This window comes from Nothobranchius furzeri, chromosome 4, assembly GCF_043380555.1.
Source record: "Nothobranchius furzeri strain GRZ-AD chromosome 4, NfurGRZ-RIMD1, whole genome shotgun sequence".
Lineage (NCBI taxonomy): Eukaryota > Metazoa > Chordata > Actinopteri > Cyprinodontiformes > Nothobranchiidae > Nothobranchius > Nothobranchius furzeri.
In genome coordinates this window covers 5,621,653-5,682,600 of record NC_091744.1, presented here as the reverse complement: position 1 = coordinate 5,682,600, position 60,948 = coordinate 5,621,653, and the positions used below count along the sequence as shown (strand labels likewise).

The following is a 60,948-nucleotide window of genomic DNA, read 5'->3' as shown; positions in this document are numbered from 1 at the left end:
TGCAGAAGGTCAGTTACTTTCCTGTGGTGAGTTTTTACAACAGTATAATATTCCGATTACGCCGGGCGAATACGCAAAGGTTTTTGGAGCCATTTCTCCAGGAGTGTGTATGTTATTCAATCAGAGACCTAGATTAATTTATAGTCAGTTCTCTCCTGTTTTTTCTCCAGTTCTGTCCCCAATCTGTGAAGTATGTTTTAATTGCTCTCCTAATAATAAAAATAAAGCAATTAGAACTCTCTTTCTTAAAGACATGACATCTCTTCCATGTGCCGTATCATACTGGAATAGATTTGTGGATGACTTGACATGGAGGAAGGTTTAACCCGATCAATTTTTGATCACTAACAAGGTTAAAGAAACTTCCTTTAAACTATTACATAGATTCTAGCCCTCTAAATGTTATTTTAAAAAATTTAAACCAGACCTGGATGTATCTTGTACATTTTGTGAAGATCTTCCAGAAACAACAACTCATCTTTTTTGGCTGTGCCCTCAGTCCAAACGGTTTGGGCAGTCTTTCTGTGACTTCATCTGCTGTAAATTCTCTGTCAATTTTAACATTTATTGGAAGCAGGTTTTGTTTGGCCTTCACCAGAATATTTTTAATAACTCTATTACATTTTTTTATTAATCTGTTATTTCTTTTGGCCAAATTTCATATCCATAAATATAAATTTCTTAAAAGCAAACCCAACTTTAACTGTTTCTTAGTGGAGGTCAAGCATTATATGGACTCTATCCGGTTCTCACAAAACCAGAAGGCTGTAAAGACTACTCAAATGTGTATCCGCTTTAAGATAATCTGATCCTGATTTATTACTATTTCTGTGTTGATGTTCTCTCTAGATATATGCTACTGTAATCGGTATTTTTCTGTACACCCACCTTTTTCATATCCCCCTGGCACTTTGTTTTTATTTTTTGTGCACATCTCACTTTTCTTATTCGTTGTCAACTGTGAGTTTGGAACCTCATTGTCACATTGTATATTCTATTTTTGTTAATAAAGGTTTATAAAAAAACAGTACTCGTCGCTGCGCTGTGACGTCATCGCACTCTTACAAGCACCCACCCTTCCCGTGGATTCGGACACACCCGTTGATTACGCAAAACATGTCCAGACGTTAAACATGGCGGACTTTTCGGAGAGGACGCTCCAAGTCGCTGTGGTTGTTTCTTTTGCGGTTGGCTTTTTGTCGGGCTGGCAGGCGAACCGGATGAGGAGGAAGTTTCTAGACTGGAGGAAGAAACGGCTCCAAGATAAACTATCAGAGACGCAGAAGAAGCTGGACCTAGCATAGCTAATGGTACAGTTTAATGACACACGACACGTGCTGTCATTAACAAGCACGTTTTCGGGACCACCCTCATTTCTTAATCTGTGGTTTGTTTTTCTACAGGTGGTCTGTCTGCTGTGTGGAGCTGAAGTGAAACTGAAATCTCGGATGTCCCACTGTCCCGTCCTGTCCTGTCTGGTGTCCGCCACCCATAAGGAGTTTTCTGTCTCTTCCCAAGATCCAGGAAGTCTTGCAGAATAGAAGCGTTTTTTCTGTTCACACATAAATATCATTGGGGAAAGTTTAACTTTATTTTCAGTGGTTTTTATTTTGGTGTTTTTCATACCTGAACAAATAAATAATTGTATTTTCTTCTTTTTTTCTGCACTTGTATGACATTTCACACAGAACACAGAGTTAAACACAATTATGTCTTTTCTTAATTCCTGTAAAATAGATTATCCAGCAGAGTGTTTAAAACAGTGCTGTTTATTGCTAGCCTGATTGAGTCTTGTTTTTTGTTTTTGATTGTAGCGCCGTCTGCTGGTTGAAGAAACTTTACAACCACATCTTTGCAAAAAAAAATGTTTATTTTTATTCCTTAAAACAATTATAAAGCAGTTCCTCAAGAAAGTTACACATTTTGTCCTGACTTCCAAACTGAAATAATTTAATTCAAGTGTCTAATGAACATTAAAATATTAATCAAACATCGAAACATTTTATTAAATTGGAAGTTTCCATTCCTGTAACCTGCTTTTAATATACAGAAGCCACACCATACCATACTGTTAAAATACATGATCAGAGTAAATAAATATCAAGACTGAAAAACCTGTAGACTGACTTCAAAGGTGTGGACAGATTTAAGAAAAGAAACTTGGTGCAGCTAATTTAGACATTTTGGGTAAAAAATTTAAAACCAGAGGTGGTTTTGGGAAATTCAATAACTAGTCTTGCAGATCCCTCGTTTGTTTACTAAAAACTCAGTTTCATGCATTAACGGACTTGCAAATACTCTGGCTGCAAAGCCCCTAAATATGAACAATGTGACAATTTTTTGTCAAATACATGAATAAATACTATGAATGAAAAACATTTAAAGCGAAATTAAGAAAGTTGTGATTGTTGCCGCAATGAAAAATGATCATCAACTAACCACTTCTTATTGACTGAAATATCCCAACCAGAGGATTCTGTAGATGCTGAGCACATCTATAGGTGGAGCTGCTGCTCTTTGAATCTTTCTGATACACATAAGCCTTTGCCTCCTGCATCCCGGTCACAGATTCAGAAATTAAGTCTTGTGTGCAGATCTTTCATCATTACTAGTCAAACAGCCTAATGTCTCAGCAAGATTTTGACAAGACCTCAAAAAATCCTGCAGCACTTCATCAGTAATTTGGAGGGAAGAGGGGAGATCAGTGGAGGTTAAGTCTTCCCTCATCCACGACTATATAGATGTGTCCATGTATTTCTGTTTCTATGTGGTGTTCAAGAAAAAAGGTGCAAAACCATAAAAATCTATCTAGGCTTGAATAAAAAGCTTCTTGGAGGACATTTTCAGGGATGATCCAGCATTTTCTATTAACGGGAAATATGCTAATTTCCAAGGATGGATCTTAATGAACTTAATTGCTTTAATTAAAAGTCTACACCCCAATTGCAGTTTGGGTCATATTCTGCTAATGTAATTTGAAGGTTTCACATTAAGTTGTGTGGAAATGTGTCAGTGCTGAGCATCTGTGTGGCAAAAATTGCTCCCACACTGTAAACCCTAAAGTTCTAAATGATCAAATATATTGAGTAGACTCATAATTTAAAAAACTGTTTTTAGAACTCAAATGTGTTGAGCTTGTTCAACATTTTTCTTGTTTTAAGTACATAGAACTCAAACGTTTTAATTAATCTGAACTATTTCTTTTTTTTTAAGTAAACTTAACTTAATTTTAATGAGTAATATTAACCAAAGAAAGATCGATTTATTATGTTATGTTTCTATATTATTCCATTCATCTTTACGTCAACCCTAAAGTGTGTCTGATAAACAGACTTGTATATTATTTTAAATATTTGTGGATTTACAAGAAAAACAACCACAAACTAGCAATTGTGTTGGATTTCAGGAACAATAAACAACTGGTGGGCGTGGTGCATTGTGGGTAGTCATATTTTCAGTTATTTTGCTCTATTTTGGGGTGTTTATGCATGTTTATTGTGGATGATTGTTGTTCTCAGTTATTATTTCGTTCAGTGTTGCAGATGTGATGTTACTTTTTGTATCATGTTGGCACCATAAGTGAGGAGGTTGGTCAAAGTAATGCTGTACGGCTGTGCTGTCCCATTGTTATTAATACTGTGGTTGTTCACACCAGATACTCTTGACTTGACTTTGAGTGTTCCACTTTTATTGGCTGTTAGCATCTAGGGGTGTGTGATTCATGATCTGGTGTTAATTACTGCCTTGACCAGCCTGCCACATTGTCACTTTTAATTAAATTCAGCTTATTTGGGTTAGGGTTTAATAGGTCAATTTAGAGTTCGTATAAGTTATATTATTAAGTTAGTAAAAACATGTAATAAAGTTCAATCAAAATGAAATATGCAAGTTTAGTGAAATAAAGCTTTGTAAGTTGCTTACGTGCTAAGTTATAGGTTGGATGTAGTTAAATGCTTTGATTTTATTCAGGTCATATTTTTTAAATTATGGTTAACTTATAGTTTTTAGATAAGTTAACTTAAAAATTATTAGGTAATCAGTTTCCTCATGAATTTTGAGTTCAGTGAACTTATTCGAGGTTACAGTGTACAGTTGAACTTTTGAGTTGATTGGATGAGCAATTTTAATTTAATAAACTTCAAATGTATGAGTAAAATTTATTAAGAAATTTTATTTATGAAAACTTAAAATTTTCAGTATCAAAACTCAAAAAAATTGAGGCAATTGATTGCCTCAAAATTTTTGAGTTCTGGGAACTTATTCAGGTTTACCTTTTTGACATTTTCATTAAGAAGTTTCTGTTTTATGAAGATCCAAAACCTTTTTTTTTTAATATAGAAAAGTTTTTTTTCCATAAACGAGTGCAGGAACAAAGAAATACGAAATGGGTCAAACTTACAAAAACATATTGTGTATTTTTGATTAAGTTATTGAAAAAGACTAAGTTTTGAGGCGTTAAAAAAGATGGGTGACAGCTTTGCAGAAATTCAAAAGTTTGAGACTGCGTGGAGTGAGAAGCTTTAGAGTCTTGACTGGCTGTCATTGTCCCTCAGTGTCTAATACGCTTCCTAAATTGTGATGAATAGCTCTCTGGGATGCAGCGAGCGTGCACGCATGTGTTTCTCTGTATGTGTGTGAGAGTGTGTTAACTGCTGGTGTGACTTAGTGAACTGCTGTGATAGATCTGATTTTCCTAATTGGCACAGAGACCTTAAAGCGTGTGTGTTATGGAAAAATGTATGTTTTATTAATTCTTGATCATGGACTCAATCAACTAAATGTAAATGTATTGCTCTCTGCCTCTTTGCACTTATTCAGACACACACACACACACACACACACACACACATTCTTGACCCCCCCCACACACACACACACACACACACACACACACACATTCTTGACCCCCCCCCCCCCCCCACACACACACACACACACACAATCTCTCTCTCTCTCTCTCTCTCTCTCTCTCTCTCTCTCTCTCTCTCTCTCTCTCTCTCTTATCTCTTGGTATAAATAAACTCTGACCAGATGTTCGGGGCATTTTGCCTCGTGCATTATGCCACAGTTATAACTGTTTGACTTGTCTGCTCATTGTCTCCTTCTCTCTTCACTATAGGAAATGGGTTATTGATAAACATATTGATAAAATCCATGACATTATTTGGTCCTTTGATAGCCGGGGTCCTATCACCTCGCGGCGCCAAGAACCGACGTCGGAGGACTGTCGACAACCTAAATCTCCAACAGCGCTGAGTTTTTCTGGGTGGTTGGTGTGAGGGTCTTGAAGGGAATGCGGATCCATGAACTACTCAAGACCTGAGTGGAGAGATTTGGTGAGACAAGTTTGTTGTTTGTTTTGTGGTACCGAGAGACAAACCTAGGTGACCAGAGGTCAAGTTTCCGTGTCGTCCGCCTTGAATAGGATGGTTTTGACAGGTTCTTTTGAATGCTGTCTGTATTGGCTTGGTTGTCTGCATTTTAGTCGAAATTAGAAATGCAACTCTTGTGTAAGAAATAGTTGGTGTTGTCCACCATGAATAGGATGGTTTTGACAGATTTTCTGTATGCTGTCTGTATTTGGCTTGGGTTTTTGAGCGATTTAGCCGGAGAATTAGAAATGTGCTCTAGTTATCTGTGTTGTTGTTTGTTCTTAGATGTTGTCTGCTTTAACTGTTGTTTGGATAAATGAGAGAGTGGATGGATTTGCTCTGTATGTGTGGTATCTATGTATGGGGGAATAAGAACTCACAAACACCTTTTGAATGAAGATGGTACATTGATGGAGATGTAAATCCAGCAAATGGGGAAATGATCTGAAAATCATCAGAGGATTGATGGAAAACAAGTTTCTCTTGTATTTTGGTAACCGCTGATGTGTTGTACTTGCAGAGTAACCTTAAAGTGAGACAGCACAAGAGAGAAAAATGAGAAAATTACAAATGAACTATCAGGAGTAGGGTTCGGAGGATACACAGAGCGGTGGAGAGAAAGAAAAAGGTTGAAAATGTGAAACAGAGAGGTGGCAAGGCCTGCCCAAAGAATCAAAACAACCGCAGCTGTGCTCTGAGTCTGAGCCACCAAGGTCAATTGCGGCCTGAAGGTTATAACCATCGTTATAGCTAGAAAATAAAAATGAAAAATATAATTTGAACAGATTCTAATAATTGTTATTTTTTGTTTTTGCTGTTAAGCACAGCTGCTGAAGACTTTATTGCATTTGAGCACCTCTATTTTACTTCAGTAAGTTAAGCCCATATTTCATGTTCAGAATACACGCTGTCCACTGAGGTGAACATGTAATACATTATTTGCAAATCATTAAATGTTACAAACAATATTTGTTGAAATTTGTTCTATTCACACCCAAAAATGAATGAGAATAATTGTTAAAAAATCATGGTTGAAGGTTTCATAATTCATGCATCAAAGGGTTAAGCAGTAACCAAATATTTAATTCCTGGTATTCAGGTGACTAATATAATTTGAACTATTGCATTTTATCTCCTTGTTTATTTTTTTATTTTTTTATCTTTGTCTCTGACATTTTAAATAAGACAAGGGAGTTCTCAGTGAATGACAATCGAGCCCGGGCGACAGCAGATTTGGTGTGCAGCACCTGTTGAATTCAAAAACTGCATTTTGAAATCTCTAAAAAATATCGGTTGTCATTAACTGTCATTACTGGTGCTGTCCAACGTAGGAACTTGTTCAGATCTCCGATTAGCGGGCTTTGTGATCAGAACAAGGGGAGAAACAGTCTGTAGGCCAAATTAAATGAGACAGCACATTAAAGCTGCTGTAGGGAATTTGCATTTACTAAATTTTAATTCTTTTAATTCTTCATGTGTTCTCAGATTGGGAACTTTGAAATGCTTTGACACAGAATTTCACGCTCCTCTGTGTCGGTTAAACAGCAAGGTCGTGTCAGAATATGAACACGCATTCTAACAGACCTTGGGCACAAGTGAGACAATATCCTATCAGCCATGTGATCCTTGAACAGAAATCAGAAAAGCTTCTAATATATTCCTGAAAGATAAACAATGCCAAAAGGGAAGAGTAACTCTGAGTTGTTAATTTAACTTAAAAGTTGGTTATGGATAAGTAAGAGACCCGTCCTCGAAATGTGGGCGGAGCGAGGACGCGTTTGAGGACGTGAGAATGAGTATTCTTGGTATTCGGACAGTACTCGTCGCTGCACTGTGACGTCATCGCACTCTTACAAGCATCCTTCCCGTGGATTTGGACACACCCCATGCCACCAAACTACCTGGAGCCCCATAAGCCCACTGACTGATTACAGGATTGTAGACACCTGTGATGCTAATTAGTGGACACACCTGGAATAAGCATGTCCTTTTGGTCACATTATTTTCGGTCTTTTCTAAGGGTAGCATCATTTTGTCCAGGCCTGTTCCATAAGTTTACATTGAAGCATGGTTGAAAAGCAACGTCTGACTTTCATTGGTTAAATTTCATAGAATTTTTATTTATTATTACTTTGGTCAGATTCACGTTAGATCTGTGACCATTGAGGGTTTTTCTTTCATTGACTGAAAGTTGCCAACAATTTTGTCCACATGTGTTTTAGCCTGGCCTGCCAGACTCCTCCTCTGTTTAATTCTGCACAGAGAAAGAGTCTGGGAACTCTCCTATTCAAATAACCCCACCCCCTGAGAATTCTAACCGAGCCAATCAGCGCTGAGTAGCGTACGTCACACACCACAACGCCAAGTTTGTCATAAACATGGCGACTGAAGCAGAGTTTGCTGCGGCTCTTTCCCCTTTTCTAAATGACTTGAATGTATTTAAAACAACAACAAGTAGAAGCGCCAAAAGCATTTCTTCTAATAAAAAAAAAAGATTTTTGCGCCATTGCCAGACGCTATTTTTGACTACAGCTAAAAAAAAACTACAGCGTTGCGCGGTGCAGTCGACATTTCCGTCTTTTTTCTGATTGGTTATTTTTGAGCTGGCTAGTCCCGCCCCTCAAGTGCCTCTCTGCTTGTGAGTTACCAGACTCTTTCTCTGTGCAGAATTAAACAGAGGACAGTCTGGCAGGCCAGGCTACGTGTATTTATGTTTTTTGCCCTCTGGTGGAGGATCATGGTACTGCGTGAAACAAGGTCTTTCATATTACAATTACATTTTAAAAAATCTGAATTTTACAAAGCTCTTACATTTGCAGTCAGTAAATAGCTGTTTTAAAATAAGAATTTTTTTAATTAAAACTACGTGTTAGGCTTTAAATGGTTAATAGGAAACACAGATCTACTTAATATAAATGTCATTAAATATTTTTATTCAAGTGGTGAAACAATCAATTTGATCCACAGCAGATGACTATAGCTTCTTTTTCTTGATAAATGATTAAATCTCTTCAATAAAAGCATTAAAAAATATTTAACTTCAATTTAAACATACTGATTTACCTTTAGTTTTGACAACAGCTTCATTATCAAATTAGATTCTTCTTTGCTTTGTGTCATGCTTAATGATTTTGACTGTGTGGAAGAGAACGCTTTCCTTTTTGCTGTAAATTAAGAAAAAATCATTGATTCCCTTTACAGCACTGAGCCTGATATTCACAATAAAACCACACATGTTTATTAAATGTCATTGCTCTCGTAGAATCTTTTTTGGCCATGATCATGGTGCTTCAAGCTGTAAAAACAAAATAGAACAAAATAAATCAGAGGGTGAAAGAAATCAGAGGATTGACCTGATGCACTTGACATCACCAGCTCACCTTTGATGATGACTTTTGCCAGAGCCTCACTAGAGCCGATGTGATTGGTTGCGACGCATTTGTACGCTCCGCCGTCGCTCTGCTTTACGCGGGCTATCAGCAACTTTCCCTCCATAGTGGCTTCTGCTCCCGCAGGTAGGCTGGCCCTGCCCACCCGAGTCCACGTGAAACTGATGGGGTGCGAGCCGTGGGCGAGGCACTGCACGACCAGGGCATCACCAGGGCGGAGCCTCACCTGGTCAGGTAGGCAGGTGGCATATGGAGGAGCTGCAAGAACAACAAAAACAATAATTTAGACATTTAGAAGAATCTGTGTACGTCTCGATGCATTGAAATGAAATTTTGATGATTGAAACTCTTTTAAAGTAGCCCCAGACAAGCGATTGCATTAGGAAAAGATTTTGCTCTGCAGGTCGGTCAAGCCACACTCCATAGCTGCAGGTCTACTATTGGCCCGAAAAGTCTTTTGACGGGCCAATCACAACGCTCTATGTTTGTTGAGAGACATTAGGCGGGCTTAGCACCAGATCTGTGACAGAGAGAGACTACAAAGATGGCGACAGCTCAGGAACAACGCTTGTTTCAAACAGCTTTGGCATCAACTTTGGACAATTTTAACTTTATGTTAAAAAAGATGTTTTTGCTGCTTCTGCTTCGTCTTCTTCTTCTTCGACAGTGTATGGCGGAGTGCCAACGACTGATTTTCACAGCAATTAATATGTCACATTGATTTTTGCACTGATTGGTCTTAGCGCTGTCCAATCGCATGTGGAGGCTTCCGCCCCACGACTAAGCTCTGTCTGTGGGTCGTGTATATGTATAGTGAATATTTGCATGCCAGATCACTTTAAAAGGAGTTCTAGAATTCAAAACCAATAGGAGGTGGTAGCGGGAGGAACTGTGCTGCTGATCAGTCCTGAGAAATAAATGTGTGTGAAAATGACAACGCCGATGTAGTGTGTAGTTCTGTGACCCGCAGTAACAGTCTTGTGTTGTGTAATCAGAGCGGGCGGCCCAACTCTCCATGGTAAACTGTTTCTGTTTAAGTTGCTAGTCAGAATAAACGGAGCATCCATTGATCTCCAAAGACAAACGGCATCACTGCGAACATTAACCCGCAAAACACTGAAGGGATCCGGTTACGCCTTCGTTGCTTTAGCTGTGTGAAGGTCAGGCGACTGGTTCTGATGGTCCCCACAGCTCATTAGCTACTTCAAATGGATCTGGTAGCTTTATGCTAAACAGTTAGCAATGTTAGAGATGCTTCTTTTTTTGTTCTTCTGCACAAATTATCTAAAGTAGTAATATCTAAATCCCTAGGTTTTATTTTGTTAGCTTAAAGGGGCATTATGGAAGTTTGACAGCCAAAACATGTACAGAAATAATAAATTTCTTCTTCATACATTCTCCTGCAATGCCCTGGCCCTGTAGAATGAGCCCTGGCATTTTTACTGTGATTGCCTGTTTTTCTGTAAAATCACAGAAAAAGAGAGCTGCTCGGGTCGAGCAGGCTGCTTCATGCTCGTTCACGCTCAGGCATCGCCCGTAGTATTTGCTATTAGTAGCTTTAGCAGCAGAGAGCGAGGCAGTGCCACTTTGTTGCTGTTCCAAACGCCTAGTGACAAAGCTAGCTACATTTCTGAGGATCCTTAGCTACTTTATGTAGAACTTTCTTCTAGATATTTCCTGCAAATTAGCAATAAAATAGCCATTTTCGCTCAGAAACGTTCTTTGAACGTTGTTTCAGCTGTCATCAAGGATATAAAAGCTACAGATGCAAATGATGTCACTGACACTTTAGCTCACCCAGTAAGACGTTGGACTCTTGTGCAGAAGACCTGGGTTCGATTTTGGATGTGAATACTTTATTTAGAGTTTCTTTTTTACATTAATAGTATTTTTTTGCCAGTAAGATGTCCTAATTTTTATTTGAGACTCGCCGAACGGAATTGAATTCACAGATAAAAAAGATGTGGGTTCATCTTTCATTTTTGAACAATTTTTCAAGCAAGGGAAGGGAATGATCTGAGCAGGAGGACTGACCCATCATAAACCTTTGTCGGCTGTGCTGAAGAGAAAGGTACAGAACCAAATTATTTAATTCATTAGCTGCGCGTTCTCCTGTCCTCTGTCCTCCAGGCCACACACACACACACACACACACACACACACTAGGGACTGTCTCGGCTGTTATTTTCGTTAAGGAGTGTGCACGTACAGCATGTGCGCCTCGTGCACGAGCCTACTATTGAAGCTGCCGTTACGCTTTTGGCCTGAGGGGGCAATCGCGAGCATAAAAATTCAAAAGTCCATAAAGTCCCTTTGAACCACGGTGACACATCTCTGGATAATGGTTGGAGATGGGGTTCTTGCCGGCTGTGCAGTGGCGCAGTGGTTAGAGCTGTTGCCCTGCAGCAAGGAGGTTCTGGGTTCGCTTCCTGGCCGGGGATCTTTCTGCATGGAGTTTGCATGTTCTCCTTGTGCATGCGTGGGTTCTCTCCGGGTTCTCCGGCTTCCTCCCATAGTCCAAAAACATGACTGTTAGGTTAATTGGTCTGTCCAAATTGTCCTTGTGTGTGTGTGTGTGTGTGTGTGTGTGTGTGTGTGTGTGTGTGTCCCTGCGATGGACTGGCTCTCTCTGTCCAGGGTGTACCCTGCCTGATTGCCCATTGACCGCTGGAGATAGGTCGCAGACCCCCACCGCGACCCCACGTGGACAAAGCGGGTTCGGACAATGGATGGATGGATGGATGGGGTTCTTGCCCTCCAGCTTGTGCGCAATTACCCGGATGTAAAACATAATTTTTAAGGGGCCTATAGGCTAAATGAACAGTTTCTCGTTATAAAATAAAGTGATTTTAGGACCCCTTTCAGATGGAAACCATATACTTTGGTCTTGGCTTAGTGGGATTAAAACTGTTTCGTTAAGCAGAGGCCATGTAGAGAGCTATTTATCTTCTTTTAAAGAGTTGAAAACCCCGTGAGAATGTGTTTGAGTTTAATCATAATAATAATAATGTATTGAACTTATATAGCACTTTTCAAGACCCCCAAAGATGCTTTCACACACTCTCACATTCACACACTGCTAGTGATGGTAAGCTACTTGTAGCCACAGCTGCCCTGGGGAGGTCTGACAGAGGCGAGGCTGCCATTTGGCGCCGTCGGCCCCTCTGACCACCACTAACACAGGCAAGTTGGGTGAAGTGTCTTGCCCAAGGACACAACAGCAGGATGCCCCTGGCGGGAGCTGGAATCAAACCCATGACCCTCCGATCATGAAGCAACTCGCTCAACCACCTGAGCTACTGCTGCCCCTAATCAGGGTCATCTACTCACTCTCCACCTCCATCTGTGTGTACGCCTCGCTGTAGCCATGGATATTGGTTGCGTTGCAGATGTACTGTCCTGAGTCTTGGCGTCCCACGTCGGTCAGCGTCAGGACACCGTCAGCTACTGAGTGCTTCCAGGGCAGCGGTGCTCGTAGCTTGGACCAGCTGATCTCAGGAGCAGGGAAGCCTGCAAAGAAAACTTAAGTTGAGAAGAACTAAAACTTATTCCTAATGCATGAAATCTATGTATGCCTCTCACCGCTGGCCTGACACTCCATTGTTACAGATTGTCCCTCAGTCACTGTCATTTCAGCAGTGTTCACCGAAGCCACTGGTGCTCCGAGCAGCCTTCCCACTATGATCTCAACTTTGGCTTCCGACACCCCCACGTTGTTTCCGGCCTGGCAGATGTAAACTCCTGAGTCCTCCGGACGAATCGCCGCCCACTGGGGAAACAAACACATCCAACTTGTTACCTGAAAGGCAACAAAATGTAAAAGGACCTGATCCACTGTTGACTTTTGCACGAGTTTCACCTTTAGAGTGTTGACATCATTGGTCTCCTCAGTAACCAGCTGGAGAGTGGAGCCTTGGCGTTGCCAGGCAACTGTGGGTCGCGGCCTACCGGTGGCGCGGCATTCCACCGACACAGGGTCGCCCACTCTGACCTGCAGGGGTCCTGCTGGCGTCAGCTGTATTTTCGGCGAATCTGAGAGAAAGATGGAGACCTTTAAGAAACTCTAATATTTTCTAGTTTTTTTTTCTTTTGTCATTTTATTTTTTATTTTTTAGATTTTCACACTCCTGAGCCTCCCTGGTAGGTTTTACTCTGGAGGAGGAGAGGCTGTTGGATAGTTGAGCCTTGGATTTAGGAGGAGCAATGTGGTTTTTCTCCTGGCTGTGGAATGCTGGACCAGCACTATACCCTTAGGGGGGTCCTGGAGGATCCATGGAAGTACGCCCAACAAAACAATGTGTGTTTTGAAGCTTTAGGGGCTTTTGTGTGCGGGGGACTCCTGGGTTCAAGGGTACCAAGCCTTTTGATGCACGCTGTTAGGCCCCTGTATGATAAGCACCAAAACTTGGTCTGCATTAACGGCAGTGAGTTGGGCTCATTTGATGAGACTTGGACTCTGCCAAGGTTGCCTTTTGTCACTGATTCTGTTCATGACTTTTATGGACAGGATTTGTAGCCAAGGTGCTTTTTACAGATGACGTTGTCCTGTTGGCTTCGTCAGACCATGATCTACGGCTTTTGCTGGAGCGGTTGTAGAGCTCTTTTCTGAGTCAGAGGACTACAAAGTGCTTTACACTACAGTGAATCATTAATCAATTCACACACTGATGGGGATGAGCTACAATGTAGCCACAGCTACCGTGGGGTGCACTGACGGAGGTGAGGCTGCCGATCACAGGCGCCACCAGTCCCTCTGACCACCACCGTCATGTAAAGAGTGTAATGTGTCTCGCCCAAAGACACAACTGCAACAGACTGAGCAGGAAGCAGGTCACAGTTGTAGATAAGAAGTGTGTTCTTGACTTTTTCTGCTTGACTAATTAAAAGTCAAGTAACAAAAATCCAGACAGACAAAACAAAGCTCACATTTGACATTCAGCATAACATTAGCTGAGTTGCTTCCAGCAGAACTGACAGCTGTACAGCGATACTGGCCCTGGTTTCCGGGTTGCGCGTTCGCAACCGTCAGCACGGACCCATCAGGACCAATCTTCACATTGTCTGGAAGAAAAACAAGAATGTTCCACGAATCCACACAGGTGACTCGTACTGCTCTCGTGTCATGACCCCTGACCCAGCAGTGGTTGATTATTGGCTCTCCTCCACTCCAGTTGGACTCGCTGTCCACCGTTGGTCACCTGGCACCTGAAGCTGACGGACTCTCCTTGGCGAACGGCAGCAACGCGAGGCTCTATGGAGACAGCCGGAACCTGGCCTGCAACTGCACAGAGACACAGGGCTGTCACGTGCAAGGACGTGCACAAGTTCAACTCTGTGAACTTTAACAGAGGTCTGGGTGAAAGGATGAGTAAACAAACACCACCTCAAAGTAAACAATCAGAGAAAATACGTGACTTTGAATTCTGAGTCTTTTTAGAAAAACACAATGTTAAAGAAGATTACATTTTGTTTCTAATGCACAGAAAATGTATTTTATTAAACAGAGTTCTCATTTTTATTTTTATTTGAGTACTTTTATGTTGCTGTCATTGCAGAGCAATGTCAATGATAGATGTTGCTCTTTAATTAGCTTAAATCTCACATTTTTGTACAAAAAAAAGACTTTTAATGCAAAAAATGTGTTTGAACAAACTAAAGAGCTAACCAAGATTATCTCAGCAGAATAGTTAGTAATTTTAAAGTTGGTGTTTCATTAAAATAACTGTTTTTGTGTTGTTTAAATCAGATCAGAGTCTTTACCTGAACAAATGAGGGAGCACAGGATCAGAACGCCGGGAGACAAATCCATGATGAATGGTCTCACTGTCCCAGCTCTGCTCTCTCGCTGTCTTTCTGTGTCTCTTATCAGTTTCTACCTTTAACCCTTCATCTGTCCTGAACCCAAACCAAATATTTTCTGAAAGTTTGAGTCACGTATGAGGTCCATTCACATTTTTAGGTTCTGTTGAGCTAATGATTTATTTGTGATCTTTGAGTTTGCTTTTAACTACGTTTTTGGTAAGTAGACATTTTCTTTTCCTTCTCTTTTTCTTTAGAGGTTTATTCAACTTTCCCAAAAATAAAATCACTTTCCACTCCAGTGTCACCGGGTGTTATAATGTTTTTGCCATACTGAGATTTTTATTTTATATAAAATGTTTATAATATTTAAAAACGTTGATCATTGAACTGTTTTAGGACAGTTTTTTATCTGTTTTTAATGGTGTCAACTTCAATATAATTTTATTTTGAAATTAACTAAACGTAAGGTCAGAGCAATTGAATATTTATGCCTAGTTATGATCAATCCTTTTTAAAATCAAGTACTAGTAAAAAAAAGTAGATTTATTGAGTTGAACAACATTTACCAATGTTTAAATAAATTTAAATCTATTTTTTATTACTTTATTGTTAACTAAATAAAACGCACAAGCTTAATATTTAATAGTCAAATAAATATGTAAAGCAAAAAGAAACACGTTCTTTATTTATTGTGTATCAAATCTTGAATTAAACCATAAAAGATGTTTGGTGAAATAATCAGATGTTTGACTTGGCAGAAAGCACTGGTGCAAATATATGACTCAACACTAGAGGAGGACATAAACAAATAAAAACCGAGCATTTGTATATTAAACAGTTTCAAAACAAATGTGCATCTTATGTGTCTGAATTATTGTTTTTAATTCCTTTTTAAAGCATATTCGGTTATTAATATAAGGTTAACGTAAGACAGTTATATTTTTTTATTGAATAGCCAGCACAAATATCTGAATTCTGATTCAAATACCTGCGATGGACTGGCTCTCTGTCCAGGGTGTACCCTGCCGGATTGCCCACTGACCGCTGGAGATAGGCACCAGCACCCCCCCACCCCACCCCACCCCACCACCGACCCTGCCTGGACAAAACCAGGTTCAGACAATGGATGGATGGATGGATGGATGGATGGATGGATGGATGACTCAAATACTCAAGGTAATTTTTTTGTTTTGAATTTTTTTTTCTTTTTCTTCAGTTTGATTTAAAAAAATAAAATGTCATTTATGGGAAGATATTTTTTATTTAAAAACGCGAAGAACGGTAGAGTTCTGGGAACGACGCTATTTGTAGTAGGCTATGTAAATATGTTCACTGCATGGGTCAGAATTAGTTTAGTTAAATGAAAATTCAAAGCGATGCGAGAATTTGCTGCATGTGATTTATATATATATATATATATATATATATATATATATATATATATATATATATATATATATTTATAATTATTATTATTAAGATTATTAACATTAATTTTTTATTTTATATATTTTTTTACTTTAAGTGTCCAAATCATAAAGACGTGTGACAGAATCAAGAACTAATAGTTCATTAATTATTTCTCTCTGATTCTTGATTTTCTATTGGGAAAAAAACTACTTTGCAGTGCTTTTCAAAAACGTAAGGAAATCAAAGTCTTCATTCATAATAAGTATTTTTTCTGAATAAGTAAGGTGTATGAAGAGCTCTGACTTTTCACTATAACATGAACCAACACAGGAAAAGGATTTCCACAGGAAGTTATGTGTTTCCCACTACAGCAGCAGAGAGCTCTGACTTGGGGGAATCAGCTTATGAGAAAACTCAGGTGGATTTAAAAAATCGGGGTGCAACAATAACTCTAAATGTAATGTGTAAATAATCAAATCCTACGTTTTTAATGTTTATTTTAAGACTGTTCTTATATTGGGCAAATAAACGGGTAAGTACAAAATGTAATCTAACTTAATTTACTTGTAAATAATGATAAATCTTTCAAATAGGTTTCATGAAAACTGGTGTGCATGTAGTATTCTGTCATCATTTTGTTGTCAAACATTTAGCATGAAACAACTGTATTCTCCCAATTCACCCAAGTGGTATGTATTTTTTAGGGTGTTTAATTCGTGTTTTTGTTCATTTGCAAATCAGAATGTTTTTATTTTAGTTGGTCATAGCATAACATAACACTTCATTAAAACACTCACCTAGGCTTGCCAAATTTGGCATTCTCACATCAAAGTATCTGCTGCCACCTAGCGTTTATATGAAGCAATGCATTTGGAATGATGACGTCGCACCGTTGGTTTCATGGGAATTGTAGTTAGGATGGATTCATCACTTCCTGCTTCGGTGAGAGCGTTCAGGACGTGTTGGCTGGATTTGTAGAAGTTTATTTCTCTCCATATGACCGCTTGAATAAAAAGAGAAGTAAATAAAGACACCGAGTAGGCGTGTGTTTAAATATTTATAAAGTTTACCGTATGAAATATTAATATTTAACGTATTTGGATCACGGAACAGCGAAGTTTTGTCAACGGAACAATCGGTGGAGTTCGGTAAGCTCGACTTGTGAGAACCTGAATTCAAAAGTTGTTCAAATCTGGCTTTATTTGTGATTTTTGTCATAATAATGTAAAGTTTGGTTGTTTTTAACGTGCTGTGGTGTTGGTGTGAGTGTTACCATCAGAGTTTCAGTCGAGACTGTCAGCTCAGCCCAGATAAGTTTAGCTAATTTTTCCATTATGCTTATAATAATTAAGTATTTGATTAGGATCCACAGATAAGTTAGCATCCTAAAGTATGATTTGAGTCACTTTTTATGAGGACATTTTTTCAATAATGTCATTTTAGTTCACATATTTAATTGATTTGTATTTATTCTGACAAGATTCGTTGTGATTTTTCTGCACGGCTTTTGCATAAAGCAATAAAACCATCGACATACATATAATAAAACAAGTAGGATGTTTAATTACAGGGGGAAATCCCATGTTTTTGTATGTTTTTAACAATAAATTTAGATGTTTATTAATATTTTCAGATGTAATTGTATCAAAAGATTTTTGTTCATGTCTAAAGTTGATTGTGTTTTTTATAAAAGATGTGGAGAAAAACACCAAACATAAAAACAGCAGAGCACTATAGAAAATGTTCTATTATTGGTGATGAATTCCTGCTCTAAATAGTCACATTCTGTCCTGGACTGAGTAACGTCAGCGTGGTTATTCATCCTGAATACGTTCTGATTGTTTTGAACAACGAACAAGAATTTCCCACATGACAGGTCTCCAAATCTCCACCAGAAATGTCTTTCACACTGATTTGTCTATACCGTCCTCCATCTGCAAAAAAAAAAATAAAATGTCTATGATCAACTACGAGCGCTAATCAAACATAACAGGGGAAAACAACAAATCGAACGAGTTAATTGTAATGGCTGAGTTCAACATAAACTGGGGCTGTAAAAAGGATAGAAAAATCTAAAGCTCATAATGGATTAATTGAATTATAACCAACTTATAGATGAACCCACAAGAATAACAAAACATTCAGAAACCACAATTGATCTGGTCTTCAGTAATAAACTGAATCACTAAAACCCACAACCTTATAACGAGCATCTCAGACCACAACTTTATCTTATTCACAAGAAAGCTTACAAAAGCACGGACAGAAAATAACTTATGCAGTTCTTCCAATAATAGATCGTTCTATGAATTTATACCAAGAAATCGGCAAGATAATGTAGCAGAAGCGATAAAGTCGACCGACTGGGAACCTCCACTGCACAGTAAAGACCCACAATTCTGTAATAGCCACCTAACTCACTCAAAAACGTTATAGCTACTTACTCCTCTAAAGGCCGACAGTGTGCAAATAAAACACCTGCTCTGCCGTGGGTAAACAATGAATGCAAAACCCTTATGAAAAAAGAGATCTACTCCTAAAACAATACCTGAAAATAGGACTAACTCTGGACAGACAGCTTTTCACTTCAATGCGAAACAAGGTAACACTAAGCCTAAAACAAGCCAAAGCTACTTCCTTCATTAATTGAATAACGAATGCCAACGGCAATGGTAAACTCATCTGGCTAAACCTAAATAGACTCTTAGGCCGCCATTCAAACAAAAACATCAAAGTAACCGAACTACATGTTAATGGCACCATTATTAGAGAACCCTCATCCATTGCCAGCACATTAAACAGCTTTTTTATAAACTCAGTCAAGGAGATCAGTCAGAAGTTCAACCCCATCATCCCCATCGCAAACACAAAACATAATCATGAAACCAAGATATTGTCACTACAAACGCAATTCCTGTATGCTAATAGCGTGTACTCCTTACACAAAATCTGTAATAATGCATGCTAAAAATGTGAACTATGCTATCCTCACCAATGTGCCTACGACTGTACTGTATATATGATGTATTTATGATTTACCCCTCAGTGTTTATTATCACTGCTCACTTAAATGATGCCATTGGACCACTTTTTATTATCACTGGACCACTTTCTGAATGTCAGAGAACCCCAAAGTGACGAATACCTCGGGTCCGCAGTGACCAGAATCTCATATTTGTGTCTTATTGATGTTTATTTATTTATTTATTTCCTTGTCAACGAACTCTTTGTTAACGTCACTGGACTTTTATGTGACAACCATCTGATCTCGGGACTACAGATGGAAATTAGCCCTAGGCTTCAATCAGGCGTGTTTACATTCATGCTATCCCTACATGTATGTTCATTAACATGCACTGTCCCAAATAAAATATTAATTCATTCAAATAGTCAGAGAACGCACTCATCTAGAGACACACCAGATGAGATAAAACCCCATCCTATGATGAAAACATTTTAAAACTAAAAATGTATTTAGAATTGGTGTTTTAAGATAAATTTCCTTTTTTCTTTCGCAGTCCTCTTTAGAAATCCTCGATGGAGCACTTGACAGTCCGGCCCGTGACAGGGTTGGCCTGGACCTCCAACAGCGGCACCTGTCCTAAAAATTTCACCCTGGTATGAACAGAATTATACGCATTATCTTTATTTAATCCTAATAAATAGGGACGCACAATATATCGGCATCGAAATCTGTGTTGGCTGATGTTAGTCATTTTTTAGCATATCAGATGTGTATTTGATTAGTCATGTGACAGTGATTGTAATCATCTCAGAAGTGTAAATGTGTGTGGTGTGTGTGCATAATAACGTAATTCCAGCTTTAATAATTTTCATTCTACACAAAGTCTGTAGATTTTAGAAGCATTAATGTTAGAATATCGGTATCTGCAAATATCAGTTACCAATCATAAAAGTGATAATAATATTAGGCATCGCTACTATTAAATCTGATTAACTGAATAAAAAATGGACATCATTATTAGCTTACATAGTATGTAGCAAATCCTAAATTGTTCCTGGATACAACAAATTTTATTAAAGTTACAAGATTTTCACATCACAGATTTTTTTTTGGAGGGTTTGAAACTGAAGCCTGACCTTTAAAAATGAAAATGCTGAGTTTATTGGAGATGCTCTGAATGCATGAAAGTGTTGGTGTGCATGTGTATTTCAGAATTTTAATTTATAAAAGGGTATTTTTGAAATCATTGACACGGACCTACTCCTGTAAACGGTTTTCAAAACACGTCGAAACGTCCCTCTTCAGCCACAGCGAATTCAGGATGTAGCTGAATGGAAAGAGCTGATGTAGTTGATGTCCCCAAAACCCAAGGTGTAATCATCAGTTATCAGCTACTGTTTTCACCCTGCTGATAACTTCTAAACTGTTTATATTTGGTCAAAAGAAAAATGTTTCACACAAAATGGGACAAAATTCAACTCAAACTTTTAAATTTGCTTTAATTTGAACTATTCCGAAAACATATTTTTGCTGAAACAGCTAAGCATTCTTTTCCCATCCCATTCTGTTCTCAGCGCTAGTACGTTCTTGTGTACTTGACAAGTATGTTCATAGCAAGTACACCAGAAAGTTCTTTCTACCAAGTGCAGGAGGACAAGGATGGCTTTAGGAACAGAACCACACTCTGTTGCATCATAGCAGTTAAAAAATTCACCTGAAATAAAACAATTAATGCATATTATTTGTATAACCGTTAGTTCACATTTAATCAAAACTGATAAAATACCAGCATTTATTGCTAGTAACCCTCAGGTATCATTGGGGACATTTTTGTCCATTTTGGGCAGTTTTTCCCTTTTCGTTTGGACCCCTTTTTATCATTGTTTGTGCATATGGTATAAAATTGAGCTGCAAAACTTCTCTCTTGAAAATTTTTTAAATTCAGTTTGGAATTTTGAAAAAAGACCAAGGGAACACTATAAAAAAACACTACCGTCTTTTTATCATTGAGGACAAACCCGTCCACTCATAGAAGTGGCTTTAAAAAATGTATACATTCATTTAACTTTTTTAATTTTTTTTTGTTTGTTTTGTTTTTTCATAGATCTGTTAAATAACTTCAGCCCTGCTCAAACTTATAAAAATTTGAATCATTTTGAGAATTTTAACCCTTCAAATCCCGGTTTGATTACTCACTGTCATCGCTGCAATTTATAAAAAACACAAAACATTTGTTATTTTCCCCAAAGCCACTTTTTCTGTCTTGAGCATTTATTACAAATCAGTTTTGGTTATGTTATGAAATATCAAAAATCTTAAAGTTTTGCAATAATAGTTTTTGTGTAGCTTTAAAATTTACCATTCTCTTGTGACTTTAGTGGACAAAAACGTCCCATCGACTTCCATTCAAACCAGTTTTTGATTCTGTAATGTGCAACAATAATCACACACTCTGTGATATTAGGGTTTCATTATAGAGAAAAGTAGTCACGTTTGTGATTTTTACTGTTCACCACCAAAATCAGTAATTTCTCCATTAGTGGCCCTGGTTTCTTTAGATCTTCTGCTGTTTGTCAAAAGTTCAACCTGACCTCTGATAAGTAAATAAAACACAGTTTCACTCTCGCACTGAACTTCAAAGTGTAGAAAACAAAAACAATTAGTATGTTTATGCACCTGGCTGGAGGCTAATTTATTTATTTATTCATTCATTAATTACAGAAATAACATTCAGTTATCAAACTGGATTTTGATGGGTTAAAATTCTCAAAATGACTGAAGTTTTTATAGATTTGAGCAGGACTGACGTTGTTTAACAGATCTATTTAAAAAAGCAAACTGTTGCCACTTTTACGAGCAGAGGTTTTTTTCCTTTAAGGTCGCTTGAAAGGCGCTAGATATGTTTAACGTGCTCTTTTCCCTCTACCTGCAGATCAGCTTCACTGAAGATGGAGCAACTGCAAACTTTGTTCGCGGCTTTGCAATAAAATCTGGATATTACCTCTGTTACAGCAAGGTAGCGCTCAGGGGTACACGTCCAAAATGAAATGCATTTATTTACTTCAGATTTGTGTTTCACACAGAGCTTTTGGTTTGTGTAAAAACTACATTCCTCTCCTCAGGACCTGACAGATGGGAAGGTGGTGTCCGACATTCAGATCATTTCAGAAAAAGACAGCATACCTCAGGGCTACTTCGCTATAGCAGAGTACCTGGAACCAAGTATGCATCCTCGCTGCTTTACTGCTTCGTTTTGCTGCCTGATTGATTTCTGAACTCATGTGTGTGTATGTGTGTGTGTGGGTACGTAGAAACTTCCGTTTCGAAGAAAAAGCGAGTGTGTGCCCGCTACTCCCCGGTGAGCAGTGTGGACACGGCTGTGTTGGACATCAAACTGACCTCCAAAAGTAAAATGATGCTGCAGCATTACACATACGTGGGGTTCGTAGCATCCATGTAGAAACAGGAGCTTTATTTCATGTATTTATATTTTAATAAAATTTCTGTAAATTTGCATTCCACACAGTGACGTGAACGGCTATGTGCTGTGGTGCAGAAAGGGGCAATTTACCAATACCTTCCCCCAGCCCAAACCCCGCAATGTGGGGCTGGACATGCGTAAGCTCTCCTTGGACCAGCCAGACACTCCCCCTGCTCTCCCCCTCAGACACAGGTGGAGTTTCTTTAATAAAATGTGTTGTTGCAAGAAGCCACTGTCACTCTCTTCATTTTAATATCTTCCTTTCTGTTCCCACAGCAACCCCCCTCCTCCTGCAACGCTGCCACAGAGAAAGCTGACTCAGAGACGGTGCAGCCTGCACAGCAAGGACAACCTGGATAAGTCAGGAGACGGCAGCGTCTCCGGGGTTACAGGTAAAGATTGAAAAACTACTTTTATTCATCACTGGTTCCTAAAACTCTTTCAGACTTCTTTTATTTATCACCAGTGGGTGACAGTGATGGGATTTTGTAGCTTTCACCAAATACTTTTTGCAACAGTTTCCTTCTAAATATTCACACAATCTTGTGTTTTGTTTAAATCTTTATTAAGGAGGGATCTGCAACCTGTGGCTCTGGGGCCACATGCAGGTTTCCAGACCCGCTGTGGCTTCTTGTGAGTAACGGTTAGATTTAGATTAATTATAGCAGACCTACCAACCTGTACGCATTTTGCTTAGCCGTCGTCTCGTCGTCGTCTTCCTCCGCTTATCCGGGTCCGGGTCGCGGGGGCAGCATCCCAACTAGGGAGCTCCAGGCCGTCCTCTCCTCGGCCACCTCCACCAGCTCCTCCGGCAGGACCCCAAGGCGTTCCCGGACCAGATTGGAGATATAACCTCTCCAACGTGTCCTGGGTCGACCCGGGGGCCTCCTGCCAGCAGGACATGCCCGAAACACCTCCCCAGGGAGGCGTCCAGGAGGCATCCTGACCAGATGCCCAAACCACCTCAACTGACTCCTTTCGATCCGGAGGAGCAGCGGTTCTACTCCGAGTCCCTCCCGAATGTCTGCGCTCCTCACCCTATCTCTAAGGCTGAGCCCGGCCACCCTACGGAGGAAACTCATTTCGGCCGCTTGTATCCGCGATCTCGTTCTTTCGGTCATTACCCAAAGCTCATGACCATAGGTGAGGATTGGGACGTAGATCGACCGGTAAATCGAGAGCCTGGCTTTCTGGCTCAGCTCCCTCTTCCCCACGACAGATTGGCTCAGCGTCCGCATCACTGCAGACGCCGAACCAATCCGCCTGTCAATCTCCCGATCCCTCCTACCCTCACTCGTGAACAAGACCCCGAGATACTTAAACTCCTCCACTTGAGGTAGGACCTCTCCCCCGACCCAGAGTTGGCAAGCCACCCTTTCCCGGTCGAGAACCATGGTCTCAGATTTGGAGGTGCTGATCCTCATCCCAGCCGCTTCACACTCGGCCGTGAACCTACCCAGCAAGAGCTGAAGGTCAGAGCTGGATGAAGCTAGGAGGACCGCATCATCTGCAAAAAGCAAAGACAAGATTCTCCTGCCACCAAACTTGACACACTCCGCACCACGGCTGCGCCTAGAGATTCTGTCCATAAAGGTAATGAACAGAACCGGTGACAAAGGGCAGCCCTGGCGGAGTCCAACCCTCACCGGGAACAGGTCTGACTTACTACCGGCTATGCGGACCAAACTCACGCTCCTCTGGTAAAGGGACTGAATGGCCCTTAACAGAAAGCCACCCACCCCATACTCCTGGAGTGTCCCCCACAGGGTGCCCCTGGGGATACAGCCATAAGCCTTCTCCAAATCCACAAAACACATGTGGATTGGTTGGGGAAACTCCCATGCCCCCTCCATCACCCTTGCAAGGGTATAGAGCTGGTCCACAGTTCCACGGCCAGGACGAAAACCACATTGCTCCTCCTCAATCTCAATCTGAGATTCAACTATCGATCGGACCCTCCTCTCCAGTACCTTGGAGTAGACCTTTCCAGGGAGGCTGAGGAGTGTGATCCCCCTATAGTTGGAACACACCCTCAGGTCACCCTTCTTAATGATGGGGGCCACCACCCCGGTCTGCCACTCCACAGGAACTGCCCCTGATGACCACGCAATGTTGCAGAGACGTGTCAACCACGACAGCCCTACAACATCCATAGCCTTGAGATACCCAGGACGAATCTCATCCGCCCCCAGGGCTCCGCCACTGTGTAGTTGTTTGACTACTTCAGCAACTTCTGCCCCAGAGATTGGACAGTCCATCCCCAGGTCTCCCGGCTCTGGTTCCTCCTCGGAATGCGCTTAGGTGGGATTGAGGAGCTCCTCAAAGTATTCCTTCCACCGTCCGACTATAGCCCCAGTTGACGTTATAGGAGCCAAGAGCTGTGTTTGGGTACGTGAGGTTTAGCATCCTGTTTTCAGTCCAGTTTGCACAATTTCCAGTTAGACTAACATTTATCATGAATGTTTATCGGACGTCAGCGCTAGATGGTTCCTGCCTTGTTGCATGGGAAAGTCTCCCCAAACAGTTTCCAATTCATGTGTATGTGAGGCCCATTTCCTAAGCTGTGCAGGAGTGATGACAGTAAAAAGTATAACTGGCGTTGCATTCTCTGTGTAGAGGCTTTTTCTGAAGATCCAGCCGGGGGCCTGTTGCGTCCTGACTGAACGCTGTCCCAAAGTTACTGGTGATGTATTGCTGAACTGTACAAATAAAAAGCCCCACACTGTAAGGACAAAGTTGTCTCATCCTCTTGTGTTTTGATAAGGAAAAGAACCACAACGTCAGCAGCTCCCCATCCCCACTGTAAACCGTGTGAGCGAGTTGCTGCCTTCCTCTCCTGTGGCGCCGGACAGTTTGCCAGAACCTCTGTGGAGCCAATCGATAGTCTTTCTCCATGGCCTCACCAAACTCCTCCCATGCCCGAGATTTTGCCTCGGCAACTACCACTGCTGCACCCCGCTTGGCTATCCGGTACCTATCTGCTGCCTCCGGAGACCCACAGACCAGCCACGCCCTGTAGGCCTCCTTCTGCAGCCTGATGGCTCCCCGAACCTCTGGTGTCCACCAGGGAGTACGGGGGTTGCCACCACGACTGGCACCGGCCACCTTGCGACCACAGCTAGCAACAGCCGCCTCAACAATCACAGAGTGGAACAAGGCCCACTCGGAGCCAATGTCCCCCACTGCTCTCGGGAAGCGGTCAAAGCTCTGCCGGAGGTGGGAGTTGAAGACCGTCTTGACAGGTTCTTCTGCCAGGCGTTCCCAGCAGACCCTCACTATGCGTTTGGGTCTGCCAGGTCTACACGGCATCTTCCCCTGCCATCTGATCCAACTACCACCAGGTGGTGATCAGTTGACAGCTCCGCTCCTCTCTTCACTGGGGTGTTCAAAACATACGGCCGCAGGTCAGATGATACGACTACAAAGTCTATCAATGACCTGCGACCTAGGCTGCCCTGGTACCAAGTGTACTGATGGGCATCCTTATGTTCGAACATGGTGTTCGTTATGGCCAAACTGCGGCTTGCACAGAAGTCCAATAACGAAACACCACTCGAGTTCAGATCAGGCGGGCCGTTCCTCCCAATCACACCCCTCCAGGTCAAGCTGTCATTGCCCACGTGAGCATTGAAGTCCCCCAGCAGGACAATGGAGTCCCCTGATGGAGCACTATCTAGCACTCGTCCCAGGGACTCCAAAAAGGGTGGGTAATCTGAACTGATATTTGGCCCATAAGCACAAACAACAGTCAGGACCCGTTTCCTGACCCGAAGGCACAGGGAAGCTACCCTCTCGTCCCTCGGGGTAAACCGCAACACACAGGCAGAGAGTCTTGGGGCTAACAAAAAGCCAACCCCAGCCCTCCGCCTCTCAACCCGGCTTTCCACGGGAGCCGTCGGCAGCCGTCAGCAGCGCGAGTCGGCCGCGTCTCAGGAGCTGCATGTCGCGGCCTTTACGCGCCGGTTCTATTTTCTACGCGCGAAACGGGTCAAGTTCGACATTTTTGGGGAAGGAAAGACAGGAAATCGAACGCGGAAATGGGGAGAAGCTCCCGAGATTTTCAGAATAAAGAACGTACTGCCTTCCGGTTGCTTTACTTTTAAAAACAGTTACTGTGTGGCCCCGTGAGAAGTTATCACACAGCTAGCGGTCTCCTTTGTTTTTCAGGTCCGTATTGGCGATTATAAAACGGACAGAATATAAAACACAAACCATGTTGTAGTTTTCTCCTGCTTGTTGTTGTGTTTATTGACGAAGTCACTCGTGTGACTTCGTGCTCTGTCGGTGACAGCTGCTCCCCTGCTGCTTCGCGTCTCGTGGGAAGGGCCAAGCAGCAGCTTACGCGAGCAAGACGTGCTGCTGCAGTAACGTGCTGCTGACGGCTCCCGTGGAAACCCGGGGTCACCCGGAGCAACTCCAGCAAAGGAGAGTGTCCAACCCCTCTCAAGGACTTGAGTTCCAGAGCCAATGCTATTTGTCAAGGTGAGTTTGACTATATCTAGCCGGTACCGCTCAACCTCTGCCACAAGCTCCTGCTCCTTCCCCACCAGCGAGGTGACGTTCCATGTCCCAATAACCAGTTTCCTTGTCCGGGTATCGGACCGCCAAGGCTCCCGCCTCGGTCTGCCACCCGATCCACACTGCACCGGACCCTTCATGTTCCTCCTGCGGGTGGTGGGTCCACAGTTGGATGAGCCCATGTATCCGGTTTGGGCTGGGCCCGGCCGGGCCCCATGGGCGAAAGTCCAGGCGCTCGCTCACTGGCCCCAACCCCAGGCCTGGCTCCAGGGAGGGACCCCGGTAACCCTCCAGGCCGGGTACTCCGACTCTTTGAATTTACATCCATGAAAGATCCTGTGAACCTTTCTTTGTCTCACCCTTCACCTAAGACCAATTTGTCATGGGAGACCCTACCAGGGGCACAAAGTGCCCCAGACAACATAGCTCCTAGGATCATTAGGGCACTCAAACTCCTCCACCACGATAAGGTGACGGTTCAAGGAGGAGATTTTGCTTAGCAATTACGCTATTTGGCATCTAGTCACGCTGATACGACTCACCCCTCTAAACTACGCAAAAAGCAGTGGACACGTGAGTTCTGTAGCACGTGTGGTACAACATGACTCGGAAGCATGGTGAGGAAGTTTAAGCCAATCATCGTCGAAAAGTGGAGAGCCTAACCTAAAGCATAACACCCCCGCCTCCTCCTCCCTTCTACATAATATGTCCTTCCTGCTGCCTCTCTGTCCTCCTGTTCCCACCTGCTGCTGTTCTGGTATGTAGGCAGTTTTTGCAGTAACTGCAGCTGCACTTGAGCACACTGACAGGCGAGGCTGCCGAGCACTGGCGCCACCGGTCCCTCCAACCACCACCAGCAGGCAAGGTGGGTTAAGTGTCTTGCCCAAGGATACAACGACAGCGACAGACTGAGCGGGACTCGAACCTGCAACCTTCTGATTACGGGGCGAGCACTTAACTCCTGTGCCACCGTCGCCCCAATGCCACATAAGCTGTAGTTAGGGCTGGGCGATCATATCTGACTAACCAATGTCATTTTCCCCATGTCAATAAATTTGTTAATAAAAAAAGTGAAAGGACGTGTGTAGGTTGGCGATGTTCATGTCCCTTTAAGAAGCTGTATCACCTTGAGTCACATGACTCAATGTAATACACTTGACAGCCCCATCTAGTGGACAACTTTTGTTTGTGCGCATACCTGTTGTTATCGTCCATTTATCGTTATCGAGGTGAACTCTTAAATACACTATGATATTTATTTTAGGCTGTATCACCCAGCCTTAGCTGTAGTATATGTATATAAGTGCATTAATGAACATTTGGAAAACATTTACAATTCATTTTAAAGATTAAAGGTGTTAAACACTAATTTAATCAATACATTTGCAGTGATCTCTAGTAGGAATGAATGCCTTGTAAGTCATACTCAGGGGGAAAAAACATTGGTGCACAGTTTCCAGGAACTAGCAGTTACCCACATCATAGCTGAGCTTCAGGTGGCAGGTTTTGGGGTCTTATTTCCTGATATTTGGACTTCTCGCCTTGGATTGGATAACAGCAACACGACTCTACCACTGACTTTCAAAGTGGATGTTTTATCTCCACCAATAACACAAGCCTGGAGGAGTTCTGCCATGTGGTGAAGTTGCTAATGCTAATGGTTAGCTTAAACTAGTCAGATTGTTCGCTGCTGAATGCTGATTCTTGAACATTAAACTGACAACAGCCTGCCCTGTCGAGAGTCAAGATGGGTGAGTCCATGAATGTTAAGTGACAGTGTGAGGTCACACTGTCAGGCTTTTCAAATCCTAGCGTTTCACTGTCTATTTCCTATCAGAAGCTAATGCAGGAGATAGGTGTAGGAGACTATTTTCATGTTCAGCTTGTATGAAAAACTCAGAGTGACCCATTATAATCAGAAATAATCATTAAAATATTGGTTCAGTGTTCCACGCCTTTAAACAGACTTAAAGATGCTATAGAAACTATATGTTGTCGTTAAGATGAGAGGTTTCAGATCTCTAACTTAAATAGACTTTCTCGCTGCCACTGTAGAAGAAATGCTGACTCGCCTTGCTGACTAATAAGAGGAAAGCTGAAACAGGAACTTTTGGGTGGAGCTCTTTTGTTCATTTATTCATGATCCACCTCTCACTTTGCTTCAGGTGTCTTCACACTTTTCTTTCACGTTTTCCCCATTTGAACTTGTTTGTGTCAAATGTTTAAAAAAGGAATGGATGTCTAAATAAAATCTTCTTTTGTTGTTGCCGTGTCATGACTGATGCACTTTTTTTTACAGCTCTGGACGGAGTTCCCTTCAGCCTCCACCCAGATTATGATTTCCAGGCAAATGGAATGGTACGCCTCATTTATAATTCAACTAAAATAGAATAATAGCCAATAAAATATGTCCCACTTTGTCCTATCTCTATAGTATTAACATACATTCTCTGTTTTATCTGTTTTTAGTCTCTGCAGTTGAATTCTCAGTTAAACAACATTCGCATAAAGTCCCTCGCAGACATTGAAAACGAGGTGAGCTCACGTCTGATTCCTGCTATTTTACCAAGTAGCTTTCTACTTAAAATCTTCTGCTCTTCGTTTTCAGTACAATTACACGTTTTCTGTGGAGGAATCTGCTGCCAAGAGGACCAGACCATCCATCTCAGCAGAAGCTGCTCCATCAGCTCCGTGATCTTTGCATGACGCACGTGGAATTACTGTTCTTTTATTCTGAAAGTGAAATTCCACTTTAAATAAGGATGCAGGTGAAGAATTGCCTCGCATACATTTAGATGCATACTCCGACGGCCTCCCACACTTGCTGTTAGATCGGTAAACCAGAATTATCAACTTAATGCTACCAAAAAATAATCAAAGAAAACTCTGCTTTGAATCAGATTAGTTCAACACCGGTCTCTTGTAAATGCTGAAATGTAGAAATTTGAAGGCAAAAAATATTTTCATAAATGCACTTTTCCACCAGAGAATTTTCTTTTCTTGCTGTTTCGAGTGTTTGTTTATATACTTTCTTGTTCTTTTTCTTGGTTTTTAAGCATAAATGTAAATTTTGGTGAATAAACATTGTTGTCTCCACAATTACACTATCATAAATGTATTACTGTATGTGCAATTACTTCTAATAAAAACAGGTCACTGACTAGAGTTAAACAATTACTGAAATCAGTGTCATATTTAAGGAAAATAAAGAAATGTTTTGTTTTCTTTATTCATGTAAACGTACTTAAAGATGTATTGATGTGGGAGGTTTTGTTATGTATATATATATCAATGTATGTATGTAAGGACCACATATTTATCGTTAATGAACGTTGTTTTGTTAACGTACTCCTCCAGCTGCATGAAAAAATAAAAACACAAAAGTAATGAAAAATGTCTGGTTTTGCATGTATATTTTATTTTCACACTCAGGAATAATGGAAACAGCTGGATTCCAGATGTTTTGTTGCACCTGTGATTTAAATTCACATTGAGCTTTCAAAACTTAGTTTAATTTCCATAAAATAAGTGGTTTATCCAAGTTACAGCCGTGGGTGAATCTGTTTACAACAACTTCCGGTTTTCAAGATGTTTAGTTTTGATGTAAACAATAGCAACTAGTGAAATGCTGCCCCCTACTGGACTAAAATAGCTTTTAGTTTGTTAAAGCACCTTTTTTTATTTTGTCACTTAACAATTTTACTGGCTAACGGTTTCATTTTTTTATCAATCTTTTGTTTAAATTGCTAAATGTCATACTGATCAATCAAAAATCAGCAAGTTTTCAATAATCCATGCTTTCGTTCTTTTTTAAACACAGAAACAGTTTTGTCGGCGAAACCGTAGCTACAAACAGGTAAACAAAACTGTTTCTGTGTTTAAAAAAGAACGAAAGCATGGATTTACAAAGACACAGCAAGAACACACCTAAGATGTTCAAGTTTTCAATAAGTTGTAAATCGTAAAATAAATCATTTTTTGTGCTTTCGATTTTCTGGTATTTAAAAGAATGTTACTAATTCAAACTGTTAAATAGGTAAAACATCTACAGCTTTATTTTTGCTTTTGAATTGATTCGTAATTTTGAATTTACACCTAAAATGACTCGTGCATGAACGTGAAATTAAGGAAAAAATTCGTTTTACGTGAATCAAAATTCTGCTAATTGTTTAAGTTTGACATTTTCTAAGAAAAATAGCTACAGCCAAAATTCTGACTTTTTATATATATTGCAGACACTTTTGTGGGAGGAGGTGTTATGAGCTAATTTATCCTAATGTAGAATAGATTGGCCTTTTTTAAAAGTAAATAACGATTATGATCATTAATTGTATTTAATAACTGATTAGAAATGGGTTGCTTAGCATAATCTCCTATCGGCTCTCCTTTGTTCTTCCTCCGCTCCCTGTGTCCTGCTGGAGGGTTTGATGTCAGTGTTGAGCGCTTGCAAATTTGCAGAACCGCAGACGGTCCACTGCAGAACTTCGAAAACAGAACACGTTTTGTTCTTCTTTCCGGAAAACGAGCTCTGATTCCAACCAGCTGTTTCCCGCCTCACACAGATCAGCTGCACACACACATACACACTCGTAGTAGGCGGAGGTAGGAAAACACACACACGCACGCGCACACACACACACACACACACACACACACATACACACTCGTAGTAGGCGGAGGTAGGAAAACACACGCACGCACGCACACACGCACGCACGCACACACGCACACACACACACACACACACACACACACACACACACACACACACACACACACTGGAGGGAACCCCATCAGCTGTGGAGAGCGACACAGCCTGAATTGACTTTTATTTTTCTTTCGCTCCTCCACAGATTGGGTTTGGGTTTATGTTTTATGACCTGCGCTACTGATCGGCGCATCGAGATCACACCAAGATCAACCAAAACGATTAGTTTAGGAGGGAAAAACAAGGGAAAGGGAAAGAAAATAGAAAGCACGGACTGCTGAAGGTGGCTTTGAAAGCATGGAATATTTCATGATGCCGACAGAGAAGATCCCGTCCTTACAGCAGTTCAAGAAGACGGAGAAGGACGTTATTGGAGGTCTTTGCAGGTGTGTAACAGCAGAAACGATACGTGTTTAAGGTGTTATGATCCCGCTCGCATGAATAATATTCCATGTGGCTCTCGCGCGGGCGTGTTTGTGTGTGTGTGTGTGTGGTACAGTCTGACTTCAGGTAACATGCTAGCTGCTAGCTTCGCTGCTGTGTTGCCAGCTGTAGCCTGGTTGTGGGAATTAGCTGCTTACGGCGGTTTTATCAGCTGCAACATGCGGAATTTGTTGCTTTTGGTGTTTACATTCAGAAGTTTAAATGTTTACTTCGGCTTACAGAGCACGTTTCAAACTATGCGGTTTATATTATGCAAATTAGCGAGGTGAAATCGATACCGTCTAGATAGAAATCAAGCACGTGGTAGTGAACATGGTCGTCGCTACGCGAATCACGTTTAGTCATGTGTTGGCAAATAAATTTCCAAATTTAGCCCCAATGAACACAGTGTAAGAGTTCATTCGCATGTGTATCATTTTTGTAGTGTTAAGCTGTTTTTCGGCTGTGTTATTTTTGTGTACTGCTGCTCCTCGCAACAGTCGTTGTGTCATGTGCTAAAATTAGCTTAGCTTGGGTTGACTGCGCACTTGTTTTGTGTCTCGTGTACCCCGTGATTGGGCTTTTCTAAACACAGGTGATGTTGCATCTAAAATGTTAGGACCTCGCCTGACTAGTGTTCGGCCGAACATGCGCCTGCTAATGGAGGTCACATGTCAACAACAAAGCGTTAGCTCGATGCTAACGGTGGAAAGCATTGTTCTCCTCGGTGCCTTCCGGGGGGGCTGGGCTGCTGCAGCTGTCCTGACTCCGAGCGTGCGATGCGCCCCCTAGCGGTCACGATTAGAGGAATCCAGCTGCCCCTGGCAGTGACAACACACAACAGCTGGTTCCTCTGCGTTAGGAAATCACGACACCTCTGTTTAGAAGTATCTCAGGCATTTAAGCGTTTCAATCTCCTGGATAAAAGGACCGCAGCGTGCGACGCTCCATTCATAATGTCTTAGATTACATCATTAGTCAAATTCGAAATAACAGCATAAACATTTATTTGATCACAGAAGTTTTTTTTTACTGCATGAATAAGGTCCACCTAAACAAGCATTCTCACAGTGAATGATTTTAGGGTGATGAATGAGTTTGTTTTAAGAGATTAACTTAAACCCTGAATGGTATGACCTCCTTTGACATGAAAATACAGTATTGAAATGATAAATTGACACGCAGGTTTATTTTAATCAGCTGTGCTTTACATCTAGCCTTCTGACTGTAAACTTCCCACAGCTGGCTCTTCAGCTTTGTTAATGGTTCACACATACACACCCAGCCCCCCTTCTGAGTAAATATGTTTGAATGTTTTACCCTTACAATCTCTGACACTTGGGATTAGCCGTGCAATGGGGAGCGTGGGGTTCATCCAAACTCACGGACCTCTTTGGGCTGGAATTAAGGAATGTAAAGAAGTCATGTTTGACTTTTTTGGTTGAACTTGGATCGGGAAGTTTGTTAACCAACAGGAGCCAGTTTACGATTAACGTTTCCTGGCAGCAGTGGGATTTAAAAACAGTTGGGAATGAAATGTGCAGCAGGGATGAGCTTTATGACTCTCAACGCAGAATACAAACAAATCTATTTCAAATGTCTTTCAGTTTGGCGAACATCCCCCTCAGCCCAGAGACTGCCCAGGATCAGGAGAGACGGATCCGCCGTGAAATCGCCAACAGCAACGAGAGGCGCCGTATGCAGAGCATCAACGCTGGGTTTCAGTCCCTCAAAACGCTCCTGCCACACTCGGATGGAGAAAAACTCAGCAAGGTGAGCTCCCACTTTTCTGCAACGACGTTGTGACCTGCGATGAGGTTTTTGAAAGTTGGCGGGTGATCCACTTCATCTGTAGGAATGTTGGTCCTTTAATTTGGTTTCGTGTTCCGAGGCGATCCCTAAGTCGGGCTTCTGGTTTCTCCTCCTGCCAGGCAGCAATCCTTCAACAGACTGCCGACTACATCTTCACCCTGGAGCAGGAAAAAACGCAGCTTCTCACGCAGAACAATCAGCTCAAACGTTTGATCCAGGTGACTAAATGTGGAGTCCTTTGAGTCTGCTCACATTTCACCCGATGATGGTTTTCGGTTGTTTGCTTTTATTTGTCACGAAACCTGTAAAACTGGTTCTTCTAACGGCTTCCACCTGTGCACAACACAAGAGTAAGATCAGCTGTCAGACGCAGTGGGAGTCGGATATGCCAGTGTGGGGTTGGGGGGTGGCTTTATCAGAAGCAGTGTTTACATGCATGTTTGAGTTTGTCGCATCCTTGTTGCAGGAGTTTAGCGGTTCCTCGCCTAAAAGGAGGCGAGCAGAGGAGAAGGATGAAGGCATCGGTTCTCCTGACACACTGGAGGAAGAAAAGGTGGAAGAGCTGAGGAGGGAGATGCTGGAGCTGCGACAGCAGTTGGACAAGGAACGTTCGGCTCGTATGCACCTGGAGGAGCAGGTGAGGTCCGGTTCCTGTCAGAGCGTTTATTTGCTTTCTTGCTTTTTCTGCAGTTGTGCAATTACTCTCATTTATTTATTTGCATGATGAGATCGATTTACGCCACCGCCCAGAATACCAAAAGTTTATTATCATGAGATCCGAGCAGCAAACGTTAGCAAGCTGTTGGACGGGTTTATCGGCTCATCAGCCAGTTTGCTGGATTGCTCACATCCTGGATTTACCTGAACAGCAGGTTAAGACAGGTGACTGCACAGGTGCTAAAGATGAGCTGAAACTTAAACAAGCGGGTAAAATGCAAGCTAAACATGGGGGGAGGGGGTTGCAGGTGGGTCTGTTTCAGTAGCCTGGCCTGCCAGACTCATCCTGTTTAATTCTGCACAGAGAAAGAGTCTGGTAACTCACAGGCAGAGGAACATGAGGGGCGGAACTAGGCAGCTCAAAAGTAACCAATCAGAAACTAGGGATGGGTACCGAATTTGGTACTTTTTAAGGTACCGACCAAATTCCATAGTATTGACCGAGCACCGATTCACTTCATTTGAAACGGTGCCTCGTTTCGGTACCCGTCCTTCATAACGAGAACTTGCCTACACAGCTGCGCATGCGCAAGAGCGTTATGTCGTCGGTCGCTGCGAGCCAGTTGTAAACAGAGCAGCATGGTAGAAAGAACACACGCTAACGCTTGGGTCCACTTCACTAAATGTGATGGGTGACTGGGTGATGATGAAACCAGCGACAACAATCTAAGTGAGACATCCTCATCCTAATCTGCTCCGGTAGGTAAATAAAATGTTTAAGATAACGTTAGCTTGATTTATTAGCTTCCTTTTCGCTTATGGTGCGTTCGCTGTCTCCTCGGAACTCCGAATTTCCGACTAGAAGAACATGAACCCGCTCTAAAGTTTGGCTCCACTTTACTAAATGCGACGGGTGATTGGGTGAAGACGAAACCAGTGACAACGATCTAAGTGAGACATCCTCATCCTAATCTGCTCCGGTAGGTAAATAAAATGTTTAAGATAACGTTAGCTTGATTTATTAGCTTCCTTTTCGCTTATGGTGCGTTCGCTATCTCCTCGGAACTCCGAATTTTCGACTAGAAGAACATGAACCCGCTCTAAAGTTTGGCTCCACTTTACTAAATGCGACGGGTGATTGGGTGAAGACGAAACCAGTGACAACGATCTAAGTGAGACATCCTCATCTTAATCTGCTCTGGTAGGTAAATAAAATGTTTAAGATAACGTTAGCTTGATATGTTAGCTTCCGTTTTGCTAATGGTGTGTTCGCTTTCTCCTCGGAACTCCGAATTTCCGACTAGAAGAACATGAACGCGCTCTAAAGTTTGGCTCCACTTTACTAAATGCGACGGGTGATTGGGTGAAGACGAAACCAGTGACAACGATCTAAGTGTGAGGCATCATCGTTTTAATCTGCTCCAGCAGTTAAATAAACTGTTAAAGATAACGTTAGCTTGGTATGTTAGCTTCCATTGCTACCATTGTTATCAGCTAATGGTGCGTTCGCTTTCTCCTCGGAAATTCTAACTTCCCAGTAGGAAAAAATCAAATGAAAAAGACGGCAAAATGAATGAAGATACACAGTAAATTTAGTTCACAGTAAAGATGTTTGCTTCAGTTTAATTATCAGCTCATAAAACTACAAGGACGATGTTAAAATACAAACAGTTGTGTGATATTTATCAAATATTGTTATATATTGAGAAAAATACATATTTAATTATTAAAGAGAATTAAAATATTAAACACCCAAAAGTATCAAATTGGTACCGTTAAGTACCGGTATCGATTCGTAAGTACCGAGAATTAGTACCGAATCGATTCAAATGTCAAATGTACCCATCCCTACACGCGACGCTGTCGTTTTTTAGCTGTAGTCAAAAACGGCATCTGGCAACGGAGCAAACATCTTATTTATTTTAGAAGAAAGGCTTTTAGCGCTTCTACTTGTTGTGGCTTTAAAGACATCCGAGTCATTTAGAACAGAGGAGAGTCGCAGCGAACTCCACTTCAGTCACCATGTTTATGAGCGTGTTCGAGTTGAGCAGCGCCTCGCCTGGAAAACAGACGAGAGCAGACGGACGCAGCAGGGGAGTGGCTGAAAGCCGGCGTTTAAGCCGAACAGATTTCCCTACATGTGTAGCTGGCGGGTGACGACGGATGAAGATATCGCGTTAGAGTTCATACTTGTGTAACTTTTTATTTTAATTCTGGTGCCCGTTAGCAACCGAAACACATCCTCACATGCTTGTGGATATAATATAATGCATATGGAGACATGACTGTAATAATAAGTAAAGGTTATCAGCTGTAGGTTCAGTGTGCTCATAGGAAACGTGACAAATAACACAAAACACATTTCTCTTTATGGCCTATATAGTTGTCATCATCAACGTTACATGATTTACAGAATACATGTGACCATTGATCATTTCATGTTCTACCACCGGATGTTTGGATCAAAATATGAACCAATCAGATCTTAGATCAGGTGAGAGCCAGGCGTTTCCCGTCATGCCCTAGGTTTTGCAGCTGATGGAGAGCAACTGCAGAGTCTTGATCTCACGAGGTTATCGTTGCCTATGTGTGCATGACGTCCGAGCAAGTCGGCGGACACTAATCTAACCGGCATGCACTGCGCGCCGATCACCGGTGATCGAATCTGCGCAGAACTGGCTCATCTCGAACAAGCCCTATGACAAACTCGGCATTGCGGTGTGTGACGTACGCTACTCAGCGCTGATTGGCTCGGTTAGAGTTCTCAGGGGGTGGGGTTATTTGAATAGGAGAGTTCCCAGACCCTGTCTCTGTGCAGAATTAAACATAGGAGGAGTCTGGCAGGCCAGGCGACTATTTCAGGAGAGTCCAAAGTGAGCGTCGGCAAAATGGGTTTGGTGATGAAGTGGGTGAAGTTTAAAGTTTGATAAAATCAGGATTTTTTTGTGTTTAAACATAAATTTACGCCTGATTTTAAAGGTTTCTGAGATTCTTGTGTGGATTAAAGTGATTGGTGTAATTAAAGTGTGTGGTTGCAGGTGCGCTGTTTGGACACCCAGCTGTACCCGGAGCGACTGAAGGTGCTAACCCAGAAGGTGGAGGAGGAGCATGCTCTTGTTAAGAACCAAATGTTGCTACGGATCCAGCAGATCCACGCTGGGGAGAAACAGATCCACAGTTCTCAGGTCAGTAAAAGGCCTTTTCCGACAGCTCTACTCGGTGTGACTCGGGAGGGATCGGTTCAGTCTGGCCACTTTTCCCAACAGCATGGTTTGGTGTTTTCCCCTACCTTTCAGTCTCTGCTCCGTTGTGGTTCCGAGGGCTGAGTTGAGCTGGAGGGGCAGCAGCTTTACTCTTGCCCCTCCCAGATATCAGAGCTTCTCAGGTTTTAGAATAGAAGTTTGTCATTGAACTAACGCCCCAGCATGGACGTAATTTTGGGGGGGGGACAGGGGGGACATGTCCCCCCCACTTTTTCCAAAGTCAAGCGTTGACACCTGCATTTTTCACCATCCAAAAACAATATTACGCTATATTAAATTGACACTGGTTGAGCTCTAGGACCAAGCAGAAAACAACTGTTTGTGTTGAAGCCTGTTTCCCATCAGAACATACTGTAAAGATACACCCTCCCACCCCCGTGTCCCCCCCACTTCTAAAGTGAAAATTACGTCCATGCGCCCCAGTACAACAAGATCAGACAAACAATACATGCACATAGACAGAATACGGTTAATTGTGGACATGCAAACCTAAGGCGCTCCCATTTTGCATATAAGGAAAAGGGGGTTGCTGAAGTAGATTTATGTTCATTGCTAGTTTGTCTAAAAGATTCAGAGCATCAACAAATTGCCCTAAATCGAACGACTTTCGTTAGAAAATACAAATTTTCAGAAATGGCACTTGAGCCTTTTCTCCCGCAGCAATGGATTGTAAGTAATACACTTTGGGTGAAGGGCAGATCAAGGGTGCAAAAGTGGCGTGATCAACATCCGCACTTGAGGATTGGGACACCCTACGCAAGCGCACCCCTGGTCGGGATCGCGCAATTAAAGCAAGAGTAGAAGTGCGAGTATTGGGATTGGGCCTAGCAGTCTGAGTGGTGGTGAGTGGGCGTGGCCAGAAACCGCTTGTTTTCTTAAAGTGGCAGAGCTCTTAAACGGCTCATTCTGGAAGGTACTGAAACTGTAAAGTATGAAACGGCTGAAATCACTTGTGAGAGCGAGTCGGTGCAGATAGCTTCATAAGCATGATTTTTTTTTAAACTGCATACTTGTTATAACTGTAAAGTTATTTCCCCTTCAACCAGGATACATCGCTTAATTGCATTTTTTCAGGAATTAAAAAGCTGAAATAATTTCTTGGTAGGATGTATTTATCATCCCGACTCCGAACAGGCCGTGCGTGAACGCTCCAGTGTTTCCTTTTGACCTGCAGGTTCTGGCTCTTCCTGCACCGACCCACCATCCCACAGTCATCGTCCCGGCTCCAACACTAAACCAGCACCCCCACCATCATGTCACCGTGGTGACCATGAGCCCGTCTGGCCACACCAGCTCCGTGTCCACCTCCAGACAGAACTTGGACACCATTGTGCAGGTTTGGTTCGTTCCTCTTCGTGAAGACAAACACCTTCAGAGTCAGGTCTGGTTGTTTGACGGTAAACCTGTTTTGTTTTTTCTTCGTCTTCCTCGCAGGCGATCCAGCACATCGAACGCACTCAGGAGAGGCGAGCCAGTGCCGAGGATGAGCAGAGAAGAGCTGTCATTGTTAGCCCCGCCCACGTTGCCATGGACACTGCCTGCTCAGAGACAGAGACAGACACGGAGGGAGAGGACTGTTCCATGAACTGACCGCCCCAAAACAAACGCACACAAACACTTAAAACTCCCACTCACTGTAAGATTCCCTCCAGGAGCTCGACTACTTAAAAGTAAACAAAAAAAACCTTCCTTTGGCATTATCCACACTCCTAAGTCCAGTGGTTAAGCTCTGTGCCGCTCTTGTACTGTAAACGTTTAGGATTTTTGAGAATGAAAAAAAAAAAATTGGAAGTAAAGCGTTTGGAAAAGGCTCTGCCGGGTTTCTCAAGTTTGATTTGAGAGCCGGTTCGTCTCTACTTGAAAAATTAACTCGTCTTCTTGTTGGAAAAAAAAAAAAAGCTCTCCGCTTTTGTCAGCCCCGCAGCGTGTGTGTGTGTGTGTGTGTGTGTGTGTGTGTGTGTGTGTGTGTGTTTGCGTCTTACAGTCACCGTATCATCGCCGGCACACAGACAGTATTAAAACTAAATAATGGAGTTAGGAGGTGAATGTAGCAAAAGCAAGCAGCTCTCCACGGAGTCACGGGGATCCGGTTCACTTCAACTTGTTCTGAATGTTAGAGTTTTGGACAAAGAAGTTTTTAATTTGAAGAAGTAAATTTTTAAAAAGATTATATCAGATTTACTTGAAAATTTGTGCTTTTTAAAACTAAACTAAACCTCAAAATAAGCTGATTTGTTTGTTTTGTTTTAATGTTTTTGGAGGTTTTGTTTAGATTATTTAGCTTCACGGTTTCCAAATGCTGAAGAATTTTATTTTTAGATCAGTTTGGAGGTTTGTCGGGTTTTAAGAGAGGTGAGGTTAATTTCATGAATCAGTTTAAATATAACCCCCCTATTTTTATAATCTGGTTAAAGTAGGGAGATTAACGTTAAAAGTTTTTAAAAAGTACTTTTGTTTAAGCAACAACATGTCTGCTGTTTTCACGAACAGCCTGTTTAAATGTGATCCGACCCTTTTGACTGAATCGGACTCTTCCTCTCATTCTGCTGACGTTAGAATTGGAAACGGATTGGGATTATTCGGGATTCCGTTGGCTCCTCCGAGGGCCTAAAACGATCGTCTGGTCTCGGTTTGAGGATTTCAGTGACTATGCACTAGTGATGTTTGTATTTATGCAATTTCATCTTCTGTACGTGTTGTTGGAGTCATTTCTAGATGAGGTGAAGTTGTCTATGCACCGTGGACGGGCGCGCGTGCGCGCCGCACCTACAGTTATCGAATGAAACTTGATGTTTTATCAAAGAATGTAGTTGACTCTACTTGCAAGGTGCTTCTTTTTGCCGGTCAGCGTGGTGCTCCAAGCTGAGGCCTAAACCTTTCACTCCACTTACTAGTTTTTGTTTTTTGTGTGTTCCTGGATTTATTTTCATTTTGCCCAAAGTAAAAAAAATTGCCGTGCGACTTCTCACACGCAGAAATAACCCAGTTACTTGCACCTATTTTGGAAAACTAAAAACGAAACTATCGGCAGCTTTGGGTGGGAAACTTTGGTTTTTGTCTGAGTCAAATTAAAAATAGCAAAAATATTGTGTGACACTGAAAGTGCAGAGAAAAGCTCTGAAGTGAAAAGCAGATGTGCCACCCACAATCCTCCCCTCCCCCTGAAACTTTATTTTCCTTTGAAATGCGCCGCGTCTGTGCACCTCATGTTACTTTGCTTATGTCTGCGTCGGGAACTTGACTGGAACGCCGCGCTCCGAGCCCCTCTCCCATCAGGCTTGATTCGATTCGCTGACTTGATGCTGTAAACATTCCGTCATTTGGATTCATGTCTGTTGATGTTTGTTTGTTCTGTTGCCAACCCAATGCATATTAGCAGTTTCCTCTGGTCTTAAGTGGCTTCTTCTTTATTTTCTTTACCGTTTCATTTTATTTTAAGTGACACTATCTTGTGCGGGATGTTTGGACACTTAATTCACTGATCAGCCGGTTAGATTAGTATTTTCATGCCAAACTTGGGTATTTGGGGTGCTTTTTTGTTTTGTTTAGGGTTTTTTTTTTTTTGTATTTGTGAAGCTTGGTTGTTGGGGGTTGTGTTGATGAGGTGAGAGAAGCGTGTCACCCCCTGATGTTTCTGTACATTGTGTTGGCATTTGGGGGACTTTTTACATATGAAGCACTTGTTCTAAACTGCCTGAATCAGTTGTTTTTTCTTATTGCTGCCTTTTTATTTCATTAGCTCTTTGTTCAGCTCTTTAGCCTTCATTTGTGTTATTTGTCTTGCGTTCAATTTTTAGAGCCCTTTTAACATTTTTTGACTCTTATTGTTGTTGTCATTGTTTTTTCATCAGTCCAGGGCAATGACAAGCTGTTATATTTTTTTTATTAAAAAAATTGGGTGAACAGGCCTTTGTAAAAGATGAAAAAAATAAAATAAAATTTGTACTTTTTTATTACACTTCTCTTTGCGTTCTTATGTTATTACCTTTTCTGTCCACCAGGGGGCGATACAATCGTCTGCAGCTGAGATCACATCTGACAATTAAACACAGATGGCTCAATTTGATTATCTATTTTTGGCTAAAAGAGACGATCAGTTGTGGTTTGTGTGGAGATGTGAATGAATGTGGGTTTGGTATTAATAATAACACGGATTTAAACCAAAAAGATTCAATAAAAAGTTTATTTTTGTTATTAATCTGATTTCTGTGATCATATAAAAGATGAAAAGTTACTCCATAATAAATGAATTCAGATAATGAACAACTCTGCTAATCAAGCTATCGGTCAACATGATGTCACTAGGTATTTCTAAATCAAAGTATCCCAGAAATGATTGCGCTGGAATATAAACTTGGAGCATAAGAGGAAAATTCTTATATGCAAGTAGTTGCACAACAGGAAGTGATTTTCAAGAAGGCAGTAGGGAATCTCAGCTGGAAATGATGATTTTTCTGAAATAAGTCAAAATTGTGCATTCTTTCCACTTCAGTGGATGATCGGTCACATCTGCATTCAGTTTCATGCTGTTACATTCAAGTCGTTGCTTTTAAGATTTAAAAATAAACATATCCACAGGAGAAATTCAACAAAGAGCAGCAAAATGTGAAGATTAGCTCTTAATGTGTTTGCTGAATGGATCTCTTGATTCTTCTTAGAGGAGGACATTCATTTATTTATTTGTTACATAGAGTTTATGCTTATTTCTGCTTAGGGTCTGAATAACTGAGGAAAATAATAAACTGCAGAACTTTATTAATTCTCACCAAAACTAAACCACCTCTTGTTTTTTTATTTAACTTTTTTTTTTTGCCCAATTGATTGTTTTTATTAAGTTGCCTTAAAAAAACCTCAACAATAACCAAATTTTTATGTGACACATTTTAACTTTTTTACCATACCAAAACTGTTTAAAGACACGTATATAAATAATAAAAATAATGCAAAAAGTAGTTTTTCTTTCTGCATTGGTTCAAACTTCTTCACAATTTTTATGTCAAAAAGTTAATTAACAGGGAGACAAAGCAGCTAATCTTCCTGCTTTGCTCCTATCAGCATCCCTGATTGGAACAGCAGCTGTTCCGGCTGCTCCGGGTGCAGCTGCTGTGCTCCGCCTCCAGTGGAGTGCCCTCTGACCTTCAGCCACGGCCGTATAAATAGCTGCGGGGGACGAGCAGCAGGCCCCTGGCAGCCAACATGAAAGCTTTGGTGTCCGCATGCTGCCTGCTGTCTTTCCTGGCTCTGTCAGCTGCAGGTATGGCGGCCCGTCGAGAGGCCGATTTGGGTCAAATATTCAAACGATTCAGTATCGGCACAGTTTTGTGATGCATTGTGAGATTTATCCAGCCAGGTGTGCTGTGTGTGTGGAATGGACATTCTGAACTGTTGCAGCTTGTTGGCCATGTTGTGGGTTTGCAGGTCTCTCTGATGCACTGTTTGGCTGTTAGGAGTCATTAATGAATGAAAGGTCAAAGGTCGGATGTGGTTTTGTTGAGCGATTGGAACAAATGTCAGAATTTGCAGTTAAATGAGGTTTCTGCGGTCTGATGTTTATTCTGCAGTCGTGCAGGTGTCAGATTCTCAAAGCGACTAGACAGCCTAATAACAAGGTGGCTGTGGCTGTTTAGAGGCTCATGATGTTTTACAAGCTTCCATTAGAGTCCTTTTGAAGCAAATGTACCCTTTACAAACAAGACACTGAACTTTTGCTTTTTGCTGCAGCTTTAATGGCTGTAAACATTAAACTTCCCCTCTGTCCTTGCACCGGATCATTCTGACCCCCACTAGCTGCTGTCAGGTATCAAAAATCTGTCAGACAACGTCGTCATCAGATACCGCGGGTCACCGATGGCGAGTGCTGATCCCCATCTCTTCAAATCTCACAAGAATGCACACGCATCACATAACTCTGATGCAAAGATTACTTTGGCCATGGCTTCTCATGAGCAACACAAAGTCCTACACATGAGTTTAAAACACTCCCGCAGCTAAAGCCTGGGTAGCCTTTATTGTCTCCTTGATGTCTTCATCTGTTCTGTCTACAGAGCTGCAAATCTAGTCAGCGGTGTCCATTAAAGGGGGGCGGGGGTGGTTTCCATTCTATAACAGGCATGAGAGATCAGCGGAGGTCATCAGGACACAGCAGCCAAACAGCAGGGCTTTAAAAACTTACACAACTCTACATCATATTTGGCCTTTAGGGGGTGATGGATGTAGAAATAACCTAATTAAGACAGATTAAAGGTCTGATTTCCTTGAAGGAATGTTAGAGTAGCAAAGATTTACTGATTGTTTATTTAATGCTGAGAAAGAATGGATTTAAAGTTGTCTTTGCAAAATATTGAAAATGTAACGTGAAATCTGTTGCCGCATGGCAAGACCCGTGCACGATCTGTCACCACATGAAACTCTATCTCAATGTATCTGAAACTGAACCAGTTGTGTCCATCTTTGTGTTGAATAGGGTCAGCTGTGGAGGCCATTTTGGCTCTTAAAGCTGTAGATGCACAATCGAGACTTTATTAGAGTTTCAGTGGTCGATTATAAGACAGTTTGCTAACACACACACACACACACACACACACACACACACTAATAAAATAACAACATGTATGTGTGTAATCGGACCATCTTTCACTGAGGACATCATGTTGATTTGACTCCATATTCAGGTGTTGATGTTGATAATCACCATAGCAACAACTCTGAGATTCTCGCTGTTGCAGGATTTACACGCAACAGTGCAGCAGAGCTACATTCCAGCTTCATGACAATCACAGGCAGAAGAAGTGTGTCACGCTTTCTGAAAATAGAAATGGAATTATCCCACCTTCGTTTCACCCTCTGACTCATTGTGGGACTATTTCCGTCCATCCAGCACCCGGACACCTGTCCCACTCTGTCCCCAGAACTCTGTGCTGTTCAGGCTGCTGCAGCAGCTCAGACCGAGGCAGCACCAGAGAGGAGACATCAGGCTTTGGTAGGAATGGAAGCTGAAACTGCGGGCTTCTGTTCAGGACTATCAAAGACTTTTTAACAACACATCCTAATAAATTCTGACAGATTCACTCAAGCAGACATACTGCCACTGCTACTAAAGTACTCAAATGTTACTTAAGTAACTTGTACAAAAATGATCAAAACAAGTTTTGTGTATTTAGGAAAGAATGTTCTGTTGGAGTTACTGATGAAGCCCTGCATTACGTGATAAATTTGAACAGTTTGAAGGTCTTCCTATTTCAGGAAACAGGGATGTCGCTTTGAATTTCTGATGTAAAAGTGTGCAAACATTGGTCTCTCATGCGGGCTTTAAAGGTGCATTATGTGAAAAGTAAAGCCTGATTTATGCTTCGTCTGCGTCAATGCGGAGCACACGCAACGCCATTATCCGTCCTTGCGTAGGGCTCCGGCAGGCACGCAAGTACGTACGGAGTCGAGCCCACTTTTTTAAACATCCGTCGAACGAGACGGATTACGCAAGCTTGTGATTGGTCAGGACGCCGCTGTTGTTTACAGCGCCACCATTGCAAAGAGAGCCGAGGATAACTAGCGGCGCGGCAGACACGGAGAAGCTTGAAGAATGCCTCGTGAAAAAACTCTAAAAATATGAAAGTTTCATCCTCCCGTGACTGGAGGAGTGAAAAGATGCGCAGCAAGCGTTTTATTTGTGGACGGAAATGACAGGAAACGTGGGTTTAGAGGTGGGGAGCGCATGAAGCGGTGGGAGAATGAGAGACAAATATGTCCGTGTTAAAAGTCTCTTATGTACACAAAAAAACACAATATAAACAAACGATCTTGGACCGATACATGACAGGATACCACAGAACAGCGCTACGCCCTCTGTGGTCCTGCTGGGCAATTGCTTTGCAACACTCTCCAGGAGACGGAGAAGTAAAAGAGCAAAACGCTTCCGTCAATCCATGTGTGTCTGTCCCTTGCGGAGCTGACGGAGAAGCATAAACCAGGCTTAAGTAAAAATGACATCCTGAGGTAAAATGTATTTACTGCAACCACTTTAAACAACTCTGGAGCTTTTTACCGACTGTCGTCAAATTAAAATTGTCGGTGCTGCAGTATTAGCTCGCAGGGGACATGGCAACCCACACTCACTGATGGTAAACAGTAGTTACGTCCCACCTTACCTTATTTTGAAAGGAGAAAAACTGACCATTTCTGCAGCCAGCTGGATATGAAACATGTCTCAGTATTACCTTCCTTTGAGGTGATGGTAGCACAGGAGTCAAATGCTCACCTCGTAATCAGGAGGTTGCAGGTTCGAGCCTCGCTCAGTTGCTGTTGTGTCCTTGGGCCACCAATTTCTTCCAAAATAACTGAAACTTTAATCTTTTGGGATTTTCTCCCTGTAAAATTCTCACCATATTCTTACATACTGCACCTTTAATTTACATACAGTGTAGGAAATCAGACAATGTCATCCTTTACTATGTTATGTTATTCAATGCAGACAGTGCTGCAGAATTTCCCACATGGTCCAGTGAGATCACAGAGTCCTGAGCAGGTTTCTAGTCTACTAATCTCCGCCTCGCCTTTGAGTCGCTCAGTTATTGACATCTGCGCTGCACATAAGTCTGGGTTTCATGAGATCTACACGGTCTTGGAGGAGGGTTCTCCTCCAGATGTCCTAACCTGTGTGTTCTGAGTTTGCACGCAGTGTTCTGATGGCCCCCTGAGGGGTGATGAGCTGAACAGCTTCCAGGTCTGAGGGGTGACAACGACATCATGGGAGAAAATGAGTTGTACGCGCCTTAAAATAGGCGGAAGGGAGCATCGCAGGCTGTGTGTGGGGGGACAGAAAAGAACATCAAGTCCTGATGGTGTCTTTTAGGACACCTGTGTGAGTGTGAACTCCTCTATCCAAGATCGTTGTACAAATTCGTCTTGAAGAATGAGCAGATGAGTAAAAAAGTTTTTGGATGAGAGCTGAAACCTGTTCAAGCAACAAGACAAGTACCGTGGCATTTCATTTGACTTATTTACTTCTAGGCCTGCCTAGAACAAAAGAGCATATCCATATTTACCTTTTAATGTATACATTTTATCAAATTGTTCATCTTTTTCTTATTATTTTTATTTTAGTCCTTTTCCATATTTTTTCTTGTTGAAACAGTTTTATATTTTCCTGATGATTATCCACTGCTGGACACTGATTTCCCTGAGGAAACTTCCCGAGGGGTTAATAAAGAATCGGATATTAATGTTTCACTGTTCGGACTTTGGGTGGTTGCCGCATGTTTTCTGCACGATGTTTGATGTTTTAAAAAATAATATCTTACCTTGCTTTTTTAAGCTAAATGACAGCTAACTCACAGGTTTGAGACCAGGAGGATTTTAAAACATGATTTGGTACAATATGATCGTCGTCGTCGTCGTCGTCTTCCTCCGCTTATCCGGGTCCGGGTCGCGGGGGCAGCATCCCAACTAGGGAGCTCCAGGCCGTCCTCTCCCCGGCCTTGTCCACCAGCTCCTCCGGCAGGACCCCAAGGCGTTCCCGGACCAGACTGGAGATGTAACCTCTCCAACGTGTCCTGGGTCGACCCGGGGGCCTTCTGCCGGCAGGACATGCCCGAAACACCTCCCCGGGGAGGCGTCCAGGAGGCATCCTGACCAGATGCCCAAACCACCTCAACTGGCTCCTTTCGATCCGGAGGAGCAGCGGTTCTACTCCGAGTCCCTCCCGAATGTCCGAGCTCCTCACCCTATCTCTAAGGCTGAGCCCGGCCACCCTACGGAGGAAAGTCATTTCGGCCGCTTGTATCCGCGATCTCGTTCTTTCGGTCATTACCCAAAGCTCATGACCATAGGTGAGGATTGGGACGTAGATCGACCGGTAAATCGAGAGCCTGGCTTTCTGGCTCAGCTCCCTCTTCCCCACGACGGATCGGCTCAGCGTCCGCATCACTGCAGACGCCGAACCAATCCGCCTGTCGATCTCCCGATCCCTCCTACCCTCACTCGTGAACAAGACCCCGAGATACTTAAACTCCTCCACTTGAGGTAGGACCTCTCCCCCGACCCGGAGGTGGCAAGCCACCCTTTTCCGGTCGAGAACCAATGTACAATATGATACAGCACAATACAGTGATGCTATATAACATGACAATGCAATACTAAACAATGTAATACGATGTGATGCCATGGTGCCACGACACATTATACATTGAAATAGGTGAATACACACAATATATATATGATGACATCATCTGTGTTTTGGTGACCTAAGGATCAGGTCTTTGCTTTTTGTAGATGATGAGGTTCTGTTGGCTTCATTAGAACGTGATCGCCGGTTTTCGCTGGAGCAGTGAGTGTGAAGCAGCTGGTATGAGAATCAGCTCCGAGACCATGGTCTTGGGTCAGAAAAGGGTAGAATGCCTTCTCCGGGTCAGGGATGGGATCCTGCCCCAAGTGGAGAAGTTTAGGTATCTCTGGGTCTTTATCACGAGTGAGGGAAAGATGAAGCGTGAGATCGATAGGCAGATCGGCGCTGCATCTGCAGTGATGCGGCCGTTGTACCCATCTGTCAAGGTAAAGAGAGAGCTTAGCCAGAAGGCGGTCTACGTTCCTACCCTTACCTGTGGTCACGAGCGTTGGGTCGTTACTACAAGAACAAGATCACAGATACAAGCAGCTGAAATGAGTTTTCTCTGCAGGGTGTCTGGGCTCTCCCTTAGAGGTAGGGTGAGAAGCTCGGTCCTCCAGGAGGGGTTGGAGTTGATCCACTGCTCCTCCACATCGAGAGGAGCCAGTTCAGGTGGCTCACAAATCTGGTTAGGATGCCTTCCTGGTGAGGTTTTCCAGGCACGTCCAACTGGGAGGAGACCTAAAGGAAGACCCGAGAGGGACTATGTCTCTCGGCTGGTCAGGGAGTGCCTTGGGATTCCCAGAGGAGCTGGTCCAAGTGGCTGGGGAAAGGGAAGCCTGGGCCTTCCTGCTCAGGCTGCTGTCCCTGTGACCCGACCCCGGATAAGTGGATGAAAATGGATGGATCTGCAATAAGAAATGTTTCAAAATGAAATAATTAAACGATACAATTATACAACATGGTGTAATTTTAAACCATTAATTACAATACAACAGGATGTGAAGTTATTTCATATGAAATTAAATAATATTAAATAAAACAATACAATAAGATACAAAAGTACATTAAAACTGTGATTAAGCATTCCAGCATCCCGCCCATGGGATAAAACCCTGTTGTGTTCATGGAACCTGGATATTTAAGGGGTTAAAACCTGCTTCTGTCAGCGCGCCCCAGGGCAGCTGTGGCTACATCGTAGCTCATCACCATCAGTGTGTGAATGTGTGTGTGAATGGATGAATGGTACACAGTAGTGTAAAGCGCTTTGGAGTCCTTACTCTGAGAGGCGCTATGCAAGTGCGGCTCATTTATCGTCTATAAAACACTTCACTTTACTCCCCTATTATCTATCTATCCTCAGCTAAATTTATTAGAAATCAATCGATAAAGCCTGAACCTCCACTAGATTACAGTTGGGAATTAAAGTGTTAACTCCACAACTAACAACATTTTATTAGGTTGTTGGTGAACATCTGACATTTGAGACACCTGCCTTTTAATCTTTGTCCTTTACACTGAGTCCATCCTGTAACACGAACCGTCACCATTCATTTAAACGTCTCACGTCACACCGTGTCCCACTGTGTGTTCCTTCTTTATTACAGGTCACAAACTTGTGCTCTTTGAGCACCGTAGTAGTGAACAAGCCCCCGTGTGGAGGAACTCCGAGTCCCCTGCTTTGTGATAAACGAATGACTGAGTTTGATGCCGATCGGAGCTGAAATCTGAACGTTTGCTCTGCTGGTAGCTTTTAATAAAATATGTTTATTCCTATAATAGATTAAATGTAACCAAAGCTGATCACAAAAAAAAAAAAAACAAGCTGACTGAGAATTTTATTGGTGCAACAAGGAAGGAGAAAATATGTGACTGGTTAGGATGAAACAAAGCATAAAAATGGAAAATAGAGTTCAAATCAAATCAAATCAAAGCTTTATTTATAAAGCGCCTTCCGCAACCCTGTCAGGAAGCCCAAGGCGCTGAGTTACAGATCTGTTAGTGCGTTCCAGCTCATTACTGTCTTGTTTTAAGAGTCGTTTTGTCATCTGTGGAAAAACACTGATCCCGTTCGAGGTGAGACTCTCCCAGCTGGCTCTGACAGATGTGATAAAATAATTATTGTTCATGAAGACGAGGCTGAATCAGATCAGTTCACCGAATCCTCTCGACGCGACACTAGAAAGCAAACGGACCTCATTTCAATCTAAAGATCAGCAGACTCCACTCAGACCTTTAACACGAGTCAGTTTGTTTGGTATTCTGCTGCATCCCGTCTCATTCTCCCGTGTTGACAAGCGGGACGTTGTCCTGACAACGGAGGCTATCAGAAATGCTGCAGGTGGAAGGTTCACAGACACATCACCACAAAACATCCAGAAATCAAAGTTTGACTCTGATATTTTCAACCAAACAGTACAGAGAAAGGGATTCTGTTTGTTCCGTTTTACTCTAAAATCTTATTTTGCTCATTAGATTTCTTCTACTTTCGTTCTTCTACACCTCCTTGCAGAGCCCTCCGTCCATGATGAGGAGCCTCTGATGCATCTGCAGCTCCAGCAACCAGAGGGAGACCTTTTCTCTTGTGGATGTGACTCAACGGACGCCAGCCAGACCTCCTCCAATGACACACCGGCTCCCGAGAAGGCCGCATGCCAGCCCTGCAAAGCCCCAGCAGCTGCTGAAGAAGAGCACGAGGAGGAAGGAGCACCTCCACTCGAAGATGAGTCTTCTTCTGAGGTGGTTGTAAGTGAAGGAGAAGAGCAGGAGGAGGATGAAGAGGGGGCATCTGAGGAACAAGCTGAGGCAGAAGATGATTCATTGGAGGATCAAAGTGTAGAAGATTCTGAGGAAGAGGAGGAGACTTTAGTTGGGTCTGAGGAAGATGAGGATAAACTTTTGGAAGGGGAGGGAGAAGACCTGGAGGATTTACCTGCCAAAGAAGAATCTGAATCAGTTTCTAATGAAGAAATGATGGAGTCAAAAGATAAAGCGCTGCTAGAGGAACCAGGAGAGCATGCCACTGTGGAGGTTGGAGAAATTACAGATGCTGAGGAGAAGGAGGATGAAGAAACTAAAACTGAACCAGACACAGCTGAGCTTCCTGAACCAGAGCCTGAACCCAAAGAAACAGAACCGGAAGTGTTTTCAGAACCAGAGCTGACGCCTGGGCCTGACCCAGAACCAGAGGAAAATGAACCTTCAGTGGAGGAAGTCCAACCAGAATCTGTAGAACATGTGGAAATGGAAACGTCAGAGGAGAACCCTGAAGCTTCTGATGAGGAACCTGGACAGTCTCAAGACAAAGGTACATGATTTTCCTCTGTAATCTTACATTTTCACACATGATGATGCTACTGATGAGATTACCTCCATGGGGTCTCCAGATGAAGACACGTGCTGCAACAAATGATTAAAATGATCTCTGTCTGTTTTCAGCAAAAAACATTTAAAATAAATAAATAAATAAATAAATAAAACAAATAAAATAATTACATAATGTAAAGTCAGAGATTTGTGTTTTTGGCAGAAAAACACAGATTTTTACTTTTTATTTCTTTAAAAAAATGTCTCTTTAACTACTTTTTATTTATAGTATTATGACTTTTTCATTTTGTTACTTCAAAAACAGTTTGATCAAAAAAGTGGTTGAACTCAAATTAAAATTTGTTTAAATATTTATTTGTGACCCAAAATACTACAATATAGACTCTTACTAAAGTTTGGTTATTTCTCAGATCATCTTTTGGCCAATCTCAACAGTTGATTTCTCAGCATTTTGTCCATCAGACAAGAGAAGTTTCGTCTAAAGTTACCAAACAAAATCTCAAGTCACTTATTTTTCTCCTAGAATTCATCACTATTAGATGAAATCACTAAATCTCTGGTTAGACTTTCATTGTTGAACATTAAACTGAGCAATCAAGAGCAAACATTTACTTTTCTGTCGCCGCTGGACACGTCAAACCTGCAGAATTCGACACGGTGTTGAACAGGAATTAGCAACAAGCTCTGGTACAGAAATAAAGGGACTGAAATAGCAGTGAAACAGGGAGACTGATTAATGGACAACAGGATGATTTAAGAGTTGGACAAGTGCTGGGTCCAGCTGGCCTGGTCACTCACGGCTCATCAAGGACTTTGGTGATCATTTTTGCACTTTTATTTGCACAAATTTCACACTTTAAAATCTGGTTAATGTTCCTCAGAAATATGGAGCGTTGATTGTAAAGTTAGCTGTTTTTAGCTTTGAATAAGAATAATAATAAGAAGAAGAAGAAGAAGAAGAAGAAGAATGTTAAAACACATCTTTAGAATGAAACATGCTTAAATAGTTGCAAAGTCAAATCTAAATATTAAAATTTACATAGTGAGATTTTAATATTGAAATCTAAATCTAAATGAAGCAGGTTGAAAATAATCCTCAATAATAATAATAATAGTAATAGAAATAATAATAACAAATAAAAATAAATAATAATTATTATTAGTTGTAGGAGTAGTTTTTGATCATAATAATTCATGTTTACATTAGAATTATATTTTAGGTAGTAATGCTACATTAAAAATGAATTACATATGTAAATCTCATCTAGATTATTTCTGTAGTTTTCTATGTGAATGTGGTGAAATGTTTTTTTATGTGTGTGTGTTATAGTTATTGAGTGCTAAAATACGGTAACGTGTACCTTTTATCAAGTACAACGTTACAAACAGACCCTCATACAGGAAAGCATGACAGGTGGATTTGGGCTTTTAAGCTGAAAAGTTGACTCACTATTTTTTTTTTTATTTCACACACAGAGACAATCGGCTCAGGCCTGAGGGACCGCTCCCACATCGAAGACATGCTGCGGCTGGCGACTGCAGAGCCCTCAGCAGAGTACACTGGTGAGGAACAATCAACCACACGCCATTAGAGCCAATAAAACACATCAGACTGGTCCGTCTCCGGCTGTCTCCTGGACGTCTGTAGCGGAAATGCCTGCACTTGTGTGCTAAAACAAAAAGGCATCAGAATGTTTACACCTACTCTGTCGATCCAAAAGAAAACCAGATGTGTTTTGCAACCAATGAAAGAAAAGCTTGAAGCCGCTTTAAGGGGTTTCTGAGCTGAAACTATTCTGAAAATGACTTCCTGATGTCCAGATCCGAGGCCCCTGCATGAGCGCACGTACTGTACGACTGTACGTGAGTGTGTGCAGGAGGGTGATTAATTGGTGTAAATGTGTATCTGCTCCCGACATGAAAGCCCCTCTGTTCTGCTGGGCTGCAGCAAAGCCGGTTTGTTAATTATCTCAGCTCCATATGGTAAAACTTTATGAGGGTAACTCATCATGTGCAGCGGAAGCAGCGTTTGTCATGAGTCTCTCTTTGATTTTCTGTGTGCAGGTGCAATAAAGAAACTGCTGAACATCTACCACACAGCCATCAAACCCATGGAGCAGGCCTTTAAGTACAACGAGCTCAGGCAGCATGAAGTTACAGGTTGGTGTGTGTGTCCGCTTCCTGTGGAGGAAAACAACACAAACCGCGTGCTCCTGTGGCCCACATTGTTGAAAACATGCAGTTTAATGAAGTGGAACTGGATGGAAACCGTGAAGCACAAAGTCGTTTCTAATCATAACTAGGACCGACTTCGGAGCCAGGATGCTCAGATTTTTCTAACCAGGCAAATGGAGAAGAACAATAAAGTCTCTGTTTGCTGAAATTTGAAGGGAACTTCATGCGGGGCCAGGCACACACGTTCCCAAGCACCAGAGGGCAGAGCAGCAGTAGGGCTTTGGGACTGGGACGCCTTGTGGAGCTGGAGAAAAGTACATGACCGCCCGAAGAAAATCAAATGTTGGTTTTCTGATCCTGGCATCATTAGTCGTGACACTCAGAGATCCAAAAATGGACAGAGAAACTTAAAATCCTATACTTTTGAGACATTTGGCTTCATAAAATCATGTTTTTAAATGTTATTTCTGATATAATTGGTCACTAAGGCCCTGTCCACTCGTAGCCGGGGATCTGCCAGAACGTAGACATTTTTCTACGTTTTGGCCTGTCATCCACACGAAAACGGAGTTTTTTCACACGAAAACGGATCTTTTTAAGAACTCCGGCCAAAGTGAAGATCTGTGTTTTCTCCGTTTTGGGTGTCTGCGTGTGGACGGACAAAACCGGAGTTTTAAGGTCCGCAACGTCACTTTCCGCGACAAAAAAATGCTGACATCACGTGTGCGACCTGTGTTTACACTAGCCGACAGCATGGATGTCCTCAGAGCTGCGCTCGCTTTATCAATTGTCCAAGCGCTTTCTGCTTGTTTGTTTTTGCAAGCGGAATTACTGCTCCTTGCGGAAGACCACAGACGAAGGACGAGGTTAAGAACGGGGGAAGTACTGCAGCCTACAGGTCTGGCATGTCCTTAACAACGTATTTATCCGGGTACGTGTGGACAGAGTTTTTTTTAAAACAAGGTGGTGTGGATGCAAGTTTTTGGAGGGGCGGATATTCGTTTTTTAAAAAAAAAACGGCTACGTGTGGACTAGGCCTGAGTTCTTCATGCAGGCTGAACATGAAAATAGTCTCCTACATTACCTTCTGATAGAAAATAGACGGAGAAACTCTAGGATTTGAAAATCCTGAAAGATCTACGTCACACTGTGAATTAGCATTTATGGAACGCCCATCATGACTCACGACGGCGAAGGCTGTTGTTGTTTTAACGTCCTGGAAACAGCAGCGGATGCCTCGGCTAGTTTAAGCTAACCGTTAGCATTGGCAACTTCACCACACATCAGAATGTCCTCCACCTGTGTCATTTGTAGAGAAAAAACATCAACGTTGCAAGTAAGAGTTACGTTGCTGTCATCCAATCTGGGGTGAGAAACGTCAAATATCAGGAAATAAAACCTAAAACCTGCCATCTGAAGCTCAGCTGTGATGTGGGAAATGTTTAGCTCTAAGAAGTGGTGCACTGATGTATCTTTACCCCGAGAACGACTTAAAAGGCTTTCATTCCATTTGCATTTTAATCCTATTTAAATAAACGTGTGAAACATTGTAAAACAATAAAATGTATAAAATCTCCCCAGCAGATTAAGGCCATAGTCTTTCTCAGATATGGAAGAGGATTAGGGCCACCGAGAAGGAAAAAATCTGACTTTTTTCTCAGAATTTTGACTTTTTGACTTTTGAGAGAAAAAAAAAACAAAAATTTGAGATTATTGTCAGAATTCGTCCATACCCGTATGCATACGTATTCTGCTTAGTAATTTTAGCATGTGATAAGTTCACCAACAAAATAAAAAACAATGACATTTCTTATTTATAAAATTACGACAAATCTTCACTCAAATTTTCATTTCTATAAAAATGACTAAATACTTTATAATTGTCATTATTCTGAATCCTATTCTTCCCTTTTGACACGCTTTCAGATGGTGAGATCACCTCTAAACCCATGGTTCTGTTTCTGGGACCCTGGAGCGTTGGCAAGTCCTCCATGATCAACTACCTGCTCGGTCTCCATGGAACCCAGCAGGAACTCTACACAGGTTTGCACATATTTGTTTGTTTGTTTTTTTCTGACAGTGTAAGAAAAATGAGACCTGATTCCTTCATCGGTGCACCAGGCGCTGAACCCACCACATCTGAATACACGGTTACCATGCACGGTGACAAGTTTCGAACCATCGAGGGCATCGTCATGGCAGCAGACAGTTCTCGGCCCTTCTCTCCCCTGGAGAAGTTTGGTCAGGGTTTCCTGGAGAAACTGGTGGGCATCGAAATGTCCCACAAGCTGCTGGAGAGGGTCACCTTCGTCGACACGCCAGGCATCATTGAAAACCGCAAGCAGCAAGAGAGAGGTGACAGGAACGCGTCTGTGCCCTCGTGATAAAAATCTCTCTTCAGGACCATCTGTAACAGCCGTTTCTGCAGGTTACCCCTACAATGAGGTGTGCCAGTGGTTCATAGACCGAGCTGATCTCATTTTCCTGGTGTTCGACCCCACCAAGCTGGATGTGGGAGGAGAGTTGGAGATGCTCTTCGGGCAGATGAAAGGCCGCGAGTCCCAGATTCGCCTCATCCTCAACAAGGCCGACAGCGTCTCCACCCAGGACCTGATGAGGGTTTACGGGGCCCTGTTCTGGAGCATGGCGCCACTGGTGAACGTCACAGAGCCCCCGCGGGTCTACGTCAGCTCCTTCTGGCCTCAGGAGTATGCTGCAGACACCAGCCGAGAGCTCTTCATGAAGGAGGAGATCTCTCTGCTGGAGGACTTGAACCAGGTGCGTCTCGTTCTCTTGTTTTAGGGTTATGTTTGGAGCTGGACTGGTCTGGGTGCAGAGGTAAAAGTGATGCTTCTACTAGATACTGCTGCCAGATGTTTGACTTCCCTTTTTGTCTCGTTGTAATCGAGGCGCCACTGAAGTATTTCATCGTCATCCAAACCACCCAGTTAATCCTTTTTTAGGTATTTCTGTCTCCATCTTTATTTCTTTGAATCTCATTTCTGTTTCTGCAGGTGATCGAGAATCAGATAGAGAACAAAATCGCCTTCATCCGTCAGCATGCCATCCGCGTGCGCATCCACGCCCTGCTAGTGGACCGGTACCTTCAGACCTACCACGACAAGCTGGGCTGGTTTGGTGACCCCCATGAAATTTTCCGAGACATTGTGAATGACCCAGACAAGTATTACATCTTCAAGTCCATTCTGGCCAAAACCAACGTCAGCAAGTTCGACCTGCCCGACAAGGAGGCCTATGAGGACTTCTTCGGAGTCAACCCAGTTTCTGGTTTCAAGCAGCTCTCGCAGCACTGCAGCTGGACCGGTGGCTGTCTGCTCGAGAAGATAGAGAAGGCCATCTCACACGAGCTTCCTGCTCTGCTCAGCAGCGTCAGCTCAGACACGCCCGTCCCCGTGAAGGTCACGCCAGCGCCCCCTCCACTGCTGCCAGGTACATGCGAGGGCCCTGAGTGTGAAGAGAAACCTAAGAACCGCTGGAGGAGGCAGTGAGACGGAAGGGGTACGGGTACAGGAGGAGGAAAGGAGGAGCCAGATGGCAGCCAGAGGGTTTCCTGAGAAAGCTCTCCACCGGTGTGGATTTCAGAACTGGCTCCAGGCAGAAAGACAGATTTAATCAGTAGAAAAGTGGCACAAAAACATGAATGTGCTGAATTTACCAAACGGACAGAACTTCTGATACCTTCATGTGAATGCACAACTACCTATCTGGAACACGTTTGATGTCTAAATATGAATTTGCAACTTGTTTATTTTCTGTAACTCATGAAATCTGACAGTGATCGTTTCCTGTATGCTGCTGTTGATTGTCCTTTATTCCCTTCGTTACCATTAACCAACCACCCTCTGGGATGAAGGAAACTCTATCACCATTGGTCGAGTAAGAGTCGGTCTAAGATGCTGTGACTCATAATGCCACGTCCCTAAAAGCAGAGCGGATTCATATCAGTGCGTTCAAATCAAGACAATGGAGCTGGCTTTGTGTTAGATTTCTATATTTTTACATGTTATTGGATACGCCACAATGATCTACTACTGTTTTGACTATCCATCCGTTTTCCATCTTTCATCCAAGTCCGGGTCAGCAACAGGTCTGGGAGGGAAGCCCAGACATTTCTCTCCAGCTCCTCGTGAGGGACCCCGGTTCCAGAGAGGATATGTAAACCTGTAGGAAAGTTCTGGGTCTGCCCTGAGGTTTCCTCACAGTGGGACGTGCCCCCAAACCTCCAGACAAGGGCTACCTGGATCCCCTCAGGTGACCCGTTTTGATGAGGAGGAGCATTGGCTCTGCTTCAAGCTCTAGACAAAGCTTTCTTCAGCTGTTTGTATCAGAGGTACTGTTTTCTTTCAGCCACAACTTAACTGCAGAAACAGATTTCAGTTTAACATTTTCTCTCATTTATAAGCAAACTGAATAGAATTGAAGCTAAACTGTTGCAGTGTCCCGCCTAAAACCAGCTCCTACTCGACAAAATGGAAAAATCGTCAGCTTTTAAAACTGCTCTTTGTCCGTTTTACAGCTCTGTTCATCAACGTCTTGTTTTATGCAATAAAAACAAAAACAGACCAGTAATCGTCTTTAATTAGCAGTCTTTTCTAAATCCATGTTGCTTGGTCTAAAGCAGTGCCAACGTTTTGTAAACCTTCTAAATGCTGGATAAGATTTGCTTTCAGCCTAAAATAAGACAGAATTAAGTGTTTGTGTACAAAATCAGAGTGTTGTGTGAGTTCTAAAACATGGCTGAATGTGTAAAAAAGCTACAAGCCCCCAAAACTTCAAAATAAAGACTTTTTCTTGACATTTGCTGGTTGATTCCTTTCTGCTGTGACTAAAAGCAGACACCAGGTGGCGCTTCAGTTCAGTGTGTTTGCTCCACTAACAGAGAGGTTTTGAATTTCTTTGCAAAAGCCAATTTTTATTACAATTAAATCATTAAATTCCAGTTAAAAACAATAAACCAGTAAATGTGCCGGAATAAAACTCAAACGTCATCATATTTTTACCTAAAACGGTATGAAATCAATTCTGAAAAGCTACTTCTGATGTTAAGAGTATTTGTTAGCTCTGTGTTATTGGACTGTGTGGGAAAATATTTAGCTTGCATTCAAGGAAAATGATGTCTGAACAAGTCTGAAGCTCTCATAGGAACATAACATACTGACTGCAGAAATAAGTCACCAGCAGATGTAATAAAAGAACTGGGTGTAAATTATTCATCAAGTAAACTCTGTACAGAGAAATGTATCAGCATTATCTTGTGGTTTATGGTACACTTCACATCTGAAGATGCTCCCATTAAACAAAAGTCACACAATAGCTAATAATTACTGTCACCTGACACCAGATACACTAGGATGTGTTACACAAAGTTAAATAAAGAGACTATTTATTCAAAACAGGCAGAGAAAATAAACGACTTTAAAATGACCAAATCATGAATACAAATGAAACTACTTACCTGAGCGCATTAGATGAACATGTTTTAGATTATTCCATTTTATATGTAGTGCAAAACAAACATTATTAGTGATGCAAAAGACTAATTATTAGTTTAATTGTTTATAATGACTTAAATTACTGTAGAAATGAGTCTCAGTAAAGTAAAAAAAAATTCTCATGAATAATGGCTTCAAATTTTTTATAGTGCAACTTATTTCTGTTTAAAATAACACTAAAAGTTATTCAAACATTAAGCTAGAGCTTTAACATTGATCTCAGTCATTGTTGAGTTAGAAACTTGACAATTTTCATATTTGACACCTCTCTACAGCCCTCTGATGCGGCACTGTTTGTGTAGGGGGTAGGTGCGCTATGCCTGTTAGCTGTTATGCTAGTAGTTAGCTTTTTCAATTTGCCAATCATCAATAAAAAAACACTTATTTTGTTGGCATTATAGCAGAGCCTGGAAGTAAAAGTAAGAGAGCAATGCCTTTGGAGGTGCAGCAAATCACTAAAACCGGAGTGAACATCGGCACGGCCTACATTAGTTTGAGGGAGCTATAGGACGCTACAAAAACACGGACCGATGATGACCTGGCTTTGTTGCTTCAGGACTTGTAAGTAATGATATGTTTTGCCCAACTGTGTGGATCTTTTTACTTTGTGGTTTATTTTAGTATTAGTTGGCTTATGTTAGTGTTAGCTCGTTGTTAGCGATAGCTACAGCAGGCTGTTTATGACCGTTGTACTTCCTCTTTCAACCAGTAGGGCAGCGGAGCGGAAAACTGCTCAGCATTACTTCAAAATAAAGTGATGTCACAGGTTATCATGTAGATTTGCTTATTTTGTTCTTGTATTACAATAAAAAGCATCAAGACATTTTTGTGCTGATAGAAGAGTAAATTTAAAGGCCAAAACATTTCTCTTCCCAGCTGAACTCTCCAGCTCCTCCTGAGGGATCTCATGGAGTTCCCCGACCAGAAAGGAGAGTTCTGAGTCTCCTCCCTGTGGGAAGTGCACAAAAAAACCTCCAGAAGGAAGCAGCCAGGAGGCCTGAAACCAACTCAGATGAGAGATTTTGATAAGAAAGAGCAGCGGCTCTGCTCTGAGCTCCACCCATAGAACCAAGCTCCTGATCTAAACCTCCCACCCTTCAGCTTCTTCTGTCCAGGATCTCATTCTTGATTCATGTTAGATTTTTTCCTCGTTGTTTCTGCTGACGATGCTGAACTCAAAGCAGGGAGTTTCATTCGTTCCCACACATGCTCCTGTTCTACACGGATTGTGCATGTGTAATAAATCTTCAAACATGTGTTTGAGTGTGTGTAGTCTGTGTTTGCCAGAGCTAACACACCATGCTCCTCGGGCTTATCAACCAGGCTTTATCAACTCCTCAAACAGCCCTCCCTCATTAGCTCTTGAACTAAAGTACGAACACGCCACCCACACGCCACGGTCACTAACACCAACTAAAACGATGCACAGGTGGAATTTAACTCATAAACGTTATCTTATGTCGTGTTTAAAGAGGAATAAAGACTGAATCAGCACAGTAAACCTTTATGACCGTGTTTACTGGCTTTATATTTACTCCCCGTTCTAAATCACCGTTTACAGTTACACAAACAGGGACATTTTTTGTTTTCTTTTGGAAAATCTAAATAATACATTTTGTTACTCATCCTCTGAATGATAAATAATGCATTTTCCTTTTTTTTCTAACTTTTTACTAGGCATTTGAGCCATTTGAGCTCTCTGCAAACAACATAAGTGTGTTTTAACACTTCATAAAATACTAACAGAGCCCAGACCCGTCATTTCTAATAAATGGAAACACAGCATGTAGTTTGGATAACTCTGCATCTTTGTGTGAAAACCACATTTTTCATAAACTCACACCACAGCAGGATAACTCTGTTTGGGAAGTCGTTCCCTGGAAGAGGGGTTATTACGGATTTCATGCACGACTTAATAAACGAGAGCCTGAGGAGGATCCACAGAGCTCCTTAAATGGACTTTGAAGAAATGTGAAAGAGAGATGATCAACCATTTCATTACACAAGATAATCATATAAAACAAGATTTGTTAA

General features: G+C 42.1%; 5 protein-coding genes across 6 annotated transcripts; 4 read left to right on the top strand and 1 right to left on the bottom strand.

Annotated features, from left to right (window-relative positions):
- The first annotated feature begins 1,078 nt into the window (after positions 1 to 1,078).
- LOC129164226 (mitoregulin) lies at positions 1,079 to 1,652 on the top strand. Its single transcript, XM_054743595.2, has 2 exons — positions 1,079 to 1,310; positions 1,404 to 1,652. Exon 1 carries the CDS (start codon positions 1,134 to 1,136, stop codon positions 1,302 to 1,304), a length of 171 nt encoding a protein of 56 aa, XP_054599570.1. The 5' UTR covers positions 1,079 to 1,133; the 3' UTR covers positions 1,305 to 1,310; positions 1,404 to 1,652.
- Positions 1,653 to 8,288: 6,636 nt separating this feature from the next.
- On the bottom strand, positions 8,289 to 14,680 carry LOC107390517 (basement membrane-specific heparan sulfate proteoglycan core protein). Its single transcript, XM_015967282.2, has 8 exons — positions 14,522 to 14,680; positions 13,896 to 14,042; positions 13,688 to 13,822; positions 12,621 to 12,793; positions 12,344 to 12,530; positions 12,092 to 12,271; positions 8,753 to 9,019; positions 8,289 to 8,667 (listed from the first exon to the last, which is right to left on the bottom strand). Exons 1-8 carry the CDS (start codon positions 14,568 to 14,570, stop codon positions 8,663 to 8,665), a joined length of 1,143 nt encoding a protein of 380 aa, XP_015822768.1. The 5' UTR covers positions 14,571 to 14,680; the 3' UTR covers positions 8,289 to 8,662.
- Positions 14,681 to 15,719: 1,039 nt separating this feature from the next.
- Positions 15,720 to 30,326, top strand: mvb12a (multivesicular body subunit 12A). 2 transcript variants are annotated; one of them, XM_054743594.2, is made up of 10 exons: positions 15,720 to 15,739; positions 19,492 to 19,591; positions 21,871 to 21,954; positions 22,061 to 22,160; positions 22,250 to 22,379; positions 22,465 to 22,611; positions 22,696 to 22,811; positions 29,237 to 29,295; positions 29,407 to 29,472; positions 29,546 to 30,326. In XM_054743594.2, exons 2-10 carry the CDS (start codon positions 19,511 to 19,513, stop codon positions 29,630 to 29,632), a joined length of 870 nt encoding a protein of 289 aa, XP_054599569.1. In that variant the 5' UTR covers positions 15,720 to 15,739; positions 19,492 to 19,510; the 3' UTR covers positions 29,633 to 30,326. The 2 variants fall into 2 exon arrangements, with proteins under 2 accessions (XP_054599569.1, XP_015822782.1); XM_015967296.3 differs by lacking the exon at positions 15,720 to 15,739 and adding an exon at positions 16,918 to 17,121.
- Positions 30,327 to 31,732: 1,406 nt separating this feature from the next.
- Positions 31,733 to 39,613, top strand: LOC107390529 (transcription factor AP-4). Its single transcript, XM_015967310.3, has 7 exons — positions 31,733 to 32,031; positions 33,676 to 33,841; positions 34,000 to 34,098; positions 34,347 to 34,517; positions 37,576 to 37,722; positions 38,975 to 39,136; positions 39,235 to 39,613. Exons 1-7 carry the CDS (start codon positions 31,943 to 31,945, stop codon positions 39,388 to 39,390), a joined length of 990 nt encoding a protein of 329 aa, XP_015822796.1. The 5' UTR covers positions 31,733 to 31,942; the 3' UTR covers positions 39,391 to 39,613.
- Positions 39,614 to 42,952: 3,339 nt separating this feature from the next.
- LOC107390544 (sarcalumenin) lies at positions 42,953 to 57,142 on the top strand. The gene is made up of 8 exons (XM_015967342.3): positions 42,953 to 43,054; positions 50,412 to 51,206; positions 52,703 to 52,789; positions 53,291 to 53,386; positions 55,328 to 55,444; positions 55,523 to 55,756; positions 55,830 to 56,179; positions 56,416 to 57,142. The coding sequence occupies exons 1-8, from the start codon at positions 42,997 to 42,999 to the stop codon at positions 56,908 to 56,910; spliced, it is 2,232 nt and encodes a 743-aa protein (XP_015822828.1). The 5' UTR covers positions 42,953 to 42,996; the 3' UTR covers positions 56,911 to 57,142.
- Positions 57,143 to 60,948: the final 3,806 nt, after the last annotated feature.

Excerpts from the sequence above, each read along its gene's own strand:
- LOC107390529 (XM_015967310.3), top strand. The coding sequence starts at position 31,943 with ATGGAATATTTCATGATGCCGACAGAGAAGATCCCGTCCTTACAGCAG. Across the intron at positions 34,099-34,346 it reads AGCTCAAACGTTTGATCCAG|GAGTTTAGCGGTTCCTCGCC; the intron begins GTGACTAAATGT and ends TCCTTGTTGCAG. Across the intron at positions 34,518-37,575 it reads GTATGCACCTGGAGGAGCAG|GTGCGCTGTTTGGACACCCA; the intron begins GTGAGGTCCGGT and ends GTGTGGTTGCAG.
- LOC107390517 (XM_015967282.2), bottom strand. The coding sequence starts at position 14,570 with ATGGATTTGTCTCCCGGCGTTCTGATCCTGTGCTCCCTCATTTGTTCA. Across the intron at positions 12,531-12,620 it reads ATGATGTCAACACTCTAAAG|TGGGCGGCGATTCGTCCGGA; the intron begins GTGAAACTCGTG and ends TTGTTTCCCCAG. Across the intron at positions 12,272-12,343 it reads AATGGAGTGTCAGGCCAGCG|GCTTCCCTGCTCCTGAGATC; the intron begins GTGAGAGGCATA and ends TTTTCTTTGCAG.
- LOC129164226 (XM_054743595.2), top strand. The coding sequence starts at position 1,134 with ATGGCGGACTTTTCGGAGAGGACGCTCCAAGTCGCTGTGGTTGTTTCT.
- mvb12a (XM_054743594.2), top strand. The coding sequence starts at position 19,511 with ATGGAGCACTTGACAGTCCGGCCCGTGACAGGGTTGGCCTGGACCTCC. Across the intron at positions 22,380-22,464 it reads CAGCATTACACATACGTGGG|TGACGTGAACGGCTATGTGC; the intron begins GTTCGTAGCATC and ends CATTCCACACAG. Across the intron at positions 22,812-29,236 it reads CAGCGTCTCCGGGGTTACAG|CTCTGGACGGAGTTCCCTTC; the intron begins GTAAAGATTGAA and ends TTTTTTTTACAG.
- LOC107390544 (XM_015967342.3), top strand. The coding sequence starts at position 42,997 with ATGAAAGCTTTGGTGTCCGCATGCTGCCTGCTGTCTTTCCTGGCTCTG. Across the intron at positions 43,055-50,411 it reads CCTGGCTCTGTCAGCTGCAG|AGCCCTCCGTCCATGATGAG; the intron begins GTATGGCGGCCC and ends ACCTCCTTGCAG. Across the intron at positions 55,757-55,829 it reads CCGCAAGCAGCAAGAGAGAG|GTTACCCCTACAATGAGGTG; the intron begins GTGACAGGAACG and ends CCGTTTCTGCAG.